This window comes from Vicia villosa, linkage group LG4, assembly GCF_029867415.1.
Source record: "Vicia villosa cultivar HV-30 ecotype Madison, WI linkage group LG4, Vvil1.0, whole genome shotgun sequence".
Classification (NCBI taxonomy): domain Eukaryota; kingdom Viridiplantae; phylum Streptophyta; class Magnoliopsida; order Fabales; family Fabaceae; genus Vicia; species Vicia villosa.
Window position 1 is genome coordinate 155,386,255 of NC_081183.1, and position 70,187 is coordinate 155,456,441.

General features: G+C 35.7%; 8 protein-coding genes across 12 annotated transcripts in view; 2 read left to right on the forward strand and 6 right to left on the reverse strand.

Moving 5' to 3' along the window:
* LOC131595612 (U4/U6 small nuclear ribonucleoprotein PRP4-like protein) overlaps positions 1-1,430 on the forward strand; it is a 4,099-nt gene extending 2,669 nt beyond the window's left edge. The window contains exons 4-6 of the mRNA XM_058868006.1: positions 1-57; positions 173-254; positions 1,071-1,430. The exon at positions 1-57 is cut by the window's left edge and continues 141 nt beyond it. Of these exons, the coding sequence (XP_058723989.1) occupies positions 1-57; positions 173-254; positions 1,071-1,162 (231 nt within the window). The 3' untranslated portion in view covers positions 1,163-1,430. The remainder of the gene's footprint in view (positions 58-172; positions 255-1,070) is intronic.
* Positions 1,431-2,168: 738 nt separating this feature from the next.
* Positions 2,169-6,288, reverse strand: LOC131595613 (uncharacterized). The gene is made up of 11 exons (XM_058868007.1): positions 5,863-6,288; positions 5,035-5,122; positions 4,288-4,379; positions 4,068-4,186; positions 3,862-3,977; positions 3,660-3,787; positions 3,487-3,573; positions 2,876-2,936; positions 2,752-2,792; positions 2,553-2,673; positions 2,169-2,446 (listed from the first exon to the last, which is right to left on the reverse strand). Exons 1-11 carry the CDS (start codon positions 6,210-6,212, stop codon positions 2,387-2,389), a joined length of 1,263 nt encoding a protein of 420 aa, XP_058723990.1. The 5' UTR covers positions 6,213-6,288; the 3' UTR covers positions 2,169-2,386.
* An 846-nt stretch (positions 6,289-7,134) lies between these two features.
* On the reverse strand, positions 7,135-13,058 carry LOC131600027 (DNA-(apurinic or apyrimidinic site) endonuclease, chloroplastic-like). 2 transcript variants are annotated; one of them, XM_058872258.1, is made up of 12 exons: positions 12,931-13,058; positions 12,662-12,779; positions 12,467-12,567; positions 12,279-12,358; positions 11,874-12,110; positions 11,378-11,703; positions 10,408-10,518; positions 9,747-9,884; positions 9,589-9,636; positions 8,362-8,442; positions 7,792-7,951; positions 7,135-7,512 (listed from the first exon to the last, which is right to left on the reverse strand). In XM_058872258.1, exons 2-12 carry the CDS (start codon positions 12,722-12,724, stop codon positions 7,391-7,393), a joined length of 1,467 nt encoding a protein of 488 aa, XP_058728241.1. In that variant the 5' UTR covers positions 12,725-12,779; positions 12,931-13,058; the 3' UTR covers positions 7,135-7,390. The 2 variants fall into 2 exon arrangements, with proteins under 2 accessions (XP_058728241.1, XP_058728240.1); XM_058872257.1 differs by having other exon boundaries at positions 12,662-12,787.
* A 12,469-nt stretch (positions 13,059-25,527) lies between these two features.
* Positions 25,528-35,671, reverse strand: LOC131595614 (folylpolyglutamate synthase-like). Of its 3 annotated transcripts, none has more exons than XM_058868009.1 (17): positions 35,550-35,671; positions 35,018-35,190; positions 34,655-34,854; positions 34,228-34,293; positions 33,811-33,920; positions 32,789-32,849; positions 31,750-31,833; positions 30,750-30,806; positions 30,513-30,573; positions 30,281-30,327; positions 30,027-30,104; positions 29,534-29,692; positions 28,195-28,509; positions 27,838-27,916; positions 27,611-27,766; positions 27,076-27,275; positions 25,528-26,620 (listed from the first exon to the last, which is right to left on the reverse strand). In XM_058868009.1, exons 1-17 carry the CDS (start codon positions 35,627-35,629, stop codon positions 26,561-26,563), a joined length of 1,986 nt encoding a protein of 661 aa, XP_058723992.1. In that variant the 5' UTR covers positions 35,630-35,671; the 3' UTR covers positions 25,528-26,560. The 3 variants fall into 3 exon arrangements, with proteins under 3 accessions (XP_058723992.1, XP_058723991.1, XP_058723993.1); XM_058868008.1 differs by having other exon boundaries at positions 25,529-26,620; positions 28,195-28,518; XM_058868010.1 differs by lacking the exon at positions 35,550-35,671 and adding an exon at positions 35,392-35,505 and having other exon boundaries at positions 25,529-26,620; positions 28,195-28,518.
* Positions 35,672-40,910: 5,239 nt separating this feature from the next.
* Positions 40,911-43,420, forward strand: LOC131595615 (protein GAMETE EXPRESSED 1-like). Its single transcript, XM_058868011.1, has 7 exons — positions 40,911-41,064; positions 41,158-41,649; positions 41,733-42,320; positions 42,401-42,527; positions 42,625-42,811; positions 42,906-43,053; positions 43,141-43,420. Exons 2-7 carry the CDS (start codon positions 41,174-41,176, stop codon positions 43,418-43,420), a joined length of 1,806 nt encoding a protein of 601 aa, XP_058723994.1. The 5' UTR covers positions 40,911-41,064; positions 41,158-41,173.
* A 153-nt stretch (positions 43,421-43,573) lies between these two features.
* Positions 43,574-46,037, reverse strand: LOC131595616 (peptide chain release factor PrfB3, chloroplastic-like). 2 transcript variants are annotated; one of them, XM_058868012.1, is made up of 6 exons: positions 45,739-46,037; positions 45,302-45,519; positions 45,017-45,217; positions 44,521-44,733; positions 44,098-44,275; positions 43,574-43,994 (listed from the first exon to the last, which is right to left on the reverse strand). In XM_058868012.1, exons 1-6 carry the CDS (start codon positions 45,917-45,919, stop codon positions 43,717-43,719), a joined length of 1,269 nt encoding a protein of 422 aa, XP_058723995.1. In that variant the 5' UTR covers positions 45,920-46,037; the 3' UTR covers positions 43,574-43,716. The 2 variants fall into 2 exon arrangements, with proteins under 2 accessions (XP_058723995.1, XP_058723996.1); XM_058868013.1 differs by having other exon boundaries at positions 45,710-45,881.
* Positions 46,038-56,405: 10,368 nt separating this feature from the next.
* On the reverse strand, positions 56,406-57,262 carry LOC131600028 (probable F-box protein At5g04010). The gene has a single exon (XM_058872259.1). The coding sequence runs from the start codon at positions 57,238-57,240 to the stop codon at positions 56,467-56,469; it is 774 nt and encodes a 257-aa protein (XP_058728242.1). The 5' UTR covers positions 57,241-57,262; the 3' UTR covers positions 56,406-56,466.
* Positions 57,263-60,069: 2,807 nt separating this feature from the next.
* The window catches only part of LOC131595617 (amino acid transporter AVT1A-like), an 11,246-nt gene continuing 1,128 nt past the window's right edge, over positions 60,070-70,187 (reverse strand). Inside the window, exons 4-12 of the mRNA XM_058868014.1 lie at positions 70,135-70,158; positions 69,876-70,056; positions 69,572-69,785; positions 69,358-69,493; positions 69,256-69,279; positions 69,027-69,168; positions 68,636-68,679; positions 62,566-62,628; positions 60,070-60,505 (exon numbers count right to left, since the gene is read on the reverse strand). Coding sequence (XP_058723997.1) covers positions 60,413-60,505; positions 62,566-62,628; positions 68,636-68,679; positions 69,027-69,168; positions 69,256-69,279; positions 69,358-69,493; positions 69,572-69,785; positions 69,876-70,056; positions 70,135-70,158 — 921 coding nt within the window. The 3' untranslated portion in view covers positions 60,070-60,412. The remainder of the gene's footprint in view (positions 60,506-62,565; positions 62,629-68,635; positions 68,680-69,026; positions 69,169-69,255; positions 69,280-69,357; positions 69,494-69,571; positions 69,786-69,875; positions 70,057-70,134; positions 70,159-70,187) is intronic.

Here is a 70,187-nt window from a genome sequence, read left to right on the forward strand (position 1 = left end):
TTCGAGCCACAAGAGGGTTACTTTTTGGTAACTGCATCGTATGACATGACAGCTAAGGTTTACCTCCTATTTGTTTCTACCTTAAATAACAATGTATTCTTGGAAATAAATTTCAAGATTATTTTGTATTTTACTTTCATTTCAGAAAACTTATTTTATACGTTGACTCCAGGTTTGGTCGGGCCGGGACTTTAAGCCTGTGAAGACACTATCAGGGCATGAAGCAAAAGTTACTTCTCTGGATGTCCTTGGAGGTAGAATTTATTTTTGTCTTATAAAGGGATTATATTCGTTGCACTGATTGAAATACCCATTTTGCTTATTTGTGTTACTGTTTCATTTTGTGGTTGATGTGTCTGTTTGACAGCACCTATGCTCTGTTCTCCATCATAAATGATCAATTAAAAGTTGTCTAGATGTCTGAAATATTAATGAATATTTCATGATAGTTTGTTATGATTAAGTAACAATGCAAATGATGTGTGCAAAAGAGTTTTTATGAGGTGCACAATGTAAACTTATGTAAGTAAAATTGTTTGAAACTCAAATGAAAACCTAGTTTCCTTGCTTTTCACATTGAAAGGAAACCAAGAGTGGTGGTTTTTTGTTCCTTTACTTTTAATATTTCATCAAATGCTGAAAGTTTGTGATTTTATTTTCAATTTACATGACCTTCCCATATGGCATATAAGCTTGAACCTAGAGTTTTGTATGGAGATGCAAACCTTGAGAATTTTTAGAAACATTATCATTACAAAAGGAAACTAACCCAGCTAATGTGCCAAGATTATGAACATATGTACTATGTCATCGGCTGTTTGGCTTGGGACTTGTTTTTTTCTTATGGGCAAATTTGTGTGGCTTCGAAGGTCTTCATCCCTTCTGGAGGATGATACATTGAGCCTTTAATATTAAGCAGCATGTTTCTTGTTACACAGTATAAAAGCTTCATACAATAATCCTGTAATTTGTTAATTACTCGGCAATTAGCATGGTTAGTTTGTGTCAATACTATTCTTGGTTGTATAATGGATTGTTCTGATTTTGGCATGTCTTGTTATTTTATGCAGATGGTGGGTATATAGTTACTGTCTCCCATGATCGCACCATAAAGCTGTGGTCTAGCGGCACTACTAGTGAGCAAGCTATGGATGTTGACTAAGCTATTTTGGATGATGAGATATATAATTTGTATAAGGACCCCGATGATAGGAATTAGGTTTATCATTTTTGTTAGAAACAAAAGCTTAGTTCGATTCCCTAGCTTGGATTTTGAATGATTATAATTTTGTAGTATATGACGTTGGAAATATGTTATTGCTTGTTGTATCACATGAGTTTGACTCAATTTAGTGACATAGGTTGAGACCGGATATAATGCTATATTCTTTGTCACTTGATGCAGCCTGAGTAATTTGGTCTTTCATTTATTGTTTTTATGTAAATACATATTCCACTTGCTTCACATTTGTTTGATGTGATCATTACTAGTGACACACTACAGTATACCAATCCAGTGCTTGTCTATTATTTTGGTTTGAATTTCTTAAAGACCACAACCAAAATGAAAAGCACGCATGCACCAGTGGATAATTTATCATATATGACTTGAGAATAAGTATTGTAACATCCCAAAAATATCAACTCACTATCACAATTTTAATATAAGACAATGCCTCATATTTTGCTCACAGAAAAATCCTTGCATAAACAAGTTTTTATCATGTGTTGGTGTAGAAAGGTGATTTATACCCTAACTCAACATAACATTAATTAAATTGCGAAGAAATCTCAACTGTTCTCCTATATTTTAAAATAGTTAGAACAAATGAACATTAGTCTCTTTTCATTTTCTTAAAAACTAATGTCCTCAAACTTGGAAGCAGTAAATCAAACTTGGATTACTTGCTAAAAATCGGCACATAGATTGAACTATTTTGTAAAACATATATCTGTTATAAAAAAATTTCATGAGATTTTTAGTTGTATTTAGTCTTGGTGTAATATATTGAAATTGTATAATAAATCAAGAACCTTGTGCTGTTAAGTAAATCGTAAATAGTTTGATAAGTTTTCCAAACCTGATTAAAGTGCCTTTTTTTGCATCGATGCATCGATGAACCATAAAGTAAATAATATTAGGGCGTATTACAAGAGTCATCATCACATAAAATAGAAGTTAACTTGTAGTGAAGGGATGACATATAAACTATAAGGTTATTTGACATCTCCAGACATGTGTGTATTAGTTGAAGTTGATATTTGGCATGCAACATTCAAGTAGCAAAAGAAATTCCTATATCCAATTACACTAAAAATGGTTTTTCTACAAAAATGATTATACAACAATTCAGCCTCTCAGGTGATTCTCATCAGGCTTGGTTTTTCATTTGTACCAACCAGCAAGGAAATACCTCAGCAGGAAACAGAAACCGCATGCAATACCCTGATCAAAACATGTAATAAAGAATCCGAGTTCAGCTAAGAAATTAGTCATATTGATAAACCAAAATGGTAAACAATAAATAAACAAGAGAGATGAGAATCATCACCTGGAAAATAAGAAGATATACACAAAGTGCTTTCTCGGATTTCGGCCCTAAGCTTCTTAAAAAGAAGTTAACAAGTGTTCCGTCATTTGTTCCAGTCAGTAGTCCAGTGTGAGGGTCAAACCTGAATGATTTGGTGGATCACACATGAGGTTTCAACTAAACAACAAGTACATGCAAGATGCATGAAATAAACACCTACCTCGGAAGACGATGACGTGGACATGGAATGTAGCCAGAAAGCTGGAGGGAAGTGCATTCTTTGTCAGACAATATATTCAAAAGAATTTTAACTTACAAAAAAAGAGATTCAGTTAGACTCAAACCTGTGGTAGTGACAAGAGAAAGTTCAAAACTTGAGGCAGGAAGAAAATCAAGAGAGTTTCGCTGAAACAAAAAAATCAAATGAGCTATTATTACTAGGCAACCAATAATCATAGTAATACAGGCTCATAAATCCCAATGGAACAGTGTACCAATTTATGCAAGTGTTTCTCTCTTGTTCTTCAGCTTAAGGCTTACAGTATAATGTTTAAAACAAAGCTCAGAAAATTACATCACTTCAAGGAACCATTCTGTTTTTTAAAGCAAAATTTATGAATATTTTATGGAAGAAGGAAAAGATTGAAAAAATATGAGGGGGTAACAAGAGTTTTCAGGGAAATACAAAATGGTTAACAAGATTATTTAGAGTTCAACATTCTTTTGTTCATGGTTGAGATAAAAAATCCAACAGTCCATTTTTTAAGCAATGAGGTAGAATCTTATCTATCATACAGAGAAAGAAGTGGTAGGTTTTCGCATAAAATGCTGCAAAAGTACTTACTCTAAGTGAAATTAGGAAATTGGTTCACAAGTTTTAACTCGATAATACTGAAAACACCCATAAAAGTGAAAAGCCAAATTAATACTTTTGTCAGATAAAGCAAGGAAATACCTAAAATGGCCTAAAATACCAACCACAGCCATAGTCATCCCAGCAAAGTATGTATACGTATCACCAACAAAAACTGAAGAAGGATACCTAGATAGAGAACAATAGCTGTTAGCGAACTATTCCGGTCATGTGAAAATAAGTTTTTAAACAAAATGATACAAACTATTCAATACCAATTGTAAGAAAGTAAAGCCAAAGAGGTAGCTAGCAATGGCTGCACTAAGTAAATGGAGAATGCATGTGCTAGTTTATATTCAGGATCTTTTGACGCTCCAATTTGCATAATATTGTGTATCAGAATCTGCAAATCCACAGTATGAATCATTTGTATGACTAAAGTATATCGTATTTACTTTTACAAGCTTTTCGACTTACAGCATATGTGATAACCACCGTCTGTCCAACTTCAAGGCCGTTTAATCCAGCATGTATATTGATCGAATTTGTGCAGAAAACGGCCAATAGCCCCATGTATAGTTTATATATCCATCCTGTGTCATTAGAAAAAGTCGAGATAGTGAGATTTTACGGTAATTAGTATTTTTTACTGTGTCATTTGTGTAAAGGTGTTGAAAGCTTACCAAGATCCAAAATCTCTATGCCAATGTGTGGTACAAGTGGTTTTGGTATAATTATAGTTGTGTGTCCAGCATATGCCATTAACAAAGGAAGTGCAGCAATTGATGGTAGTAGTAATTTTCTGTTCTTTTACATTGACATTAAATCAAAAAAGAAACTATTCTAACATTAGTTGACATAAACAAATCGCGGAGGAAAATAATGAAAACTTTGTATACTCACACTCTCCAAGGGACATCAAGGACATCATCGACAAATCCAAGCAATGTCATGAAACAGATGCATGCTAAAGCAGCATTGTACTCAACAAGCCACTGCAAAATCATAGTTGGTGATATATTTAAATGCTCAATTATTTGATTGATATTGTTAAGAAGTGTGGTTTGGCCTAACTCAACCCTACAAAACCGGCTTGTAGGGTGAGGATTGCCCCCACTTATAAGGACATGTTTAGGCCATATATTGTCCGATGTGGGACTCTTAACACACCCCCTCACGCCCAGGACTAGACAACTGGAGCGTGGAAATAAACGGTGGGTGGCCCGATAGCGGAAACCATAGAAGGTGGCCCACCGGATCTTAAACGAGGCTCATGATACCATGTTAAGAAGTGTGGTTTGGCCTAACTCAACCCTACAAAACCGGCTTGTAGGGTGAGGATTGCCCCCACTTATAAGGACATGTTTAGGCCATATATTGTCCGATGTGGGACTCTTAACAGATATCATTCCCAAGACGTTAGTACGCTATTGAGCATTGCTTTAAATTGTGGTATTTAACTGCAATTGCAAGCGGAATACAAATAAATAATTTTGAGGCCTCTGTAAAGGCATCACAACCTCAACTTTGACCGTATCGGCCGCATTTTGCGGCAATATAAAAGTTTGCAGCATAACCACAACCACAATTTAAAACTATGATACTTTGTAGTCAGATCAACATGCTCGTAAGTTACAATTATATACTTACATTTGAATCTGCTGTGAAGTTGAAATACTGAAATAAGATTGTCACCACCAAGAAGACAATACCAACAACTATACCCAATGATTCAGGTCTGCAGAGGAAAATGTACCGTAGTCAAAACATAGTACCAAAAATTTATTTAGCTGAATAGAATTCTATTTCTCCCTATGCATGCATGACATGCATAAACCAAATAAATAAAATCAAGCTAGAGTTTTGTTTTCTAATTTAACATTTTAGCAGCAATTTCATAACCTTCACTAATGAAGATTAATAATAATTCGCTTACCCTCTTCAATTAAAACTTTTTTTAATCAAAGAGGGGAAGAGATTATAGAAATTACAGAAACTAATCGGGGGAAAGAGATACCACTATAATCATCATCTAAAACCCATAATCATGTAAAACCCGCATAATCTCTTGCAGAGGATGAGCATACTCTAGATTCGCACTATTAGTACTATAACCTAAATTGACAAGAGTATCCAAATATCTATTGGCTTCAAGATAAATACCAGCTTGAGGGAAATTATGATTCTTAGAAGACTTGATCATCCAAAGATCATTAAACTGGAGGGTTTAATTACTTCTAGATTGTCTTGTATTATCTACTTTCTATTTGAGTACATGGGGCATGATGTCGCAGACAGGGCTATTGTCTAAACCAGAAATCAACTTTACTGAATCACAAGTAAATCCAACCAAAATGCAGAATTCTCAATACATTGATAGCAAAAACAAAACACAGCAAACGCATGAATATGAAAAGAAAAGAAAAACCCAGATTTTAAAATCAACATCAAAAAATGAAAAATTGTAGAAAGACTCACACTTTAATATTTCCCTGAGGAGTACCCTTCTTGTTAATATCAAATCCAAAGAGATTCCGTTTGAGAACATATCTAGAGGCAACAGGGATCATTCTAACTGTAGCAAAGAAAGCTGCGAGACTGAGTCCAGCATTGATGATGATGGATCTTCGAAGGTGGGAATCGATGGTGAAATGGAAGAAAATGAGGTAGAAGTAAGGGATGGAAAAGAGAGAGAGTTTGAGGAGGAAACCCCATTTGGGAGGTGCAATTGGAGGGTCGATTTGTTGTTGTGGAGGTTTGGGGAGTGTGGTTTGTTGGGGATCGGAAGAGGGTTCAGGGGTAGTGATGAGTCTCTTTCGTGCTCCCATGGTTGTGTTTGTTTTTGTTCTTCGGAGGTTAGTTGGTTTCTTTCTGGGTGTGTAACCTTAAACTGTGTTTTTGTTGGGAATTCGTCACACAACTAATGGGATGTTGCCAATTCATCAAAAGAAGCCACCATGGCATTTTTTACTTTTCCTTTTTTAAAAACTTATTTCAACCGTTTTTTTTTTTATAAATTTTTTAACCAAATTTAAGGCAAGTTTGTTTTAGCTTTAGAAAAAATGAATTTTTTCTTTCTATTTATAAAAATAAATTTTTGAAAAGCGTTTTTTAAAATATTACAAGTTTTTTATATTTGTTTTTTTTTTAAAATAAAACACTAATTTAACATAAATATATATTATTGAAGACCAAAACTTAGTCAAAATTGAAATTTTTTTAAAAAATTATATTTCAAAAATAATTTTTATGAAAATCTATTTGAAATAGTTTCAAAATTGAGTGATTTTTTTAAAATTTTGATATCTAATTTTTTTTCTATAAATTGATGAAATACTTAAAATCAGTTTTTAAGAATAACTATTTAAATAAAAAATTTATTTGAAGTTTTTATAAAAACTTTCTTTGTAAATTTTTTTTTTTACAAAATTACGTAACACTGTAAAAATCATTTAAAAAAAATCAAAACAAACGGAACATTGCATTGAAAAAGTTGGTACAAATGATTTAATGTTGCATGAGAAAGTAAAAAGACACTTATTTAAAACAAATTTTTTAGATTAAAAAACATTTATTTTGAAACAAACAGAATATTGATTAAAATTTTGTAATTGATTTTTTTAATCATTTGAACACGTAGAAAGTTTTGGTTTTATTGAATACTCTATTGTTTATTTATTAATAGCTTGGTTTTATTGAATATTCTATTGTTGGCTATATCTCTTATGGTGTGAGATATGTTGCCTCGAGTGATTTTGCAATCCATCTGATCTTTTTACCTTCCTAAACCATTGAATACAAAAACTTTCCTTAGACGTTTAAATTCTTCTGCATGATCTCTTTAGGAAAATGATCATAGTATGTTTTACAACAATAGCAGAAATTTCCAAGATGAAGCAAACTAGACAAAAAAAGCAAAAAAATCCCTTCTTGAGGTAAATAGGCTTCCTCATAAATCTGCATTCTCCGTTACAGGCTCAGAGTGATCAGTGCTTCAATTGCAGATTCAAAGCTTCATAACGAGGCCGATTGGACAATGATCGCTGCCAATGACATCAGGGAGAATATAGGAATCATGAACTTTGTCTGCTATGGATTCTGAGACAAGGAAATAATCAAGTCGCCATCCTGTTTAAAATTTTGAAACAAATCATTGAGAGAACAAAGAAGAGAGTTTATTTGAAAGGAATTCAAAGTCCACTCAGATGATTGATAATAATTAAATTTAAGATGGTATTAGTTAACCCACTACTGATTGAATGAGATAATAATCACAATCACATGTCATGTGTGTGCTTCCTCAAAATTAATTATCTAACACATTGCAAACATATTGCAAATTACGATTAGACGTAATTTTTTAATGAATAGAATCTACAATGAAATGAAACAGTATGCTATAAATACCTCTGTTAAACTTGCGGGCACCATGCCGGTAACCCCAATAAGTATATCCAACAACACCAGGATGTTGCCTTCTGAAGGTATCTACAAATCCCTTTGACAACAAGTTTGTTTCAAATGATTTCCTCTCTTCATCCGTGAACCCAGCACTCCTTTTGTTACCCTGTGGATACACGCAACTATCAGAATAACTTATACTAACTTTTGATTATTCATGATGTTATAAATTTAAATTTCATCTTGTCTTTGAATTTGCCAAAAGATGTTATGATCATGTGACTTAGCAGGTTGCTAGCCTACTTCCGAGTTGTAATTCTCATAACACTAGCAGGAATTCAGCTATTACATACTCCCCTAACAAGCTAGTTGTCCTCGTTAAGCATCTGGTATCCCCAAGATACTGCGAGGTAAAGTGGTTTTTTAGGAACCCGTGTTACGAGTGAGAGATACCCAATGGAGCTATTACTATAAACACCAGTTCAAGAATTTATCAAAAGTGGCATACAGTTGTGCTTTTACGCAGATTTGTAATTATAATAATATTAACCGGAGTGCTAATTTGCAATCACTTACAGCAGGATTGTATATGTCTATCTCTTCATGAGCACAATTCAGATCACCTGTCAAAACAACAGGTTTTGACTTTTCCAGCTCCTGTGCCCACCAGAAAATGAATCATGAATCTAATAGAAAATCATTTATCCAAAACGAATATAATAAAATCATATGGAAAAAAGGATGTAAAACATAAGGAATCAATCTGGCACAATAACGTGGCAATAAGTTTAATTGGAACGAGAAGTAATCATGTTTCAGATCCCCAACATCATTAACAATTTCACAATGAGTTTAACAATCAATATAAAAAGATTTAAAAAATGATTTAAGTATGTTTATAGTCTTTATAAAATACTCTCTTATTAAGTTCCTACAAAAAATTGAGTCATCCGTTAGGTGAATTTAGAGACTAAATATAGATGCGATTTTTCACGAGTAAACTGTCAAACTAGCCCCTGACTATGTTAGAGCACTCTCAAATTTTCCCCTGAAGGTATAAACACTTCTAAAAAGGTCCCTGACTCTATTAAAGTGTGAAGTTGGTCCCTGTATTTAGCCACTTACTATCAATTAAGTTATTATGTTATAACCACTTACTATCAATATGGTCCTTGTATTTAGTCAGTTACTACCAAATTAGTCCCTAACTTTGATATCGAAGGATTAATAAAAATAACATTTGACAGGGTCAGGGACCATTTTGAAATGTGTACATACTCGGACCAATTTGAGAGCATCAGACTAGTTTGACAGTTTACTCAATTTTTCACCAAAATAACCAAATGGAGAACTAAAAACGGAGAACCAAAATAGCCAAACGGATAACTAAACTTCATAGGAGGATACTCTAGATGAGCTTTTAAATATTTAACTACCCGTAATTTTTTTTAACTCTAGGGTTTTTCATTAGCACATGCAAACATGACTAAAATAAATTTTCTCTATCTTGGCTGTTGTTATGAGTTTGGATCTCACTCTCAGAAGCTATCACATAAGATCAGGGTGTCCAATACATATATACATACAACCCGAGAACTTGACAGTGTGAAACTCCAATACAACTACAATAGCTATATCATAAACCACATTTCTTATAATTGGCAAAGCAAAAAGGTTAACAAAAGATGGATGTTGTATTCTGACAAGACAAGGAAATGTAATAGTATTAAAAGAGTGATTTATAAATATAACAAAATCAGTTAAGCTGTAGTGCATTCGATGAGGGAAAGAAGTAATTCATACTTTCAAATAATTGCTGAGAGCTGGATCCCATTCGGTCACTCTGTAAGACTAGATTCAAAAACGGAAAGATGAGTTGGGTGAGGATACATTTGCTAGATTAAAATATAGGAGGAACAAAAAGAGTTAGAAATATAAGAGTAAAGTAATTGAATAAGTACCAGTCTTTTCAAGCCATCTCCAGAATTAGGCACATATCCAGTTATCAGATAAAATGTATCAAACTCTACGGTCACAAGTCTACCCTCACTATCATGATCAGATATACCTAGGCCATATCTAACTGAAAGAGGCTTTATCTGCCAGAATTTCAATTAAAAGATAATAATATTAGAAAAATAATTATAAACTGAACACATTCTTGCATTTTATAAATGAAGATGCAAATGGTTGGACTGTCCTGATAGAATGGAAATTGTGACCTTCAGGCATCAAACTTATTTCTTGAAGTTAAATGATTAAGCAGCAGAGCAGAGTATCAAACAAACATGATATAAGAACGGATGTAAAGGGTTAAGTTTTGTTGAAAAAAGAAAACGACTAAAGTAGGCGGTGACAAAAGCTTTCAAACCAACTAGTTACAAAATGATTTTATATTATCATAAATCTCATTGACAAAATCTTCACTTAGAAAAAAAAAAGTGTACAACAAATGACACTATAATAATCATGCACCAATAGATCTTCAAGATCATGAGTAAAATTCGTCGCGAGTGACTACTACAAATAGCCTTTCTTTGAAATGTAGAAAAAAAATATTTAACACTATGTAGCAAACGTTTAACTAAGTATAAAGAAGGAGTATGAACATAGTGAACACACCCTTGAGATTATTGCTGTTCCAGAATAACCAAGCTTAGAAACACTACATGTCCAAAAGCTGTTCTCATAGCCATCTAGCAGTCGCTGTTTTATTTCCTCGATATCCTTCTCCTGTTAGCATGAAGGACACTTTTAGATGTTTTTAAAAATAAATCAAGTGTGATTGAAGTATCATATGATCATTTATCATGTACTTTCAAAACATCAAAATATAGACATAGCCCTCCCCTCCAAAACCCAACTCGCAAACAAACCCTTAAGATTCTGCTGTAGCATACAACTATTAGAGAATTTCCATGACCAAGAACCATCTCAAAACATAAGTCGTTATGCAAGTGATTTGTATTCCAGATCCAATGATTCGTTCTTACAATCACTTCAAACTTAGAGGTCCTTCAGTAAGTCTGCAATTTGCAAGTTATCTCTACAAGAAACATTCACCAAATTTCCAGAGACCAAACTAGTTGAAGGTGCAGAAGCCATTGGCAGAAAAGATTGAGTGAAAAAAACATGTACCATGTACCACAACCACAAAATATGTTGAATGCCTATATGTTGTCGAATGCCAGTCTCTTACATAATAGCATAAAGTTCTACCTTCGTTGTAATAAAAAAACTTCAAAACTAATAACTTTACATTAACTTCTTGAAAAACAAAAATAACTAGAATACTAAGATATTCAGCAACCAAAGTGAAATAGTTTCATGTTTTGATAAATAAAATAACTAAATTCAGCTTTTTCACCGCCCTTCGTTCTTTTTACCGATGATATCTCTTATTGTTATTCACTTGGGGAAATTATCTTTCCAAACCCCAAAAGTAAAATTAACTTGATTAATAAGAGAAAGTTCGTAAAATCAATTAGTTTTTTGTTTAGTTTTTCAGCAGCCATCAGAATGTACATAATTCAACTACAGCATAACACAAGATGTATTATGAAATAGGCGTTAGCACCAATATCCTTTCTACCTGCAGTTTAGTCTCTTGCAAGCACAATACATCGAAGTCTTCCCTTTGAGCAAGTTGAAGTGCTGAGAATCCCTCTAATTTTAGCAATGCTCTCAATCCATTGACATTCCAAGACAAAAGCTTGACAAATTCTGTATCCCGAGAAAGAGGCGGGGGTCTCATAGTTCTAGGATTATATGCAATCCAATCCTTTTGAGGTTTCTTGTGAGCAAGAACAGTCCATGTTTCAGTTTGAATAGTGGTTGTTGTACTGATTTCATCCGATTGTGCTACAACACTAACAACACCTGAAGATACTTTTCTCTTCCCCCTGGAAGGCTTAACATCTGACAAAAACACCCATAGATGATTAATTTAATCACTGCATGAATTACACTCGAACAAAAATTGACAAGCGATGAGACAAATAGAGGAACATAGAGAGACAAAGAATTATGATAAATATTTCAGAATCAAAAGTTTATAATTCTACATAATCTAGAGTTTAGAACACAACCTGAAACCTCGTCTGAATTAACCAACAGCTTCTTTTTGGTTGTCACCTTGACAATTTTGCTTTCGGGTTCTGATTGTTTTAACCTTTTCTTACCCTGGTTAAGTCCAACTGTCTCTAGAGTATCATTAACATCATCCACAGGCTCTTCATCCGATACCTCTTTAGCTTTCACTTCTAAAGATGTATTTTCAGAAGAAATAAACAGCCCTTGTTTGTCTCTAGTTGGAGAATCTTGTTCTGCAGAAACACAAAGACAGCTTGAACTAGTCTTTTAAACATCAACAAGGAGTTTAAGGACTTTGCAGACAATAACTAAAATTTAACAAAATAAAAACAAAACGAAAATCCATTTCTTCCCCTCCTCAAGAAACAGTAAACTCGGTGAATGCGGACAGAATTGTATACCACACATATTATTGTCCATGAAAGTCTTCAAGGCAGACAAAAGATCCTCTTTACGACCTTTAGCCGGAACCCCTATACTCCTGAGAATTGAAAACCATTTCCAATACATAAATAATTTCAAAATGTTGCTTAAAAGGTGATGAACTAAAACAGTAGCTACATATTAAGGGCAAAGCATATCTACTTACCTCAATGTCTTGCGGAGTTCGGGAACAGTCATGGTGTGTACTATAGCCGGGTCATTTCTTAATCTTTCAATCTCAATGGAATAGCTACCAACATCATTTTCCTACATTATCAACTTATAGTGAATAATCAAAAAGAAATAGAGACAAAAATGAGGATTACAATATTGCTGAAAGTGGCACAAAAATGAATCAAACCTTAAGAACATGATGGTTATAAATGGGTTGTGATGAACTTGAAAAGGGTGTTTTAGAGGCCATTGGTTTGAGAGTTGGATGAGAAAGCAAGGTCTTGGAAGTGAAATGCTTCGGAATACTGAAAAACTACAACATTATTACTCAGTTATAGCTTTGACACAACATGTTGAATTTATTTTAAAATGAGTTGAAAATAAAAATCAAACGTTTATTCTGGAGAAAGAAAAATGTATTTGGGAAATATAGAAGAAGGTGAAAAGAGAAGAAACCTGGAGAGATTGATAGAGGTTGAAGATACGGAGTTGTTTCATGTCATGTAAGGTAAACACCCAACAGGGAAAGAAGCAAAAAGCAACACACGCTCGGAGTTTATGAGAATGGGTACTAAACAAATTAATTTTCCTATCAATTTTTTTTTTGCTAAGGGCCTTTTGTCTTTTGTCTTTGTTCGATGGATTCCTAATTTATTCTTAGATTAATTTTTGAGAATTTTTTTATTGACCCCCTGTGGGGTGACTCTTGACGAAATTCTCAAGTTTCTCCGAACTTCGGAAATGCATTTTCGTAAAAGTCAAATGGGAGGTGTTTTCGGAGATGCACTTCCGAAAACATCTTTTTCACATAGTAGGGGGTTATCGGAAGTGCACTTCCGAAATATACAGAAAATGTGTTTTTTTTTTTTTATGTTTTTCTTAACAGTCCCGTATTTTTAATTAAACGAAAACGCCAAATAAAATAAACGACATATCAACATAAAATAGTAATATAATAAATACAATCTGAATAATATATACAAGCCGAATAAAATAGTAATAGTGTGCGAAATACAACCCGAATACAATAAAATCCAAGAAAAATAATCTGGAACCCCTACTGTGTATGCCTAACCCTATCTCCCTAGGACCTCCGCTGCCTCCTATATGCCGCCGCACGGCCCGCATCATCGACCATCCTCTCCACCACGGCAATTGCCTCTGGACCGCCCTGATCAATGATACCTCGCTCCAACGCGTCCCGCCCAAGCATCTCTATCCGCTGGCATATCGACAGGAGATCAATGGCATGGTCATCCTCGGGCTGTTGGTTCTCCAGGATCTCCTCGTATGCTGGCCTAGGAGCGCCGGGAGCGTCGGCTGTCATTAGAGGATGTGACACCCGATAGAACCATGTGACGTACCCCTCTACACAATGTCAGTCCTAAGTGGCCTGCATGCGACGATACTCCTTTGGGACCACATGACACTCCCAGTCTGTAAATATGGTAGTGAGCTCCACTCGGGTAACTGTGTCGGGAGCAGCCTCAAACGGTGACCTCGGTATCATCTACACATGTCCAAACTGCCGCATGCACCGCTCAGGGAGATACCTCACCATGGTGTTGGTCCCGCAAGTCAACCAGCCAGAATATAACGCGATGCGGTCAAAGGGGACAACAACAGTGTAGTCACTGAATGGCCTCCAACGAATGTCATCGTGAGCTGTGCGGTCAAGTTACCCACGATATGGTCCCACTGCATTGTTCCCCCTTTGGAGAACGTATCGGACGACCCTGGGCATGGCGTCCTCGTACGCAGGATCAATGGCGAAGCCGCGGATGCGGGGGAAGTAGGAGATGATCCAGCCCTGAAACACAAACACGATAATGTATTAAAAATAAATACAAGCCATAAATAAATGTGAAACAATTAAAATGAAGCGTACCGTCAGGAGTGTGACGGATCCGGTCATCTGCCTAGTCCTTCAGTTGGAGGCTTCATTCAGCTTCTGGTATAGGTATACCAGAATAGCTGACCCCTAGTTCCACTGGTGAATGGTAGTCACCTCCATGAAGTAGCGGAGGTAGGTCACGTCGACGTATCTTGCACTCTTGTCCACAAAGAGTGTAGTGCCTACCAAAAACATGAACCATGTAACACCCCATACATAACTGACTAGTATATTATGCATGAAACGTTAAAATTGATATTGAGTACATACAAAAGCTATAGTTATAGAAAGATCCAAATAAAATACAACATGAAATCCTAATAAGAATTACAAAACATGTGTCTTCAATAGATCTGCACAGCAGAAGATGAGATCTGAAAAGGTCTCCGAGCCATCACCACTTCCAAATCTTCGGTCCAAACCTGCTACTGACCAAACTCTACTAAACTGCACCTGAAAAATATAAGTTGATTGGGGTGAGATTACTAAATCTCAATGAGTCCTCCTATCCTATGGGTCCACTCGGTTCTACAGGGTACATGCATCAACAACCGAATCCACCATTGATCCGGGGTTTATCCTCACATCCGGTACAAGTACGGAGCAAACACATGATTCATCCACCATAGGAGTCATCATATCACAAGTACACATTTGTATAACAAACAAGTATGCAGACCCATACCCATGTACGGGGAATCCAGAAGCGCGTTAATGTCTCGACTAGGTTATAAAATACACACCCTCGGTGAGTTACACCCATGCCTATTGCCAAGAGACTCGTACAAGCACACTGCAAGAATAGTTAAGCGGGTTCGCACAAGCCTATTTGGCCGCGAGATGTCATTGGCCGAAATGGCGTCATTGTCCCGGTAACCACCTTTACGCACGTGTGTTCACTCCGAGTACTGAACTGTCGTCTTGACACATAAGCCCACCAGGCGAAAGCCTAGTGCTTAGTCTACTTGACTTCACTATAGGTGAGTTACCGATTATGTATTAGCCTACGTGGCCACATAACCCCACCATACCGAGCACGCAAGTGTGTTAACGCCAAGTGAGTAAAAACCCCGTACGGAAACTCACGAGCACACTGCAACGGTAGCTCAGGTGTGAGCCCCAATGATCATAAGATCGAGCTATAACATGGACCACAAAGTCCGGGACACTCCATTGACCACAAGGTCGGAGTCAAGTTCCTAACCTAGCCCCTGGCCCGCTTCGATTCAAGCATACACACGCATAACAAGCGATAATCAATACAATACAATCAATTCCGATCGTTTAACCAAAAAACGACGGTGTCCACAGATTCCATGCATCATACATAATGGCATAATAATTCCAAATATGGATATCACATTCATAATAAGAAATAGATAATTTATACCACGCATAACGTAAGAATTATTAATTAGTTGGTAAAGACATAAGTTCCCATACTAATTTATTGATTCACTAAGTGGGATTCCACTATGGTTAAATCAAACATTCTGCTTTGGGGACCAATTTTATTAAAAAGTACATGTCGCTAGCTTTCCAACGATATAAAGTTTGCGTAATTCCGATACCCGAGCCGAAAGTTACGAATTTTTGAAGTTTGCTGATTTTTTCCCTCTGCGCCCAGGGTATCCGATTACCCAGAGTCCAGTAACCGATTACTGGCCCTAAAACAGCCCAAAATTGCATTTTTAACAGCGTAACCGGTTACCCAAAGACCCGTAACCGATTACTCTGCATCAGAATGTGTTTTTTCAGCATTTTAAGGGTTCTAAATCCATTCTAACTTTAATTTAAACCAACCCAACATGCTATAACATTCTAAACCATATTTCTAGCTACACATATCAGAATATAGCAAGTAAAGAAACATTGATTATCAACATGCAATTAGAATTACACATCAAAAGCACACTAGCATCAAAGTTCATTACTTATCTCTCAAAATTCCAAAACCCCAAATACAACCCTTGCATGCAATTTCCCAAGTTTCTATCTAAAGGACTCACCTTGGATTAATAGAGGTTGAGAGGATGCTCTTTCTGCCATTGGACTTTCTATTGATGCCAAAACTTCACCTCTAACATGATCAAACCCGCAACTACTCTCTTCACACTTTCAGCATGACTGACACAACTTCAAGCTCAGTTTTCTCCTTCAAAACAGAAGCTATGAACGCGAACCTTATATGCAAATTGAAGAGAATTTCGTTAGCTTTCCAACGAGACCAGAATCGTTACGATCGGAGTTACGAGCAGAGAGATATTACCGTTTTAGTGGGAGCTGCACCATAGTTGCGAAAATGAATTTGTTGAACATAAGTTCTTCTTTCTCCATTTATGCTTCTAAGCTCTCTCTCTAATTCCCTTGCATAGATTCTGATTTGGAGAGTACAAAAGCCTTACCAACTATCTTAAGCCCATGCACTTAAGCTTATTGCCCACTTTGACCTCCAACCATAGAAGAATCACAACTTTGCCATATGGTTCATTCTTAACAATACCCTTAGTTTCCAACTAAACAAATTACTCCTCTTAAAATATTCCCAATTACAATATACCTTTCATACTTAATGATATAAATATATGGATGTTACACTCTCCCCCCGTTAATTAGAATTCGTCCTTGAATTCCTTTTGATCACCACGAAAACAGACTCTCCAAGTCTATCTTAACCGGGGGATGGAATGTTCCTTACATCCCTCCTTAAAATATCATCATTACTCTACCTGAATTTCGTCCCATCCGAGGATACATAACTCACCGAAATACCTATGTTCCGTTACTCATGATTGGAAACCCTAATCTTCAAACAACACGTCCATTCAGAAACTTCGTCTTGACATATATGGTACAAGACCTTTCCAAGGTCCTTGACCTCCATTGATCTGCACTGGATTTCCATAACTTCTAAAACCCTAGCGATCCACTCTTCATGGACAAATATCCTTTGCTGATTCTATCCTTGCTCCACATACGTTTCTGACCTCTTCTGCTTCTCGAATTACCTCCCATTCAAGAATTCCTGCCACAATATCACTTCTGCGATAACACTTCAAATTATTCTCCACTCGAGTCCATACAATGTCATTAGGTGTTAGCCAACTTCCTTGGTCTTAACTTCTGGTTCCCAAAGTCTTAGGACAGTTATCCCAAGCTTACTTTTACTTATATAACTAAATCTCCTTACTTTAACCCTTACTCCAGTTTAGACATAATAACTGTCACCGCAAACCACGAAGTTATAACATCTTGCAACTATAGCCTTAACATTCGACAACTTCACACAAGATTCTACTGAGGAGAGGCGAAATTCAACGGCTGACCTGTAACTATTGTCCAAGCCTTCCTACACAATCGTAGTGCACAAGGTATAACCATAAAGAACTTGCGCCAACTGAATGTCCTTTCTAGCCTTCAACATTTCGACGGTCTGATACTCAGTCCAACCCTTGTGACTTGCAAGCTAAACTGATGGCCTACGAACGTCGGACTGCATGCCATCCATAAAAAGTATTCCCAAGCTGGCCCATTGACAACACCTCATGAGTTTATGGTGGATCCTCGAGAGACTGGAATGAACGAAACACTTTTTCGACAATTTCTCTTAGGAAGATACATTCATCTCAACATAAAATCCTACCAATAGTTTGTTCGTTCCTACCTCAGACTTATCTGATTCTTCCTTGATCCGTTGCGCTACTCTGATTCCAACAAGTCACACACCTTGAAATCCTCTGAGTCACGTTATATCCATAATTCACTTAGTTTCCATTAATACACAATAATTCCTTATCTACAGCTGTCTAATTACAACATGTGTTAGGACTCCATATACATCCATCATCGACCACTAATCTTGGAAGTTGCATACTCTCCAGAATCAAGCTTCTACTTACTCTGCCATTCCATATAGTTCATCTACCGCAACTTAGGTACACGTTTCGATCTCAGGACATTGAAACCCAAAAATTCACTGACTTAGAGGTTCATCCTTGTCACTGATTTCCACAGCGTATAACTGCTATGTTTTTCATTCCACAAATCCTTGTTGCTTAATCGGTATATCGAATCCTTCACGATGTACTACAGCTTATGATAACTCTAGTAGTTTTACACAACCTTTACCCAACCATACACCTTCATTCTCTTAGTGTGGTATCACCTCTGATAACTCGTGCGACTTACTGATATAACAATCCTCCCATAGTCACAATCCATTCACACAGTCATCTAACGTATGTTCCACCTCAGAATCAGACACTGATCTGACTTCCTCAGCGGCTGCATCCTTCATTGCAGTGCTTCCAATGGTCTGAGTGTAGTCACAATGCAAGAAATTGCACTTGCACTTCGAGCATCTCTCTTATAAACTCCTTAGCAGTTCTCAAACCAAAATGTCCATGCTTTACCAATATTAACACTTCTCCACTCGGAGTATCTAGCAATACCTTACCAGACACATCACACATCGAGCCGATCCAAGATACAACTTGCATATTCCATCACCGGTCGCCAATGGTACACGATAGCCACTCACCATGCTGACCATGATATCATGACCGCACATGAGTCCTACTCTAGGCATTCATGCAAAATTGCCAACTTAACACTTCCTGAAACGAGAACATCTGCAAGGTATAATCTGACTCTAACTCACGCGAGCACGATTATTCAGAGTCTCCATAAGTATAGTAGTGGATCTTGATCCATTTCACCATCGGCTTCCTAGTTATTCCTCTACTATCGAGCGCGACATATGTATCCTTATCCCACACACCTTATGAGAGTCTGGATCTGTGTCTCACGAGTGCCAAATCAGAATTCTACCTTGAGTTTCAGATCACCTTTGTCCCACGCATGTCGGAAAAAGGATGACTCACGCATCTTGTGCACGATAGCGATACTGTGGCATTATACCCGTCTGGTAGTACCAACATGGTGGTCCAACTCCGAGGCCATGTATCCAGGTAATCTACCTCCGTGGCGTATAACGATCTCCACGCGTATCCTAAAGTCACAACCGACAAGTGTCTGATTAGACCTCCAAAAGGTTCATCGTTCCTCAAGTCCTTCGAATCACACTCCTCAGGATGCTAAAACCTGAGAGTGTTACCCATCAAGGTTTACTTACTCGGAAAGCCAAAACTCCAAGCACGAAGATATGGAGTTCAAGTCCGGATCACCATGCAGTACGCGTACCCACTCGTCCCACGCATGCATGAGATTCCAAGGATAATTCAGTTCAGATAGGAATGTTATAGCTCCTAATAACCAACTCAACTGCGATCATCCTACTGACGTCCCAGATAGATCTTAGTTCTTACTCGCCTGAACAACCAACGCCAAGCGTAGTTCTATGGCTTCACTCGGGGTCAGACGAACAACAACCAACAAGAACTTAGGTCACTGCATTTCACGCTTCTACATCATTTCATATTCCATCTAGCGTGATTCTAGAACTTAAATATAAAATGATAAGAACAAAAATACATATCCTCTTATATCGATCAGGTATTCAAACCTCGCCCAATCGTAAGTTACCACATTCGTACCTTCCACCAACATTTACTAGGTAACTACTCTCGCTTAGGGTACTTCGAGTTAAATCAAGATCTAATACTTCACCCATCCAATTACTGTCCGTACCAGCGCAATCAGAAAGATCTGACTTATGTGTCCGCACTTCTAGAGGTTATTATGTCCTATCAGTTCATCAGTCGCACCCAACACCGGCAGCATCATCAGTACTGAGTCCTACTAATTCCCAACTCAACATCTTCGGAGAATCTCACTTACAAGGCTCCTACTCAATCCTGTCTGGATTTCCCTTGCTACTACCAAGACTTAGAGAAAGTTTCACTCCGTCCAATCAAAATCCTGGGGGGGTTCTAGTTGTCTTGATCCACATCTTGACAGTTCAGGTAACACTACTTTGCGTCAAACGCCCCCCTTAAGCTTGACGACTCCAATATTATCCACTTACAACATCCAAAAATCCATTACTAATCTCACTCCAACTACTTGGGTTCACAACACTTACAGGTTTACGAGTCCCCGTGGCAGCTCTGCCGAAATTTTACTGTCTCACACTCAGTCGGTGAGTTGATCAAGTTCAACAACTGAATGAGACATCAGTAAAATCAGGCTAGCAACGCACACTTGAGAGGAGGAAAAGAATTGCTAGTGATGTCTCATGGCTCGGCCGAGAATCGACCTGCTCTGATACCAACTGTAACACCCCATACATAACTGACTAGTATATTATGCATGAAACGTTAAAATTGATATTGAGTACATACAAAAGCTATAGTTATAGAAAGATCCAAATAAAATACAACATGAAATCCTAATAAGAATTACAAAACATGTGTCTTCAATGGATCTGCACAGCGGAAGATGAGATCTGAAAAGGTCTCCGAGCCATCACCACTTCCAAATCTTCAGTCCAAACCTGCTACTGACCAAACTCTACTAAACTGCACCTGAAAAATATAAGTTGATTGGGGTGAGATTACTAAATCTCAGTGAGTCCTCCTATCCTATGGGTCCACTCGGTTCTACAGGGTACATGCATCAACAACCGAATCCACCATTGATCCGGGGTTTATCCTCACATCCGGTACAAGTACGGAGCAAACACATGATTCATCCACCATAGGAGTCATCACTCATCATATCACAAGTACACATTTGTATAACAAACAAGTATGCAGACCCATACCCATGTACGGGGAATCCAGAAGCGCGTTAATGCCTCGACTAGGTTATAAAATACACACCCTCGGTGAGTTACACCCATGCCTATTGCCAAGAGACTCGTACAAGCACACTGCAAGAATAGTTAAGCGGGTTCGCACAAGCCTATTTAGCCGCGAGATGACATTGGCCGAAATGACGTCATTGTCCCGGTAACCACCTTTACGCACGTGTGTTCACTCCGAGTACTGAACCGTCGTCTTGACACATGAGCCCACCGGGCGAAAGCCTAGTGCTTAGTCTACTTGACTTCACTAGAGGTGAGTTACCGATTATGTATTAGCCTACGTGGCCACATAACCCCACCATACCGAGCACGCAAGTGTGTTAACGCCAAGTGAGTAAAAACCCCGTACGGAAACTCACGAGCACACTGCAACGGTAGCTCAGGTGTGAGCCCCAATGATCATAAGATCGAGCTATAACATGGACCACAAAGTCCGGGACACTCCATTGACCACAAGGTCGGAGTCAAGTTCCCAACCTAGCCCCTGGCCCGCTTCGATTCAAGCATACACACGCATAACAAGCGATAATCAATACAATACAATCAATTCCGATCGTTTAACCAAAAAACGACGGTGTCCACAGATTCCATGCATCATACATAATGGCATAATAATTCCAAATATGGATATCACATTCATAATAATAAATAGATAATTTATACCACGCATAACGTAAGAATTATTAATTAGTTGGTAAAGACATAAGTTCCCATACTAATTTATTGATTCACTAAGTGGGATTCCACTATGGTTAAATCAAACATTCTGCTTTGGGGACCAATTTTATTAAAAAGTACATGTCGCTAGCTTTCCAACGATATAAAGTTTGCGTAATTCCGATACCCGAGCCGAAAGTTACGAATTTTTGAAGTTTGCTGATTTTTTCCCTCTGCGCCCAGGGTATCCGATTACCCAGAGTCCAGTAACCGATTACTGGCCCTAAAACAGCCCAAAATTGCATTTTTAACAGCGTAACCGGTTACCCAAAGACCCGTAACCGATTACTCTGCATCAGAATGTGTTTTTTCAGCATTTTAAGGGTTCTAAATCCATTCTAACTTTAATTTAAACCAACCCAACATGCTATAACATTCTAAACCATATTTCTAGCTACACATATCAGAATATAGCAAGTAAAGAAACATTGATTATCAACATGCAATTAGAATTACACATCAAAAGCACACTAGCATCAAAGTTCATTACTTATCTCTCAAAATTCCAAAACCCCAAATACAACCCTTGCATGCAATTTCCCAAGTTTCTATCTAAAAGACTCACCTTGGATTAATAGAGGTTGAGAGGATTCTCTTTCTGCCATTGGACTTTCTATTGATGCCAAAACTTCACCTCTAACATGATCAAACCCGCAACTACTCTCTTCACACTTTCAGCATGACTGACACAACTTCAAGCTCAGTTTTCTCCTTCAAAACAGAAGCTATGAACGCGAACCTTATATGCAAATTGAAGAGAATTTCGTTAGCTTTCCAACGAGACCAGAATCGTTACGATCGGAGTTACGAGCAGAGAGATATTACCGTTTTAGTGGGAGCTGCACCATAGTTGCGAAAATGAATTTGTTGAACATAAGTTCTTCTTTCTCCATTTATGCTTCTAAGCTCTCTCTCTAATTCCCTTGCATAGATTCTGATTTGGAGAGTACAAAAGCCTTACCAACTATCTTAAGCCCATGCACTTAAGCTTATTGCCCACTTTGACCTCCAACCATAGAAGAATCACAACTTTGCCATATGGTTCATTCTTAACAATACCCTTAGTTTCCAACTAAATCAAATTACTCCTCTTAAAATATTCCCAATTACAATATACCTTTCATACTTAATGATATAAATATATGGATGTTACAAACCAACACCGGAGAGCGCAGGCACGGTGATACTCCATAAATAGGTCGTTACTCGCGTCCTCGGATTCGGCCGCCGCCACCAAGTGGTGCTCATACTGATCGCTCAATGTGGAGAACCGAATATGAGGCCCATTTGTCGTCCGACACTCAAAATCAGCCATATCTAGGTCCATACCCAGATAGATCGCCATCCATTCGATCGCGTCAACCCTCTGGATCCAGGAATGGTTCAGCAGCATCCCCCTAATCGGCAAGTGGAGAAGACAATGCACATCGTGCAAGGTGATCGTCATCTCCCCAACCGGTAAGTGGAAAGAAGACTTCTCCCTATGTCACCGCTCCACAAAATCCCCCTTCATGCCGTGGCTGATGGTGGTATACCCGGTCATGCACAACCCACCTAGCCAGGAAGCAGTCACTACATCATTAATCCACTGCGCCTTTGGTTTAAAGAGACCAAAAATCTTCCGCGCGTGGTTCACCATTTTTAAAGTCAGCCTTTCCTGTTACAACAAAAACAAAAACAAAAAACATTGTTAATTAGACCGTTAAGAAAATGTGGAATAAAAAGCTAAATAAAAAACGATTAAATAAAGTCGGATAAATTATAAAAAAATACCTCTCCCTCCCAGACACGTCGAGCGACGTGCTCGTGGTAGGAAATCAGCACGGACGTGTCCCTAGGCCCTTCCGGGTAGCCCTCTTCCTCCTCCTCCTCCTCCTCCTCGTGTGGAGGATCAGCATCAAGTATCTCCTCCTCCGCCTCCTGGTATCTCACCTCCTCCTCCCGTACCTCCTCCTGACGGGAAGAAGATACCCGAGCCATCCGACTCCTCGATCCAGACGAGGAACCAGGCTCATCTGTCTGTACGGGTGCTCGTACTCCACCCCGTCCCCGCATCGATGCAAGTTGCGCCGCCCGCTCGCATCTAGCTGACGCTGTCTGTGTCTCTCTCCCCTGTCTGATACATGCTGGGTTGTTTGCCATATTCCTGAAACAATTGAAATCCATAAGCGAACAGGTTAGACGGCGAAACCATCAAGAAAATAAAAAAAACTTTCTGGTCAACTTCGGAAGTGCATTTCCGAAACTGGTCAGGGAGGTGTTTTCGGAAATGCACTTCCGAAAACACCTGCGACTCCATTTTTGAAGAAAACCCATTTCTTCCCCTAAATGTTTCAAAATCAGATTTTTCCTATCTAAACAACCTAAGTGACTAATAGTAACTTAACCCTATATCATTATCCTAATTTTTAACAACCCTAATTTGAATATCAACGCTACAATTTAAGTTTGTGAGAACTTACAATTTTGAAGCTTTGGATGTAGCCTTTGAGTAGTCTTTGAAGGTTGTAGAGCAACTTTAAAGCAAGTTCGTGTAGTAGCAACCACAAATGGAAAGATTTTTGAAAATATTTGAGTTTTAGGGTAAAATGGAATTGGTGGGGGCTATTTTGTTTAAACACTAGAACGCGCAGTATTTCGGAAGTTAATGCAAAGAGCTTGCACACTACAGCCTCGTGCGGGTAGTAGTAGTTCAACCGAGCGTCCACGTGCCCAACATGTTGGTATAGATTCTCAGTCACGTCGTAGCTTTAAAGTATTGGAGGTCTCTCTAGCTACCTCAAAATTATCCTGCTGAGGATGTGAGCAAACAAGGGATTTCTTTTTCTGTTATGGGGTCAAAGCATCTTCTTCATACCTTTCTTTCCTCGGGGGTCAACAGACTTCTGAAGGAGTATGACTATTGTTTCCCCTCTGTGATGAGATGGAGGGGTCTTGTGTCTATGGTGTCGCCGACGACTTGGCGACCTCAAAATCTCTTCTCGATGCGTTGTAGTTCTCACGGGCACTGGTTTAGGTATGTCGACTTTGTTTCTTCGGGAGGCCGTTTCCTGTACACTACTATTCTTCAAATTGACGTGTTGCATGCTCTCTTCAAATTTAGATAGCTTTTCAGATATGGCTTTTGAATTATCGTGTTGCACCTTGTAATGAATATTGTTCAACCGATCGTTTGCCCCCTATATGCCAATGTTAGTTTGAAGTAGTTAAAAGTCAGGGAGCATTTATAGTCTAAATATCCCAGGTAATAGCGGAGGTCAGTGCGAATGTTCTCCTTGATGAAACTCCTATGAGGAATCCAAAGAACGGAAGAGTTTGGAATACTCCTTAATCGTCTCTCAACTGAGCAGAGTCTTGTGGTGATGGATCAAAAGGATATGCTACTATGACCGAATATCCTTCTATTTGAGGGAGATGAGGAGGATCTTTTGTAGCTTCGGCAACTGCAACAGCAACTTGCTGTTGAGCGGTGGATCAGGTGGATTTAGATGTCATCATTGTTGATGAATCTAAACATCCGTTGTAAATAAGGTTAAATTCGAGGAAGAGGATCAACAAATGAGGATCTAAAGTTTTTGAGGAAAGAGATTCAAATTTCTTGGTCGAAGGAGATCTGATCAAGGAGATCGAGAAATGGAGATCTAAAATCTGATAGGAGATTTGGATTTCTAGGTCGAAGGAAGTCTAATTGAGGAGATCAAGAAACACAGATTTGAACGTGAAGATTTGCGGGAATCAGATTTTGATTCCCACAGATGGCGCCGTCATTTCGTTAGTGGAATCATAGTTCATCGACGAACGAAGAAGGAGAGCTTATTATGATGGGCATAAGCTTTTGGTGTAGTAGAGAGGGGGTTGACTTACAAGGTTAACACTCCAACGCTCAAGTCAATCTGAGAGTGAAAAGTGATGTGAGAATGAGAATAGATTTGAATACCGGAGAAATAACACATTTTTCCTCTTAAATAGGAGACGCAATTTAACAACAAAAAACGTAGAGTGAGGCGTAGATCGCGGTCAGCCATCAGATTAATCTAGACGATCATCAAAGATTTAATAGGCAGAATTGTCTACTTCCAAGAAAGAAAGGATATACTTGTTCTGCATCATTTATTGCCTACATCATATCATTGGGCCTTTCATCTTAGGTTTCGTCTTGGGCCTTATGAACGAGCCATAACACATTTCAAATTTACTTTCTACAACATTGGTTTATTACTTACATATTAATTATAAAAACAATTTTAAATACTTACAAAGAAATAAATAATGCAATTACAAATTTGAAAGAGGTCTATAAAAAATCTCAAATGAAGGGTATACTAGAAAAAATAATACCTGCATGCATCACATTGCATGGTGATAGAAATATTAAAAAGTGTCCAAGTACAACTCAGTACAGTGTGAATTTTGCGACCCCATCAACAACAACAACAAAACTAGGAAGGACCATTATAGGCTTATGGCATTGTTGTCCTACCAGAGTACCTCCGTGGACTATCATATACTGTACTGAACTTTCTTAAGTTTAACAATGCCCGTCGAGTTGGCAAAATTTAACTGATCAAGTTCAAACAGAAAGAAATATTTGCACGCCCTTCAGAAGTCTCACATGAAATCAGCGTCTCATCTCTGAAGCGATTAAAATAATGGCAACTTTTGCTGCAATAGAAGTTTCCAATGCAAATACAAGTCGACTTCAATTTGAATCATCTTTTCAAGAGCTTTAGTACATCTCCAACCAAATGCAGTGATCCCGTGACAAGAACCTGCAACCATTAGTAAGAAATGGCTGTCAGCATACATTTCTCTACACTACATCCCACCAATGTTCATGCCTGGAAAATACGACTCGGGAGAAAACATCATTCTTCTCTATCTAGAAAAGGAAGTTTTGACCACTAGTACTAAAAAATACACTCACAGGGTTTCAACACAATTGCGAATGGCAAAAACAAGAAGAGGAAAGAGAAAGAACTGACAGATCCAAACTAAAAAGAATTAAACAGACTTAAATGAACATGATGGTAGAAGTACAGATTATACGTTACATGCCAACTATATACCCTTGCAAAACGGTAGAGAGAAAAGGTGAAGCAGAATATAATTGTTGCTTGATTAATGGTTTTTACTTTTTACTAGGATGCAAGCGGTTGACACCGTGTAAGTTCCCATCCATTAAAAAAGTCAACTTAAAAATAAAGTGCCGGTCCACATTACTCACCTGAAGTCTTGTTGCTGGGTGTTCTCTGGCGCAGTCCCTCAACCATTTTATTGTCAATGGCAATGAAGGAATTACTGCACTGCTTGGAGAATAGTTATGGGAAAGACATCCCTTTGAAGCATTATCATAAAGAAATTCTTTAGGTGGTAACATCAGCTTGCTCTCTATCTTGAAATCCTTTTCAAGCAAAGTGGTCATTTCTGCAAATAAACAACATAACACCCAGGTCAGAGGAGAAACCAAGCTCTGTGAGACTGTGACTACAATTCAGTCCTTTATAGTAGCACCTTCAGATGAGATTAAGGACTTCTACCATGGGATTTCAAAATAGTTTAATCAGACATTCATCTTTACCCAAAGCCTAATGATTAATGACAGTCGTGGTGGTAATTGAATTTTATCACATCGTTTGGTTAAATTTACAAGATCATATATTTTACACTTTTTCTACATGAAAGGAAATGTGACCAAGACAATCTTAATGCGAGGACTCTAGAGTGACAAAGTTGTTACAAGCTGAAAAGATAGAATGTACCCTTCCCATGCACAATCTTCTCCCATATTCTTTGTAGATTAAATTGCCATGACAGGTCTATCCCACTGAGATCAGAAGGAATAAATGATGCACCAGAAGTAACCTTGGTATACTTTGACAGACTCGGAACAAAAAGTGCTCTTGAGAAATGAATACCTAAGCAACACTTCAATACATTAGTACAATGCTACAAATAGAAAAGTACAAGTGATTTCAAGTAGGAATACCTGACGAAGCACATCCATTAACTAGCCGTGGAAGTAAAATGTTAGGATTTCTCACATCTAAGCAATTGAATAGAAGAATCTACAATTAATCAATGCTGAACATCAGGATGCAATTGATAGTCAATCAGATGATCAAATAAAAATCATATGGTACTCTGAATCAAGAAATTTCAACAATGACTAAAAAATAGTTAAGAGTTGGGGATTTGCATTGATATTGTTGGTTGTGAGGGACAACCTTAGTATTTTTACTTAAAAATGGGGAAATACTGAACTAATTATATACTATGTTATACCAACAGCAATAGTTAAGCTCAAAGAAAATATACCACAATAAACTGTTTTAGTAACACCTACCTGCCTAGAAGAATTCTCAAACTGCCCTAAGTCCTTGCTTTCACGTAGAAAGTAACCGTTTTCTGATGGTTCCTCACTAGTAGACATATGTGATGGATTTTTATATCCCTTTACGGCATTGGAGAACCACTTTGCACAAGCATCCATGCTCTCTGGACTATGAGCTCCATCCAAATAAAATATCAACTCTCCACAATTTTCAGACGTAATTTCTGAGCAGTCAGAATATAGAGAAGAGTCACAAACTATTTGAGCCCTCCCAGAAAAATGGGCACTTGAAAGGCCTTTAATAAATTCATCTGGCAAATTAGAATCCTGAAAATCCTAATATACAGGGAAAAACTAAGGTCAAAGTGGTAGAGATAATGAAAAAAGAGGAAGACCAACACAGCTTTGATATTAAAGCATCAAACGACGAAAGAAGGGCGGGTGGAATATTCTTTAAGTGAAGGGAAAATTATTATATGCAAACACAGTTGAAGTTAAAAAAAAATACTCGCTATCCATCCAAAAGTATTAAAATCTGATTAAAAACTCACATGTATGGAAAATAAACTAAGCATACCAACAAGGGGTCCACTAAATTTTTTCTCATACATAGCAAAAAGTGAAGCATTTCTAACTTAAAGGTGAAAGACAGTATATGAATTGTAATTTTAGCAAAAGTTGAAGCATTTCTAACTTAGAGGTGAAAGTTTCCGATCATATCATACCACAAGTTACACCATTTGAATATCTTGGGACGGAGAAATACGAGATATACAAAAAAATAAAATTTAAGTTGGGAATTGAAATGGAGGAGGACCTTAGGTGTTATATGTAATACAAAGGTACCGCTCAATTTAAAGGGAAAATTTTATCATACAACTTTAAGATCGGTTATGTTGTATGGGACAAAGTATTGGGCGGTAAGGAAACAACACAAAAATAAAATAGGTGTAGCAAAGATTAGGGTGTTTCGTTGGATGTGTGACAAGACTAAACAAGAAAGGATTAAAAATGGCAACATTAGAGAGAGAGTTGTGGCAAGGTAACACCTATTATTGAAAAGACGGTGGAAAGGAAACTCGGCTTAGGTGTTTTGGGCATGTAAAGAGAAAACCTATAGATTATGTAGTAAAGACTAAAGAAAGAGAGTAGATCAGATGAAAGGTATTCAAATCACTAGAGGTAGAGAAAGAACTAAAAAAGGCTTGGTGGTTGTTCTATAACACATAATTGCTGATATTATGATTATTTCCATTGTATTTTGATTTTAATGATCTACGACCTTCAACTACAAAGCTTTGCATAATATTCATAGATGCATGCATGAGCCAAGAGTAGAATTTTAACTGACATTTTGACACACTTTTTCCCAATTTCCTGTTCTCTGAAGCCAACATCTGGAAAGTGAGACTGCAAGAGCAGCATTATAGAATTGGTGATCACCAGATAACCGAAGCTTTAATCCCTTCATTTGTTTACAATCTAAAGGCTCAGTAACTTCAAGCGGAACCTACAGCCATTGAAAATAAGCAAACAATTATTGGCATTAGCAATAAAGAGGATTATTTGCTCATATATGAGGTTGCATGAGCATGCTTTTCCGATTAATAACCTATATTTTCGGCAAAACTAGAGCTCTCAAATACAGGAAGTAATTGGTTACATTACATAGATAATCGGTGAGCATAGGAGTTTCTGATAAGAACTTTACAACAGTTTTCTTGAAATAAAAGGAAACTGCATTTTTTTTAATTAGAAAATTGCAAGAATAAGAGACAATCTCAAAATGCTATTACTTTTTCTGGAGGCAATTTATAATAGCTAGGATTTAGTACAAAGATTACCATGAGTTCTTTGGCCCTCTCAAGGATAACATCCATTGCTTCAGGAGGTTGGGGTACTGTGAAGGCAGGAACTTTAGGCTTCAGGAACATGGAAGACATCAAATCTTCAGAAGATAAAAAAAGAAAATGGAGGTGGGGAGAAGGGGCTTTCAATTAGATAAATTGGAAACGTAAGTACTACACCAAGAAAACTATTTTTGGATAGAAATCAATGTGCAAGAGCAAGTTTGGTTGCTTTAGTAGAATTTTCTTACCTTAAAAATTCCTGCCTTGTGTGAAGTTATTTGTCCGAGAGTATCTCCTGCAGAGTTTTAATCATTTTAATTATCACTTCTATTGAAAAGATTCTACAAAATTTGAAGTATATAATGAGTTTCCTTAGATGATAGATTATATGATTGGCAAAGCAGATACACGTTAATCTCTTTCAGAGAAAATCAAATGCAAAACAGAAAAAAAGGCACAGAAAGTATGAGACATACACACCTAAAATCTCAGTATGATCCATTCCCAGTGAAGTAATGCCGCACACAATAGGTTCTTTAATCTGTACGTTCATAATCAGTTTCAAATAATATACTATTTTACTTAAGGAGTAAAAGAAAATTTACTAATTTCCATAAACTAATTATTCTATTAGTTCAAGCAAATATATTAAACAAAACTTTTAACAGCAAAAGTCAAAAAGAAGTAAATCTGTGATACCATATGTCAAATGCATACCACGTTGGTTGAGTCTTCTGTTCCTCCAAGACCAACTTCTATAATGGCAGCATCAACCTGTCAATGGGAGCGAGTTTATAAAATATTGGTTGTGAGGGGGAAAAGAAGAATAATAATTTGTCAAATGTAAGCAGATAATCAAATGTTAATAAAAACACATAAACAGCAGGTAAAACTTAAAAGTGCAATAAGTTGTATGAACTAGCTGATCATTATACTTAACTAAAAGGAGCAGCATATCAAAAGTAAAGGTTGAACAAGGATTCCTGAATCAAAACATAATAATTCATTCAGATACAGACATACGTATTAGAACACAAAAATTAATATAATCTATAAAGTTTAAAAAATGAGCAGTATTTCATCTTAGAGTATCAGAGAATGATGAAAAAGAAATTTGCTTTAAAAATATCAAGTTTAGTTTCGCAATAATCCTAATAACTTTTAGACAAAACATAACAAATGCTAGAAATATATAGCAGCTGAGATGGAGAAATTAGTCCATATGTGCAGAGATGGAAAGAATACTTGAGAGCTCATTAACTGGCTTTTTTTTGGTAAAAAAATGCTTACTCTTTTTTACATACTTAAAAGAGTATGTAAGGTGACAACTAGTAATAATACAAGATATCTTGTTTTTGGAAATAACATTTATTATAGAAGGAAACAGTTCTCCAGAGTTTAAAAAAAAGCACTTTGCAGACAGATAAAGGTAAATATTACTAGCAATTACATACTATTTTTTTCAAATCTAGATAGCATGGAAAACTGGTTTGGCTTCGCATCATTTAAAACAACATTAATTTTGCCCCTCCAAAATATGTGCAGGTAAGAGAATGTTGTAAATATCATTGGCTGATGGACAATGAGAATAGAACCTAGTTATGACAAGTTCGTCATATTGAATTTTCCACAATGGCTACTGCTACAGCGATATGTAGCAATTTATGCAAGGATAATACAGTATGAAACTCAGTGATAAACTGAAATACAAGCTTACCTGTTCAGATGTAAATATTTTGAAAGACAATATAGTAAGAAACTGAAACAGTGGGGGCATTGGAAGCTGCTCTGTTGCTTTTTCCTGCAAAATTAAGCTTTGGGAATTGAGAATCTGTCACGGACTCACGGGAATATGTCAATGGGAAATGCATAATATAATCACACAATATCTTTTCTTATAAACGGTTTATAATGTCACTATGAAAAGAAATCATCTGATTTGAAAACTACAGTACAGAAGTTATGATTTCCAATCAACATCTATGGGCAATAAAAGAAAGAAATTTATTTTAAAAAAATCATATTGCCTGGGAAGCTTGATAAGAGTTGATATGTTATCTTTTCAATCACAGAGTTTCCTCCCTTTTGATCTTCAAGATTAAATGTGCTGAGGGGTATTTAGAGGATTCAAAGGAAATAATAGAGCAGGTATCTGATAATTCCCTGTCTGTAGTACTAAGTTGTACAATAGCAAGGAAGGGAATGGCAGCAGTTGAATAGAAACAGTTGTTAGAAATGAGTGAGGGATGTATGAAAAGCAGTAAAGAAACTGATTTGGGTAGTGTGAAAAGGATCAAAAGAAGAAGAGAGGTGAAAAATCATGAGTGAGATTTGGGAAGGGAGGAAACAAGCTCCTTAAAAGTGTCCCGATATTTTCTTTTCTGTTTTCTTGAATCTTTCTCTATGTTATTTTTGAGACAGCAACTTCTCAAAATCAGCCACTTGAATCTTTCCCTATGTTTTTGCATAAGTCGCTATTTTTGAGACAACTACTTCTCAAAATCAGCCACAGAGAAGAGATTTTTGATGTTTTCTATTGTTAAAACTGAGTTCTGTTTTCCTTGTTCCTATAAGTATATTATCAGAAGGCCAAAAGAGAATGGCCACAATACTCCACCCACAGCAAATTCTTCTATTAAATATCAAATACAAAACAAAATGATATTGTATTAAAGCAATACTTGGATCTCGAGAAAAGTACATCTATTTAGAAAAGGAAAGTCAAAAAGAATTTCTAGAAAAATGTAAAATAATACCTCCAATTGGTTCCAACAATCCCAGAAACACTCTAAAAATTTATCTTCTGATATGTCAATCCTACAGGAGATATTAACAATTCAGAAGTTAAAGCTATACATTCAACAAAACTAGTGCAAAATGCACGAATTTAAACTAAACAGCTAGTTGCTCTGATGCACATGAAATATAAAGTTGGCACTACTTCATATAAGCATCCCTTATTTGCAAATCTATATTCCATAATCCATCCCTGCTTTTCAAAAGGAAAAACTCGTTTGATTTTACAATTAGGTGAAGGGTTTATTAACAAGATAATGTAAAGTTGTACAAGCCAAGATATACGGACTAGCTCTCCAAGGCTCCAACTCTTTGTGGACCAAAAGGTATTCTATTCCTCATAAAATTTTGTAAACATTCATAAATGCAAATATTACTAAATGTCTGTTTGTGTGTAATTTGTCTTCATAGATTTTTTGGTATTCACAACACAAGTATGTTTTGCTGAAGACTTGTGACTTTTACATACTACATGAACTTTGAGTAATTTTTTTCATTTTTCAGTAATCGTGTTAATTAATAATAATTCCTAAATATATCAAATAAAGGCCACCTGTACCCATTTATCCTAGCTTTGGGGTCGGCTACTCCACTTCGCTATCAGTGATTGGCGACATAGAATTTACTACTAAGCAGTGCAGGTCAAGGCAATTCTTTTTTACAATGTATTATTATAAAAATAAGAAAATAAGAATAGAACCTAATCAACTGAAGTCTAGATTTATTCTCATTCACCTGAGTTCATTGTTTTGAGTAACAAGTTTTGAAATTTCGTTATATATTTTGCAGGATTAACCATATACCTATGCTATACAAACATGCATGTATACACGTGTGTGTGTGTGTGTGTGTGTGTGTGTGAGAGACACATTGCAAGCAAACTATAGTGGTAAGAATAGATTATTGGAATACTCAATTGCTGATGCAGTATCAATACAAATGTTAAAATCAACCATACAAGAGGATTCATTCAATTACTAACCCATCTATACGAAACCGTTCACGCACATCAATTAGGTGAGGGGATGTGAAAACTCCAGTACGAAAGCCACATTCCTTTAATATTGCCTCACAGAATATGCATGTTGAACCCTGACAAGTAATTCATTAACTAAAAGGGGAAATGCAAGATAAACATGAATATTAGGATAACCTTTTGTCATGTCAGATACCTGACAAAAATACCAGACAACTATAAAATGATAAAATGTCTAATGTAGCATCTTTATTTCAATCATCTTAAGACAAATAATTAGCAACTTTAAGAGATAAACAATATTCATCATAACAAATAATAGTCCTTTTTTGAATCTTGAAGCAAAAGGCAAAATGATTTTACAACAACTGTGACAAATGACAAAATGATTCATGAAAATATGACAAACTATGAAAAGAGTACCTTTCCCTTTGTGCCTGCCACGTGAATAATTTTGAGTCTATTCAGATCTTCTTCCAAGCCCAAGATCTGCATAGAAAACGTGCATTTACTATCTAGTATTGAAATAAATATGATAAAAATCAGATTATTCAAGGAACATTTTCTGCTAATAGCGATACTACTAGAAGGGACTCCTAGAAAAAGAACATTTTGCCCTAATTGGTAAATGCATGTTTTTTAGCCTGATGAGTTCCAATCTCACAACCCACTTCTGTTATATTTAATTATCCTTAGTTTGGTTTGGCCAGATAGGTTAGGAGAAAATTATATCACACCTTCGAAACTAATTAAAGCAAAATGATGCCACAACCAATAACAAGTTGATAAATACATTGCATAATCAGTGTCCAAGACTTCAAAGTTCTGGGAAAGTAGTTTAGCATATAACCTTGAGATACATTGACATCCTTTTTAATTTATCAGGAAGGGGTGGCTTCTCCCCACGCCTTTGGCGAGTAATAAGAGAGGAAAGTTTCTCCATGGCAGCTTCATATGATGAAGATGATGGTAAGTTTTGTAGTTGTCCATTAGCGACAGCATTGCTTCCCCTTTCAAAGAGAACTCCAGATGACGTCTTATGTACAAATCCTAAAACATCAATCAAACCACAACAATTTTCAGAAACAAAATTTAAACCTTGTAACTTTGCAGTGTCACACAGTTACAAGTTTCCATAATACAAACGAGAATAAGTGTCCGCAAAAGAAATGATAAAAATACTTGTAGCGATCCGCTTTGAACAAGAGCTTACTTCTTCCAATAACATTATTTATGTCAGTGTATGCAGGTGGAATGACGTTATCAAAACTAGTAGTATATGCAGGAAATTGAGTGGATTTGAAATGCGTCCGAATCGTGTGTGAAACTCCAATCATCCCGGTCTTCGGGTACATGCTGAAATTAGTTATCATAAGCATATCAACCCTGCAACGCGCGTTATGACCATCATCAGAAAACAATACATGCAGACATTCTGATAGGAAAATTTGAAAACAAAAAACATTGTCACATTCAAAATCACAATACTATCAGATTATTGACGCTATAATCATAGTTAACAGGTTTTAAAATTTCCACAAATATGTAATCCTATCATATTAGCCCCACATTGATTTGTTCAAAAACCTTAACTATAGGCAGCTGTGAGTTGTAAGCATGAGCGAAAAGTAAGATTTAGGAATAATGAATCCATGGCGTTGAATGAAAATGAAATGATTACAAAAAAATGTTAGGATTTGTGAAGAAATTAAGAGAAAAGCATTGAATGGAGGAGAGAGACTAACAGTGAGAAAAAGAGAAGGCATGAATCTGAAAAGTTGTTGGTGAATCGATAGCAGGCACTAACGGGAATCCATAGTGACATAGTACATCCATTTCACCCGACAGTTAAAGCGGGTCGGGTTCACCTCTGGTTCAAAAAATTTATTTTAAGAATTTTTAATATTAAAAGGAGGAAAAGATAATTGAGCATGCAGTATATAGAAAACCGGACCAAACCGGTAGGTCGGACCGGAAATTGGAAGAATCATCAGTCTAGTCTGATAGTTGGACCAGGTATGCTATTGAACTGGTGAGAACCAGCTAAAATTGGGAAAAACCAATGAGCCGACGGTTTTAGAAAATCGGTGGTTCAATTGCATGTTTTTTCCACACAAAACGACATCGTTTTTATAATTTTTTAAAAAAATATAAAATTAAAATATAATTAAATTTGAAACAAATTTTCTTCGGTTTGCAATTAGACATGATTTAAAATTTATTTAAATTTATATTTTGTATTATTTTGTTGTGAGTGATGATTGTATTTAAAATTTGAATGTAAAGAAGAAACATGTGAAATGTGAAAGTATAATATTTTAAAATTTTGTAGGTGTTGTGATATTTTTTAGAGATTAAGTCATCTGGTTCGACCGATTTAATAAATATATAGTATTGCAATAAAGATCGGTTTATTCAATCGAATTATCCGGTTTAATCCGATTTTGATCAGTGACCCAATGATTTAACTAAAAAACCAGTGACCCAACACCTTCACCGGTTTGAAAATCAGTCTAATTTTTAAAACACTGTAGGCATGTCTTTAAAATAATAATAAACACATTTTGACTTCAATTTTATGTAAAAAAATTTGAATAAATTTTTTAAAATTTTGAATAATAACAATTTGTATAATAAATATAAACAAATAAATATTGTCCGTATAATCAACAAATTACATTTATTTACCTCGTATTAAATATAACTACTTAAATCTTAGCATTATTAAATTCTTTAAAGAGATTAATTTTCTAACGAAATTCTCTTTAATTCGAAAAATTAGTATATACAATTACTTAATCTGTATTTAAAAATCTCTAACACTTATTTTTTGTTTATTTTTAAAAATAATAAATTCATATTAAATTATTCAAAACTAAATAAATATAATATATTAATTAGATTAATTTATATTTAATCTAATTATTTTTCAATCTTCATTTATTTAAACAAATTAAAATAAAACAAAATGTGCACTTTGTAAACTAGTTCTACACTGACACTCAATAAAAATGATGCATTGAACAATTATTTTAAAAATCAATTATAAAATTAGCATAATATGGTGGCTTTTTTAATATACTACGATCTTTAAAATTATTTAGTATATATTTATTAATCTCTTTAATTAAAAAATAATATGCATTTGATGAAAAAAATTATAGTCAAATTAATTTCGAGGACAAATCTCAATGTTTTAAGTCAATATATTAAATCAGATTTGATATAATTCAAATCTAATTATACTTGTGAAATACAATAAAGAGAGGGCACATTCATCGTATTTGATTGCTTGACTTTATATCTTGAATTTTGTAGAATTAGTGAATGATTTTCTAAATTTTAGGGTAGAAATTTGCATAGGAGACTCTTTTGAGTTGGATAATGGGGATGAAGAAATAATTTTTCCTATCTTTCCTCCGAACTAGCGGGAGTAGGGAAAGATAGGTTCATCCTCCCTTATAAGGAGGAACCATTTTCTTCTGTCATGCTACGTTTGACTGATTCTCTTATGAATATCGTGTCTCTAGGCTAAATGGATCAAATAAAGAATATGTAATTGGTTTGGGCGACCCAGGTCACTGTCGAAAGACTCAAAGGACGTCGCCTGCTTGGTTATTCCTTGGCCCATTTGGTTGCTTCTCCTTAGGTCCTCTGAGTGCTTCTTTCTACACCCAATAAAGCTATAGTCCATCGTCCCTCAAGCATGAGGTTTGGAAAGGATGAAGTGGTTAACTTAAACAAGCTAGTGTAGCCTTTGGTAATGAATTTTTCATGCTAGGGACGAGTCCCCCAAGCATCGATGGGTGCAAGTCCTTCAAGTGTTACTTGGGCGAGTCCCTTAAGCGGTTCTTGGGATGAGTCTCTCAAGCGCCAGTTAGGATATCACGTGCATCATTTAATGCTTAGGCATGCTAGTTTTTGTCTCACAAAAGCGCGATTATTGTGAATTAGTGATTATATGCATGCGGACATATCTAGTTGTAGATGCTTTCGCTCTCCAACTGCTGGCGCACGCATATGCTAGAGCAATGATAGCCTACGTGGCCTAAGCAGTTTTCTTTAAAGTAATAAGGCTCCACCTCATTCTTCTTCATATTATTTCCATATTTTTCTGCTTCACCCAAGTACGAAAGAGCTTTTCTTTAAAAAAAAAAATTTAGCCCAATCATCACTGTCACGTCTGTAAAAAGTTAAAAACATCTAAATAAAGAACAAAAATACATTTTAAGTTTATATTTTATTAAATTTTTATTAAGTTTATATCAAACATATAAAATAATAATATTATATTTCTTATCATGTATCAAACACATGATAATTTTATATTGTTATTATATCATATATTTATTCTCCTTCTTATCTAGGACATCTAAGACAAGTAAAAAAATTGTCGAATTGAACTGAAGTTAAAATAATTGAACTATTATGTTATGTTACTGAGTATGTGTTACGCAGACAATTTTAGAATCAAATCAAATGACAAATAAACCTAAACAAAACTAAACACGAACCAAACAAAAACTTCAAATGAAAACTTCTAAAAACAAGTTTAAAACTTTTTGTTAAAATTTTTAATATATATATATATATATATATATATATATATATATATATATATATATATATATATATATATATATATATATATATATATATATATATATATATATATATATATATATATATATATATATATATATAACGGTCTAGTTCTTTAACAGATGAATTGATTTGGAAATAATGATTTTTTTAGAAGTGTGGTACCATTTAGAATTTCAAACTAAGATATCAAATCAATAATTTTAGTTATCAAGGAAAAATTGAAACGGTTCAATTGTGAGTATTATGTTATTAATAAATTTATTTTCAAAAATATACAATAATAAAATATTAATATCATATTTTTTATGGTGTGAGAAAAAACAATTAAATATTATAATGTTTTATATCTTAGTTCTTATTCTCTTTCTTTTGATATCATGTCTCTATTCTATTATTAGCACCAAATAAACTCTTCGAATAATATGATTGACCTCTCCCATCTCCTGTATTTTGAGAATTTTTCTTGCCAACCCCAAATTATGTTGGCGCAACAATCGGGGGAGGGTCAAGTTCGGGAGCATTGTTAATTTCCGGGACATTCCACTTGAGCAACACACCTTTGTGGGAGAGACACCACTTCTCCACCTAAAACCTTAAGATAATAGGTGAGTGGGTTCTCCCACTTATATATGCTCAAGTCACCACATGCATTTCCAAATGTGGGACTATTATCCACACTCACACTTGCATTATTCTCAACACTTCCCCTCAAGTGTGAGTCTAAAATGCTCCCCCTTCATGTGGAAACTCCACTTCCACATACACTTGTACCGCCGGACACACGGGACACTCTACGCACATGTGGAACACATACCAACGACCATGTGGAGATACTTCCGATACAAGTAAGCCGGTCCCTTTCTCGAACCAAAGGCTCATGATACCATTTGTTAGCGCAACATCGGGGGAGGGTCGAGTTCGGGAGCATTGTTAATTTTTGGGACATTCCACTTGAGCAACACACCTTTGTGGGAGAGACACCACTTCTCCACCTAAAACCTTAAGGTGATAGGTGAGTGGGTTCTCCCACTTATATATGCTCAAGTCACCACATGCATTTCCAATGTGGGACTATTATCCACATTCACACTTGCATTATTCTCAACAAATTAAACCCGCCACCTCCCCATATTTCTAAAATATCCTTTATACTATTAACTCAAAATTTAAATAATTTAAAAAAAAATTACTAGGAAAAATGAATCAAAAAATAAATTTCCAATACGTTTTTTTGCGATACCGGAAATTCTGTGAATTTCACTAATTTCCAGTGTCTTTTTACCGGAAATTTCTAAATTTCCGGTGCGATTTACCGGATATTTTAAAATTCCGGTACATTTGCAAACTCATTAACTTCTATCGGAAATTTCCCAAATCTCCGATATATAAAACGTTACCGGAAATTTTCGTAAAGTGAAATTTTCGGTATGACAGATGAAGTTTTATATCTTTGCGATCCTGAACCGGCAGCTTCAGCTTCTTCTACGAATTTTTGCAGTGATCTTACACAGTACTTCGTGACAGATACGGTATGTTTATCTCATGTCATACACAATTTTTGTTTTTGTTTATATCATTTAATGAAGCTTTGTCATTCTACATTTTTGTGATTGTCAGATTTTTGAATCACGAGATAAGGTTCTAGAATGGGCATGTGCTATTGGAACAACTCATGGTGTTGCTGTTTTTACAATCCGATCCGATTTTGCTAATGGAATGTGAGGGAGGAAGAATAAATTGATTATGAGCTGTGATCGAGGAGGAAATTACAAAAAGAAAAATGAAGTTGCGGCCCCTTCAGATGGCAATTATATTATGAGGCTTAGATGTCCATTTAGACTGAAATCTGTTCCGAGTGGTATCGATTGGAAGGTGATGGTTAGATTGTGGGATGCATAATCATAGACTGGATAAGAATATGTTAGGTCAACAAAATTTGAAATTTCTGGTACCTGAAATTTTAAATATCCGGTATGATTATTAACTAGTGATTCATACCGGAAATATAAAATTTTCTGTCCGAAAATTTCATTTTCCGGTATGGCTCATCATGCGCAGTAATTTAGTAAATCTCGACAAATTTTCGGTACATTTGCGAAATTTCCGATACGAACCGGAAATTTCAAAATATTTGATATTTTTACATTGGTAAAATGGTCAAAACACCACCCGGGATGGCAAGTTAATTTTCCCTTTATTTTGAGTAAAAAAAACTCCTATATTTAACATTTCCCTTCTTAATATATTTATTTCCTGATTGAATATATATTTACGATGTAAATGACTTTAATTGATTATCTAAATTTGAAATAAAGAAATATTTGATTTACCACTTATGAAAAGTGCAATACAACACGGTTCGACAACTGCGATCGGGAGGGGGATGAAACAGGACTGGCATAAAGCAAAAAAGAAAAGTGCAATACACGAAAAGAAAATAGATAAAAGGAAAGTTGCCTACTATGTTAGTTTTGAATTGAATTCCAACCAGTTGTCTCTGTTCTGAAACGAAGTCAGTGTTTGTGAAACGAAGTGAAAATCGAAAAGACACAATGGAACATCCTTTAATACTTTACGTACGCGTCCCTGTTTCTTCTCCTTCTTCCGTAACCATCCTTGTTCCTTCTCCATTCCTTCAACTTCTCCGCCTGCAAGGTACGCGTGTCTTTGTTTCTTCACTCTTTCTAGTTTAACCAATTCTCAACATGTTAGAATTTGGCTAATCTATAATACTTGTGTTTGATGCAGGTTTAACTGAAAGTGAATGGATCACGCGGTTCGTCTTCTTGTTCTTATTTTGGTCTCGTTGTCATTAAGATGTGAATCATGGGGCTGGTTTTCATCATCTAAAGAGAAACACTACAGCGAGAGGTCGTATGGAAATCAAGCAAGTTTTAGAGGCTCTAGTGCTGAATTCTCAATCGAGGCTTTCAATGATCCTAAGGGAATGAAGCTAATAGAGAATGCCAAGAATAAAATGGTTGGCTCGAATACTTGTTGGCAAAATGCTTATCAACATCTTTTTGCTGGTTGTTCTGAGATTTTGGCTGTTGATGACAAAAGGTCTAGGTTAGCTTGGCATCTAAGTGATTGCTTTCAGAGGGACTCTGGTCGGGCTTCGTTTCCTCAATGTGACTCAAAAACATCGATTGCTACATGCCTAAAGAGTTTAGATGAATTTGCTCATAGCGTTTATCTTGAATTCTATCTCGAAACCAACTCAATTTGTTACCAATTACAGTTAAGTGCAATCGTTTTTTTACAATCATTTGTCTATTCTATAAATGTTTTTGTTTTTTTAAGTATTATGTGTATTTTTACAGGACACATGCATTCAAGCATGAAACTGAGAGACTTGTGACCGAACTGAAAAGTTCTGCTCAGTATGTTGAGGATAAGTTAGATAGTATTGAAGAGAAATCAGAACATCTAATACAAGGCTCAAAACAGATATCTGATTCTCTTGAATATGTTAATAGTCATGCACAACTAGTTGCTCAGACGGTTAAGAATGTGGAAGGTCATATCGATGTGGTATTAAGGCATTCTGAGAGTGTTTATGAGCAAACTAAGAACATTGCAATATCACAATCGCAACTACAAGAAGGACAAGAGCAACTCGGGAGGAATTTAGAAGAAGGGGTAGCATTGCTCAAGGAGTCTTATAGTAATTTGGGCATAGAAATAGAAAAGTTAAGAGACGAAGCTATTGAAATTGAGAATGAGGTAATCAAAGTTGGAGATGCTATGTCATCAAAGATGAACACTCTGCAAAGCAAAGCGGAAGATATTGAGAATATGGCAGGGATTTCTTTAGATAAACAACAACAACTTTTAGATGGACAATCCACAGCACTCCAAGGCCTAAATTCGTTGAATGAGGTTCAACTCAAGGCATTAGAGGAAAGCAGGTATGACTGATCAAACTTATAAATTTGTATTCATAGATTGTATTTGGCAAGATGTTAACCTTATAATTGATAAAATGTAGAAAAAGCCTACAATATTTTGCTGAATACGGACATAGGCAACAAGAAGAGCTTCTACGGAGACAGGAACAAATGCAAGGACTTCACAATCGATTAATGGAAAATTCAAAAAATATATTATATGCTCAGGTTTGTAATTTTTTGTAGACAATTGTTTTGGGTGTTAGTTCCTTATGCACATGTATCCTTAAAGATTTTAAACAGATTCTCCATTTGTGCTATATAGGAATCTTTTGAAGAAAAGCAAGCTACCATGTTTGTTGTTTTGGATAAAATCTTTGCTTTGCAAAATGCCATGTTGCTTGAATCAAGAGTTATTAAAGCTTTCTTCATTTATGCCATTTCAATCTTTGTCATCTATATGTTGACTAGCACAAAGCAAACTTACAATGTTAGGCCATTACTTTACCTTGGTAAGTTTACCAGCAAGTGTATTTAATTTTTAAACAGTAACTAATTAATCGAGTATCGACTAAGCATAACATGTTATGAATTGTTTATCTGCAGAGCTTTGTGCTGCTCTCTTTGTGGAAGTATTCATTATTCGTTTAAGTAACGATAATATGGAGCAACAAACATGGATAATAAACAAAGTCCGGTTATTTTTCATGCTATCTGCTTCAGCTCAACTTTTATATGCAATTTGCACATATAAGTAAGTGTACATAAAATAAAAATTTGTTCTGTATATGTAGAGTTTATATTTAGTAATTCTGAGAGTTGAATGTTAATTATCATGCAGGGACTATGAAAGATTGAATCATGAAATACTCCAAACACTGGTCAACAAGATTAACACCATGCAAAAAATAAAGGAGTCTTCTTGGGAGTTGGATATGGATGATGATGTGGATGATGATGTGGATGATTGGTCTCAATGGATAGATACTGATTTACCAGATGATGTGAATTGTGTTGATGATCCTGACTATATAATTCCAGAAGAAGTTGCAGAGAATTCAATGTCAACCTCTATAACTACAAAGAATTACAATCTACGCTTGCGCAATCGTTTGCATTGATTCTTCCCAACACCACAAATAAGCACACTACTATTTTTGTAGTAAATAGAACTTTGAAGACATCTATGTACAACACTTTATTTCGTTAATTTATTTTGAGATTTTGGATTAGATAATCGTGTATATGTAACTTAATTTGATAGTAGTTACACATTCTTGGAGTTTTAACAAAGGAAAGTTTTGAGACCAAAAAAATGAACCAAAAAAGTGTAAAGACTAAATATATATATCATCCTAAATGATTGGTGGATAAGAATAATTTCAGTAAATCAAGATCAATTCAAAATTGATGACATTTATAGCTCTCTGGTATTAATATGAGCTGCAACAAAAGGTCCAATATTCCCATCCAAAACAGTATTCAAGTCTAACATCTCAACGCCAGTCTTTACATCATGTACTAACTTGTACGGATGCGATACATACCTCCGAGTTTCTTCTTCCCACAGATTCACTATTTTATCCTTCACTATACTATTTATACTATCAACTCCTTGTTCAACTGCTATCACTTCAAGTTTTGCTTTCAATCTATTTAGTGCTTTCATCTTATTTGCAAACCGGCTTCTCTCACCTTCACAGAAAAAATGTAATTCAGTAAAATCCTCTATTTCATAATTCTGATACATGCTCTTGAACATATAATTAAAGAACTAAACAAATAAGAATATGCATACCAGACGATTGGACACATATCCCAGTAGGTACATGCTGAACGCATACGGTACACTCAATTTGTTTTTTCTGTTTTCCATGAGTCGAGGGAGATGAAATAATCAAATCTGCTGAATCAATCTCAAAATCACGAGCATTCTCTAGGAACAACGGAACAACATCTACGGTTGCTGAGCTAGTCTGCAAATTTTGAATTAAGCAGGCAAACTTATTTCACTATATAAAAATAGTTTAAGAGCCAAAAAATGCTTTAAAATATTTAACACGAAAAGATAAAATTCAAATTTAAGAAATTAGAATATTTTTCTTCACAATATCAGTTTTTCAAAGATCAAACTCAGTATGAAAAAGAAAACATTATTCAACAGTTTCAACTAGAAAGGAAAACCAGTTCTACTGATAGGTATGAAAGGAATTGTTTGCACCTCAAACTGAGAAGATTCATTTGGAGAACCCCTTATCAAATGGTGAACTCCTTTTTCCCCCAAGAGATAGCCATAGGCACATTCGAATTCAAACTCTATAGTTGCTGAATGAATTCCTCCATTCTCGATCTGACATCTGTCAACAATCCTTCCTTCATAACCTAGTCTTTTGGCCCATCCAAAATACATTTGTAGGAGTTGTTCTGCCCAGAGCTTGATTCATACAAAAGTAGGTCAAAAACAGGATAAATTGCATATATAGTTCAAGAACAATCAAAAACATCTGTTTTCCACTTGGTATGGTCAAGTACATGGATTATAAGATGACATGGCTCGTGATAATTGCTAAGTTCAAAATCAATTGTAGAATGCACCATTATCAAGGTTAAGCTTTCATAGAATATAATAACACAAAATCTATCATACACCACCAACATGATTCACAAGTTACACATCTAACCTAATTGTAATTAAGTTAAAAGACTAGGTATGAAACCTTTGAATAGATGCCGGCAGGTCCAGCTTTTATTACCAAACATGCTCCGGCCATATCAAATGGACCCTTAAGAAGCTTGGATATCTCATACTGATCCAGAATGTTGCCCACATCTATAGAAGCATCATATGCTTGTTTATACAGCCCATAATCAATAGCATTCACCTCAGTCAACTGCTTAATCAGCTGTGCTTCCTCTACCTACTTGACATACAACAAATGATTACATTCTTTTCAAATAATACTGAGATAGTTTAATTGAAAGAGATGGGAACAGAAAATAACCTTGTATCTCAAGTCCTTTAGAGAATCAACCACTTTTGCACTGTTAGCTAACTTGACAAGAATGTCATTGGACTTAGTTGTGTCATCCCACAGATCCGAACCACGCACCATTTCTTCCTGCTTAATCCAACTAGCTTCTTCCTTTTCCAAAGCTGTTGATGCATACATCTCAGCACGAATAACTGCGTCGTCAATTTTCCTTCTCAGTGAAAATAAACCTGATTTTATTTCAATTATAGTCATTATTGAGGGAACAAACAAGTGAGATAAAGCAGTATGTATCCAAAAGCAAAACATTCTTCAGTAATGCTATTAGAATTTGGGTTGAACCAAAAATCAACATAACAAAACTGGGTTAGAAACAAGTGAGAAAACAATAAAAGCAAAACCAGAAGTATTTGCTCTTACACAAAAAAAGACAGCATTTTGGAACAGACCCACTTGTTTGTAGATATCCTTATTGTTGTTATTGATGGAGTGACAAGCCCTGATTTTGAAAGAACGGAGAAACAAGCCAAAATGTGGATTCTTGTTCCTAGCAAGAGAAGAATACCATTTTGAGGAACCAACATCATGAGCAGTTCTTGCACAAGCACTTTTAGATATCATAGTTGCCATAACCACAAGGCTTTGGTCTGAAGACCGAAATTTCGCTTCACTTTTTGTGTTGGCTACACCTTATCTTGAAAGGGGAAAATGTGTTAAAAAGTTCAATGCAAAGAGATAAGTGGACTACGCCGCAGCCACGACGGTTCGTACTTCCAATAGATATTTTTAATATACATAGATACTACTAAAGTTTCTTGAAAAAATATAAGCAAAATACCTTTTTAATTTTAATTTTATTCTTTAGTCTGATTTGATTAGAATGTATTTGAATAGTTTTTTAAAGAAATTATTAAAAAAGATACAATTTGATTTTTGAAAATTAGTTGTATATGGATTCAATATGATTTTTTATAAGTAAAATAGTAATTTGGATATGTATTATTTTAAAAGTTTGCTTTATTGTTTGTTTGAGAAGTAAAAAATAAAAATTGTTTTTTGAAAAAAAAAAATATGAACAATATTTTTAGGATTAAAAATATTTTTGTTTTTATCTTTGAAGGTGTTACATGTTTTACACTGGAGAATGGAGGTGCACCCAACAAATACATGTCAATCATCCTCATCATCGATACTGCAATTTTGACAAATAATGGGATATTGGACATGGTGTTGACGGAGTCTAGAGCGAGATGGGAGGCAGCCCTTACAAATTCACCATAGCAAGTGTTTAGCTCTAGGCGGAGTTATGATATTCCAAATACTACTCTAATTCCCTTCCTCCTTCCTTTTCACCTGACTTGACATTATAAACCTCATTATGCTCCTCTCGTCATATCATAGTTTCTTCCACAACATCCTCCACCAAAGAAACCATGAGGATTTCCTTAGCCATTTGCCCTTCATGGCCACTCACACAACCTTCGCCTTTTCCTCTAATCCAAGATTCCTTCATCATCATTTCACTTCCGTTCCCAATACTCCACCTTGCTTTAAAGACTTTGGATACCAGAAAATGAGGTTTTTAATTTGTATAAGTGTTCATTATTAATATTAAAGTTTTTAATTTTTGTTGAGCATATGTTTTTTAATTTATTGGAGTATTGTTTTTCTGTTTTCCATGAGTCGAGGGAGATGAAATAGTAAAATCCACTGAATCAATCTAAAAATCATGAGCATTCTCTAGGAACAGCGAAACAAAATCGACAGTTGTTGAGCTAGTCTGTAAACTCTGAATTAAGCATACAAAATTATTTCACCATATTTCCATACTAAAACTTACAAGCCTAAAAATGCTTTAAAACATTTAACATGAAAAGATAAACATTTTTCTTCACAATATCAGTTTTCAATAGATCAAATTCAACAAAAAAAACATTATTGATAATCTATATATAGATAATTTATATTAATATTAATCTTATGACCAATTCTTTTTATGAGAAAATTTAGTAGAGTATTATATATTAGGCTTAATTATATTAAAATTTCTATAAGGGTCCGTTTGGTTGGGAGTAGATGGAGGGGAGGGGAGGGGATATTTATAAAAATATGTGTTTGGTTCATTTTTTATAAGGGGAGGGGAGCAAAATCTCACCTAGACTCACTTTTTGCTCCCCTCCAAATTTGAGGGATTTGGAGGGGAGGGAAGTTTATTTTTTTTCTATTGTGCAGTTGCTATTTATGTGTTGTTGCTCTCAAGTGAGTTTTTTTCCTTTTTATTTTGTTGAAGTTCCCTTTTTGATATTATATTATTTTTTTACAATAATACACTAACATACTTATACTTATATTAGTTCTTATATATGATAGTAATAAGGCTTTTTTTATTATACAATTAATAATAATAATAATAACAATATACAATATATGCAAATATAATATATTATGTTATAAATAAAAATTTTAACTCTAATATTATTTTTTTAATTTTTTTAATATTCTAACATTATTTTATTTATTTTTAATTATAAAAATTGTTTTATTGGGTTAGATGAATCATAAGATCATATAATGGTTTGATTTGCGTTGAAAATATATAGTTCAACTAATGTGTGTTGTTGTTTACGGTTATATTATGGTATATGAATGAACAAGTTTTTATTTGGTGAAATTTACTCAATACTATTGTTATTTAGAATTATTTTTACTAAGCACAAATAATAATATTTATAAGGATAAAAAGGTAAATTGATTTTAAAATCCCTCTCATTCCCTTGTGAACCAAACATACTTGTTGTTAAAAATCCCTCCACTCCTCTTCCCTTATTTGAACCAAACATATATTTAGTTAAATCCCTCCCCTCCCTTCCCCTCCACCCTCTCCCCTCGATTAAATTTCCTCCCCTCCCCTCTCCTCTTTTGAACCAAACGGACCCTAAGTGTTCATTATTAACATTAAAATTTTTAATTTTTGTTGAATATATGTAAGTGTCAATTAAAGTCTATAGGTTACATTTTGTAATAACTTCTTAAGGGGTTTCCCTTCACCTACTAAAGAGTCAATTCGACATAGTCCCTTTCACAATCCATGCTTGGTCTCATACTTAAGTTTGGTTCACACTTGAACATTTGTCGCTTATTTGTACCCCCTCCTTTAACCTACACACTTACACACTTGATTAAAATGAACAATTCTGACACTCGCATCCAAAAGAATAGGGATAGGTTATATATATATATATATATATATATATATATATATATATATATATATATATATATATATATATATATATATATATATATATATATATATATATATATATATATATATATATATATATATATATATATATATATATATACTCTGGGATTTAAGAGTGTCCAAGGGATAAACTCCGCCTTTCACTTGGTACTACCTTCTATGCTCCTTGAATTTAAATCCAAGGACAATCTTCCGACTTGTGGCCTAGCTCTTGGAACTGATAACATCTTATTGGTCTGGATTTGCATTCTCTAAAGTGATATTTATTGTAATTACCGTATTGAGGCTTCTGACCATGCCTTGTGTCTTAGTTTTTCTTTTCCTTAAATGAAGATTCTTTTGGTTTCAAATGTTTGTCGTATCTGTTAAAATCCTTCTGAAGCTGACTGGCTGGTTCTCTTTCGATATGAATCTTCTTCGAAATATTCTCGATAATATAACATTACCTTAACAGCTCTGCATAGATGTGTTGGTGTAAGCCCTATAGGCCAATACTTTTGCTACTTGTATCGAATTACTTATTAATAATAATAAAAGACATTTCTTTATTATATTTGTTTTTTCAAAATAAATAAAGTCCCTATAATAGCTAGTCCGCTTTATGAAATGTTAAGTGTGACTTAGTCATGAGATTCTTAGCTGCAAATTCGACGCTCAATAACGAATAAGATGTCAAGAGAATAAAGGAAATATTTCATAAAAGAGGCTGATTTCGACGTAGTATTTGGAAGGTTTCGACAGAAACTTGGCGAAGAGCTGGACATATTGGCAAGGTTATGTTACGTTGGGACTTAGAAAGTTTTTGAAACGGTCCAGACTTGGAGTTCGACACGGAGAAATTCAAAATTGGCAACCAACTGTATTTTAGACTTATCAGTTCGTGAAGAAAGACGCATGGAGACTTGTGAGAGACGAAGCGCATGGAGACGAGAACATGTCATCTTTTAGAGAGAAGGCCGTTATAGTCGAATTAGTATAAATAGGGGTCTTAGCAATTAGATTTCTGTGTGTTCAATATTGTATCGTACTCAAATCACTCAAAGTATCTAAGCGGGTTGAGAAACGAGTTTCTGATAATGTACATTTGAAACACCATTTTTTATTTCTAAAGCAATTTATTCGCATTCAAAGTCTTTTTCATTCTCTTTACAGTCGAATCCATTTACTTTCCAGTCAAGATAAATCTTCTTTTACCCTTTTATCTTTACAAACAAGTCTGTACATTTACTTGTATTGTCTTTTGAATTACCATTATCAAACACCTTAGTATCCAGAAAACCCCGAACAACATAAAAATTATACGCATATGTCTTAGGATCAATCTAGTCGATCCTGCAAGGAACCGAAGTATCGATTTCGGAAGACTAGCAGTTGTTTATCAAAATCAAGAGTAAGAAAATTGGTACGCCCAATGGAACCCTTTATGTCTAGTTGATTTTTGTTTTTTAAAACCTTATTTTGTTTTAGTTCTGCACATAACTTCCTCTCAAACTTCGTTGCATGAGATTGAGAAATGGTAGGTGTTAGTGGAAAAATCTAGTAAGGTAGGTTGATGGCGCAATTGAGAGAAAAGTCCTACAGATTAAGGGTTTGAACCCCACAAATTGGATCTAAGGGATTGTAGAAAGATAGAAAAAGAGAGAAAAGATTCAAGTTACCAGGGAGGAAAAGTCGACACAACCTGGACAACGCGTCGACCCTTGTTCTGTCGACCATTTGGAAGGTTAAGACTTAGAAGAATTGGTGATTGAGTTTGTGCTAGGGGATTGTAGCGGGGAAATTCTGAGATCAAAGCCATGGAATTGACTCGACTCAATATTTCGTTTGAAATCGCCACCGCGCTTTATTGTTTCCAAAGGAAAGGGGAAAAGAACGAAAAACCCAAAGTTGTTTTTTAAAACAAAAAGAGAACTCAGGTTCGGGTGTTGATTATACAAGGGGAAGGTTTTAAGCACCCCTCATATTTGTGGTACTCCACAGGAACCTTTTTGAAAATCTGTGTCGTGTGTGTTAAAAAAGAGTTTGTTTTATTGTTAAAATAAGCTCGGCAAGACGTTAAGCCTTGTGCCTACATACCTCCTTGGTGCAATGGAGAAGTCAGAGCTAATGTAGTTCCGCTTAAAAGGGAAAACATTTTTAAAACGAATAAACACTTTGTCGTCAGAGAGAAATACTCAGCCATTGATCTTGAGCATGAGAACAAACGAGTTCTTTGCATCGCAAATGAAAGAAGGGCTCCAACTCAGATAAAATCGACGATTATGCCACTAGCTCTCTCACGCGGAAAAGATCTCATTATATCAATCAATTTCAAAATCGTGGGGTATAACCACTCGTTTCGACAATTAACAGTGTCTAAACTTAGGGCAAAAGATATTTTTTTTAAAAAAGGTTTAAAAAGAGGTTTTACAGACATAAGAAGGTTTTTGAAAAAGGGAGAAGATTTTGAAAATTTAAGAATGAGAGGAGATGAAGAGGCTATCCTAATGCGTAAAATAAAAGCTAAGGAGAAGAACGGTCTAACCGAAATAAGAAGCCAACACTTGACATTACGATTCAAGGTAGATTTCCCATCCTTTGGAATATTAACATTAAAATGGAGCATTACCACTTGGGGATCCAGATGAACTTATTATCTTAGCACCACTTCGCATTAAGCACATTAAAATTCTGACGAAAATCGGGCAGAGTAACGGCTGTTTTCGGGTAAAATCCTTATCTCAATGCCTTGGAATTAACCATCAAGGACTTTCAAGGAAATACCTGCATACACAAACAGAAAACAATCAAATGCCAGACAGACAGAATAACAACATAGTAACAACAAAATAAAGGTCCAGAGGCACTAAGTCCATAAGTCCGAATCTCCAAAATGCTCGGGATAGTAACCAATAGTCCGAAAGAGAGCCTTAAGAGTTTTTTTTAGATTTTTGTTGATTATTAGTGTTTTAGCATAAAAGTAAAGTATGGTCCAAGTGGTCAAAGAAAAAAATAGCGAAATATAAACGTCCAAATGGACAAAGAGAAAACGGCGGAAACATAAACATGATGAAATGATAAAATAAAGCGATAAAGCGAGAAATAAAGAGCAATATAATAAATTGCGGAAATTAAAGTTAGTTGTTAGATGTTAAAGATAACCATCTTGAAACTTGTCAAGTATGTTATCAAAGTTAGTAAGAAAGATCGATGGTGAGTGAAAGATGTTCTCGGATTTAAATTCAACGGAAATTTATCAGAAGCTTGATAAAATCATAGCGACTACACGATAAACCTCCATAAGTCTTAAATCAACCGCATACAATTCTCTTCCATATTTGATCTTTTTTTTATCGAGTCGGGACAAATGTAGGAGGATTCTCCATGTATCAAAATCACCAATCAAAAGAAATAAGAAGAAGAAGAAGAAGAAGAAATGATCTAGTCTTTATCAAGAATCCATAGAATTCTCAAGATATTAAGACTTTCATCGATCAAAAGAAAATAAGAAGAAAGAGATAAGAATGAAAACATAAATTGATCTAGTCTTTATCAAGAATCCATAGAATTCTCAAGATGTCAAGACTTTCATCGATCAAAAGAAAATAAGATGAAAGAGATAAGAATGAAAACATAAATTGATCTAGTCTTTATCAAGAATCCATAGAATTCTCAAGATGTCAAGACTTTCATTGATCAAAAGAAAATAAGATGAAAATAAGAAATAAGAAGAAAAATAATGAAAAGATAACATGATCTAGTCTTCATCAAGAATCCATAGAATTCTCAAGATGTTAAGACCTTCATCGATCACAAGAAATAAAAGAGAACAATGAAAATTACACAAGCACATAATCAAGGAAGTATAGGAAGAAGAGATACCAAAACATGTTGAGAAAAAGGCAAAAAACCACATTCTGCCAGCAGGAAATCGATTTCATGCAGGGGGAAATCGATTTCCATAGTGCAGTTTTAAAAAAAAACAAGTTACGTACATCATGAAATTGATTTTAGCCTTAAGGAAATCGATTTCACCAGTGCAAATTTCAGCAAAAACACCGTTTAAAGGCATGAAACTTGATTTGAACAAATATACAAACACCTTATGGTCACACATCAACTTGAGCACGAATTTTCCATCAATTCACCATCAAATATGACCAATATAGCATCAAAGATGCATTGAACACAAGCAACAAAGATCTACATCTTAGAATTTAGGAATTTACCAATTCTTGAAACAAATGTTGAAGTAACTTCAAGAACAAGCACAAAGTGTGTAGATCCTTCAAAATTGGAGATGAACAAACAAAGAAAAGAGTGAAATGTAGAAGGTTTAGTTCAAAATTAGTAAGATTCAATGTGAATCTCACTAATTCTATGAGAATGAACTTTGGGTGAGGGTTTTGGAAAGGGTGATAAATGAATTTGCAAGCAATTTTTTGGCTCTCCAAGCTTGAGAAATGAGAGTGTAGAGACCTCTATTTATAGGATGAGAGTAAGAGTAGTGGCAATTTGGTCATTTGGCATTTGGTAATTAATCTTGTGTTTAATTGGTGTTTAAATGGTAAAATGAGGTTAAAATGGAATTAATGAAGGGAATTAACTTTGGTGAGGTGGCAAATTGGTAAAATGACAAAAATGGTCAAAGAAAATAGGTGCTAAAATCAAATCAAGCTTCCCTCTCTATTTTTTTTTGAATTTCGCCCCAAGGAAATCGATTTCCCCAGGAGTGAAATCGATTTCACTCTGTTCCAGAAGAGAATTTGGCGTAAAATACACTAGGGAAATCGATTTACCCAGGAGGGAAATCGATTTCATGCTGTCCAGAATGTGATTTTGTTGAAAATTGCTGCAGGGAAATCGATTTACCCAAGAGGGAAATCGATTTCATGCTGTCAAAAATGTGGAAAATGCCTTGCTTATGGATGTCTTGGCTTAGTACCTATAAAACAAAAGCATACAAAGAAACAAAGCAATATTTTTGGTATTTGGGTTAGTATAATATGCATACAAGATAAACAATCATTGGTGCTTGATGGTCCCTCTTATTGATGAGGTGAGTGCAACACCACAAACAAAACTTCCAAGTGAAGCTCTTGATTAATGATTGGGATATGAATGATATATGATCTTAGGGTCAAAAATTGGGGTATGGCAGGGATAACGTCGAAAGGAAGATTCGAGCAGGTTAATTTGAAATTCAAACTCCAGCGGTTAGCGAAGACTTGGCTCTTAAAATGAGCGCCAGAAATATAAGGAGCGGTTACGTAGGATCGTGCAGCCAGTTGTTTGGCTTATAGGCAGTTACTTGGCAGTTATGTAACCTGTAGGTAGTTATTTTATTGTATTATGAATATGAGATCCCCAAAGGGACTCCGGGTGTTCACTTGTACTAAAAATAACTTGTAGAAACTTCATATTCCCATAGCGAGGAAGCAAAAGTTTTCAAGAGTGCTAATGTACGTGGATCACCATTTTCACTTCAATGGAATTTCCTTATTTTTCTATCGTTCCTTTTGAACACTTTGTCTTATTTTCATTTACTTTTGAACTGTCTTTTTACATTGTCATTTAAATTACTGAACACAATTCTATTACGATAATAGAGTTTACCAAGGATACATTCGTTGTGTGCCTCTTTTGAACGTTATAATGTCCTGTTTGTCGCGAGTCACCTTCAGTTGGTAGCATTAACGTCTTTTATGGAAACTTTACATGTTCAACTCTTTGTGGGGAACCGTCTTCTCATAGAGTCAAAAATTGTGTCGAACTAAACAAGTTAAACCTTAGTTACATTAGCACCTGTCTTAGGATCAACTAGTCGATCCTGCAAGTAACCCTTAGTTTGTAGGCTTTGGAAGGACTAGCAGTTGCTTACCAATTTCCACAATAAACAGTAGGGTAGTCAGAAATAACAAACTTGTACCAAAAAAAGAAATACGTTAGAAGGATGTTCAGTCCACCACAAAGTAATATAGAACAACCTCCCCATTTAACATGGGAAAATACGACCGCATCGACTGTGACTGAAGCAATCTCTTCTACAGCAAGTACGACGACAATACCGTCGAAAAGTGAACCAATATTATTCCCTGTTCGAGTACATCAGGATTCTAGCACTCATTACCACGATATACCCCTTCGAGTACATCAGGATTTTAGCACTCATTACCACGATATACCTTCATACAAAAGACTTGTAAGTAGATTGTTGTATTTAAGTGCAACAAGACCTGACATAACTTTCTGTACATAAAAATTGAGTCAGTTTTTGTCAGCTCCCCAAATCACTCTACTTGTAGATTTCTTAGATATCTCTAAACATGTCCAACTCGATGTATTCTTTTCCGTAGAAACTCTGTTATATAATTAAATAGATACACAAATCTTGACTGGACAGATTCCAAAGACACTCAAGATCAATTTCAAGACTTTTTTTTTGTTGAAAAATACTTATCTCATGAAGGATAAAAAAAGAATTAATAAACTCAAGATCATTTTCAAACTAATATCTTCAAAAACTGTTATGAAACTACTTCCATTCATAAGGACCAATTTAGTAACTAATTCACAAAGACATCACATCCTCAATCTTTTAATGAATTATTGGCTAAAGTAAAGTAGAAGATAAATGTCTCCCAACCTTCAACTTGTAAGAAAATAAGAAAGTAATAATAATGTGACACATGATAACAAATAATAAAGTAATTAGAGTCTTGTTAAGAGTCATTAGATAATATATAGTCTGAACATGTCTTTATAAATGGAGACAATCCTCACCTTACTAACCAGTTTTATAGGAATGAGTTAGGTCCAACCACATTTTTTAACATAGTATCAAGAGTCTGGTTTAAAATTCGATAGACCACCTATTATGATTTCTGCTATCAGACTATCCACCATTTATTCCACGCTTTAGTTGTTTAGTCCTAGGCGTAAAGGAGTGTGTTAAGAGTCTCACATTAGACAATATAGACATGTCTTTATAAGTGATGACAATTCTCACCATACTAGTTGATTTGTAGGAAGTGTTAGATCAACCACCCCAAAATTAACTCCAACACTTACACGACGACACCAATAATAATTTAAAAGTATCTATAGAAGTGTTCGATGCTGACACATATAATTTTTTCCAAATTTTTTTAAAATTGTCCGATGTTAAATTAGAGTTACTTATTATAAAGTACACGATGAGTGTAATAGAATATGAAAGCTTAGTCACTTTGTTTTTAGTTTTATATTTATTGCGTAACCGATTCTTTTAGTTCTATATTGGGTTATATTGGGCCAGTTTATTTCAGCTGGATTTTTTCTTTGTATTTTTGAAAATAGATTTTCCAAAACCATTTTTTAAAATACTACAAGTTTTTTTATATTCGTTTTTTCTAAAATGGAACACTTAATTTGACATCCTATAACATAAACATACATAATTAAAGACCAAAACTTAGTCAAAATCATAATTTTTTCAAAAAGTTGTATTTTTTCAAAAAGTTGTATTTCAAAAATGATTTTTATGAAAATCTATTTGAAACAGCTTCAAAATTAAGTGATTTTTTGAAATTTTGATATTCCAAATTTTTTTCCCGTAAATAGATAAAATACCTAAAATTACATTTTAAGAATAACTATTCATTCATTTGAAGCTTTTATAAAAAGTTTGTTTGTAAAATTTTTTTTCACAAAATTTGGTAACACTATAAAAATCATTTTTAAAAAAAGCCAAAACAAACGGGCCCATTATTGCATTCACTGTACCCAAATTCCATTTTCTTTGACCACAAATTGGTGATATTTTTCATTCAGCATCCTTGTTATTTACTAATCTCTTGTAAGCATAGCATGTCTCTTACTGAAAAGATAGAATAAAAAACATTCATTGGAGAAGGACTTTTATATACATATGACGAGTGTGTACAATGCATCATTAAGTTACAAGAAAATGTTGCAAGTATCTAAGACCATCTTCAACACCAACATACCTCCAATCAACAACACTCAAAATCCCCATGCTTACCTTCTCCACCCTCACTTTCCCACCACCATCACACATCCCCACCTTCACATCCGCCACCACTGAACTCGCCACCACTTTTGAACAACAACTTGGCGCCGGAAGCTCCTCTGAAAACCACTCCTCGCCGCCACCCACAAACCTCACTTTCCTCTCACAATCCATCAAAGTGAAAACCCCTCTCCATCCTTTCACCACCACATTCCACGTAACCCTAACCACCTCCTCCAAACCCTCGGTCTTCCTCAATACACAGTCCTCGAAACCAACACTAAAACTAAACACGCCGGGAGGATCCATCACCAGTGCGTCCACAGGTCTGGATGTGGTGGCCACCACGCGAGAGTCGCTCTTGGAAGTAATGGAGACCCCAAAGAAAAGATCACCGAGGGAAAGGGTTGGCTTAGAAGGAGTCTGACGGCGGCGCATGGCAGAAGAGCGGCCTAATGCAAACAACCGGCAATATGAGACGGCGGATGGAAGAGTGGAAAGCGAGGGAAAATGGGCTGTCACGATTGGTTTCCAAAGTTGATCAGAGGACATAGAATGTAGCCATGATTTTGATACGCATGAAGCTATGGCTAATGTTTTGGGGTCAAGGTGATGTGCCACGAGGATAAGAACTTCCCATGATAGAGTTGTAGAACGAGTTTCCATTTTAGTGGAGGTTTGAATCTTGGTCTTCATGATAATGAAATTGGTAAGTCGTTTTGAGGTTACAGGTTTATAGAACGTTAAACGGCCGTTACTGATAGAAAGATTGTAGAAGGTGACGCGTGGAGGATGTTTGCGGTTTGCATGTGTGTTGAGTGCCACGCAAGATTTATATTGGAGATTATGCCACGCAGCACAAGACACGTGTCTATAATTTTGACGAGCAAAACCCACAACTTTTTTTCATATGTTTTCATATTAAGAGACTTGGGCACAAGGCCGTCACAATTTTTTTGGAGGTCCTGTGTAATTTAGTCATGGTTCAACCATGACAAAATAATTAGAGGTCATATTTAACCCATTTTAATAGTGACAACAATTTATGAGGCCCTATTTAGTAATAGCTTAACTGTAAAAAATTTGAGGCCATATGCAGTAGCCCGCTTTGCACGCCCTCAAAGACGGCCCTGCTTGGGCATAAGATGTCAACCAGTACATAGTAACAACACTTGTAAAAGAAGGGGAGGGACGAGGATTCAAGTTAGCATAATGATGAAAACCCTCTAATGAGTTTTAGAAGTGCATCACTGAAAATAATGAAAACCCTTTAAGGATTCATTATTTTTTTCTTTAAAAAGAATTGACTTAAAATCCAAACGAAATTGGAGAGACCAATCCAAATTGCTCTTGCTCGGTGTGAGAGAGTTGAGCAGGTTACGAGGGGTTGAGGACGTGGTGGGGTATCACGGGAAGAAGTTGAGGGAACATTTCGAGGTGTCGTCTATCATGTGCGTCCTCATTTAAGGATAATGAGGAGGTGTCCGAGGAGATTCGTGTTCCGGCACTTGTGCGGGTTAACCTAGATTACCCAGGAAGGCTCTCTAACACCTCCCTTTTAATCTATTACTCTGATCATGTCGTCCGACATGTTTCCACTGGACAAGTATATTTTTTATTACACTTTTTTATTACATCTCCCTCTTGATATTAATATTTATCTTTACAGGAACAGACGATACTAAAGTCCGTGAACCACACTCGCAAAATATTTGCTCTGCATCATCCTAATGCGGATTGGTTCAAGGAGGCCGTTTTCGCATCCGGACTTTGTTGTTTCTGTTACAACACCATTAGCCATGGAATGCAGAGGGCATTCGTAGGAGATGACACAAGAAGACGCCATCTTTTCACTTTTCGGTTGGAGAGATAACAATCACTCTGGTTGACGTCCCCTTCGTGCTAAACCTTCCTATCTAAGGGAGGCTCTTTAACCACTCACGCATCACTCGTGATGTTGCCATTGAGTAGATGATTGATTATTTGGGTGCTCAACCAGAAAAGGCAGTTGAGCAATCTTCCTCGACTAATATGGCACATACAAAAAATTTCATTCTTGAAGGACCTTTAGCACGATCATCTTGTTGGGGAGACTGCAGGCGACTTCTTTGTTTAGTATCACCGTCAGCGTGCTTTGAGATGTAACTTCATGTTCTTGGTTGGCACGTCCATTTTTGTGGATACAAGTGCTAACTACATGGATGTAACATACCTCTGGTACTTCATGGATTTGGATACGGTGAGGGAGTGGAACTGGGGGGTCGGTTGTTTGGTATACCTATACCAAAAGCTGAATGAAGCTTGTAACCGAAGGACAAGGCAACTTATAGGCTCTTGCGCACTGCTGACAGTACCTTTCATTCCCACTATTAAATTTATTTTACTATTAATAATTTTTTTCTTATATGACTCTTATTCGTTTTTCAGAGATGAAACATTTATCACTTTCATCGTATTCATCGTTTTGATCTTGATCTAGAATATACGGAGGAGATGTCGAGGGCTGCCATGTATCTCCCCCACAGAGGGAATTAGGCTGTGCTGCCGTTTCGGGTGAATCTTGATTAGACTGTTCATGATGACATTTTATGGACATCGCTCGAGGATCACAACGAGATTATACCATTGGACTCCATCTCTTTGTACTCCGGGTGGCTGGCATGTGGGACTGGCACTATGGTGAGGTATCTGCCGAAGCGATGCATGCGGCAGTTTGACTATGTAAAGACCGTACCCAAATCTCCATTTTAGGTAGCTCCCGACACCATTGTCTGTCGGAATCTCGATGACATCTTTGAGGACTGGGAGCACCATATGATTTCACTGGACTATCAGTTGATGCAGGTATCCAACAGTTGGCATTGTGTAGAAGAATATGTGACATGGTTCTCCATCATGACATGAGATGCTCCTGGACGTCCACGCAGGCCAGCTCATGAGGAGATTTCGGAGAACCAGCAGGCTCAGGATGACCATGACACTGATGTCTTGTCGATCTGTCAGCGAATACAGTTTATTGGGCAGGAGGCTTTGGGCTTAGAGATCATTGAGAGGGACAGTTTTGAGACGATGGTCATCATGGAGAGGGTGGTTGGCGAGGCACCGAGTGCGGTGAGCTACAAGAGACAGAATAGGGGCCAGAGTGAGGATGAGACATACGCAGTAGGCTATGCTTTTTTGTTTATTCCAGAACAATTTATGTATTATTCTTTACTATTTCATAACAATATATTCGGTGGTTATTATCTTTTTTATTTCTTATTGTTTTTTGTTATTGTTTTTATTATCGTTTTTTATCAAAACTTTGATGATTTTAAAATATAAAAAATCACTGTCAGAAGATCTCTTAGAGATACATATCCGAAACACTTTTCTCACACATTAAGGGTGTTTTCGAAGATGCATTTTCAAAACAATCTATTTTATGATGCGTTTGAAGATGCATTTTCGAAGAATATTTTAAAATTTTCAAGGATTTTTCTCACTCGTACAAAATATAAAAAGAAATTTCCAAAATTCCCTTAATGTTTGCCTTGATAACCCAAATATTATTTGTTTGACTTTTCCTACCCCTCAATCAACGTATCATCTAAGATACTTAGATACCTTTAACATTGTAGGCCATTGGTTGTTCAAAGAGATCAACTCTTAAGTAAACTTACAAGCTATTCATACACTATATCACAACATATTATGAATGATAGACTTAACTAATTTAACTCTGTCAACAATAATAAGTAAAAGATCACACCAACTAATTATTAGTCAGTGCAAGTGCTAATTTAAATTTGACAGAGCTTAAAATGAAACAAAAATAAATTTAAAAACTTAAGCATAAACTCTCTCGATCATGAAGATGTTATCTGTTTTAGTAACTATTGGCAATATTCAACAAAGAGGAATATGTTCCAAGGAGTCCACAAATCATTCCAGCTGCAGCAATTATGACGCTCACGGTAACCTGATAGTGTCAAAATAAGAAAAAACAAATTGAGTAAATTGAAATAGTAGGAAAACAAGTTTGGGCATACATTTCCATTAGTTGTTTATGGGTTCACTACTAAGTTAAGTGAAAGATTAAGGAGAATACAAAGATTTAAATTTATTAGTAGAAAGTAATAGTAATATAGATTTGGGGAGGTTTGCTATGCAATATAAGTGAAAACTCTTAATACAAAAGAACGAAACACATTTATGCATTCTAAAACTGTTTCTCAATCTCTATATATATCTTGAATTTTAATAATATTTTTATTTGTATTTTTAAATTTCTCTTATTAGAATTTTCCCACATACAACAAAAGTGATAGAGAATCACATTTATAAAGATCTAGAACTCTAGAAATCCGACTTGAGGGCTCAAAATATACTCAATGTTTGATCCAGCGCCCTATGTGCATTGCTCTTGACAATTCTGAAAAACGGTAAAATATGTTGAATCACTTGAGATTTTGAGATTTACTTCCACAATTCTTCATCTTGACTCAAAATCGATGGTGATTCTATTTTAACCACCAGGCACCTTGATGCTCTCTCCAAAACTTGAACCACTCTTCAAAAACCAGATCATGTTCAAACAATGCTTGAACCTTGATCTAGACAATGATTTGGTAAACGCAATTATTTTCCGAAGCTCCCTTTTGAACCATAATAGCTTGCCATCAAATATCATACAGAAGAAAGTAGAGAACGACTTTCTCCTTCCTCTTCAAAATGCATACATAATTGTCATAACTACTTATCACAAAACCATGTTTAAGAATAATTTCATTAAACTGCCGATATCACTTCCTTGAGATTTATTTCAATAGATACAAAGATTTCTTTAATACACATACCTTAGACCTGTCCATTACAAAGCCTTCATAATGCACCATGTAGATTATCTCTTCAAGGTCTTTATGTAAGAAAAGTGTTTAGACATTCATTTTTGCCAACTCAAAATTATATTGATTTACAATGGTCATTATTATCACCTTGTAGATTAATGCTTTACCACATGTGGAAGGATTTCATTGTAATCAATCTCTTCCACTTGAGTAAAACCCTTTGGAACAAGATTTTCTTTAATTAATGGAATACCCTGTTTCTTTTTGAAGAGCCACATGTGTCCAACTACTCTTTGTTTCTTAGCTAGCGCCACGAGCTTCCAAATAGGATTCTTCTTAATTATTGAATTCATCTCATTATTCAATGTCTTCAACCATTTTTGACTATCTTTACTTTCGAATGCTTCTTTGAAGGATTTTGGTTATGAGTCTTACGGACCTTCATCAACATTCAAAGCATAATCAATACGTTCAACATAACCATACCTCTGATGTGGTACAACCAACCTCCCAACTCTATCGCATGCAAATTGATAATTAAGAACCACTACAGATTGCCCCATAAGAGAACTGGAAATATGAGTGTCAACATTCACTTGATCTCTAGTCCCACTAGAAGTAACTTTCTCCTAAAACCCAATCTTCTCCACCATTGAATTGTTTCTAATTCTTTCACTTTCAGATCTTTGCATTTCATCCTCATACATGTCTAATAAAAAAATAACATCCCTGTTTAGGACACATTTTTATTATCCAAGATCCATTTTGTTACCTTTCACACCTTCAGGATAATCAACGAAGACACACTTCATATCCCTAGCATCAAGCTTGTCTTGTTTGATATGCGCAAACGCCAAAACCCCGATACAACAAAAGTGATAGAGAACCGCATTTATAAAGGGTGGGAACCCAAAAAACCCGTTTTTTTTCTTCTCATTTTATTTTGTCTCTTTAATTATCTCTAGAAAATCAAAATTCGTCATTCTGCTATGATACATGTGACCACATTATAAAGGTAAGAATTTTATAAGACAACAACCATATTTAGTTTATAATTTATGCTATGAGTTTTTCAGTAGCAACATCAATCTAAAGTTAAACTTCCATCAAATGTTATAAGAAAAGCTTTATGATATATATAGTACAGTTGAGTGATATGAAAATTAAAGGAAGTATTTAGTAGAATAATTACCTGTGTATTTGTAGCCTTCTTCCCCACAATTTTTAAAAAGCATAAACTGGGCATAATCACTGACTGAAAAAGTTGTCCATTATCCAAATTAGATGAGTTTCATAGAATTTCCAATTAACAAAAAGTTGTCCATTATCCAAATTAGATGAGTTTCATAGAAATTCCAATTAACAAACTGGAGCAGTTACAATAAAAGAAAACACAATAGACTATAGACAAATCTAGTTTATGTCAAATTTGTTCCCAATACTGTTATTATAGAGATAGATAATAGTTTTATTATATATACTGCAAAAGAATCAAGAAACAAATATGCTTATGTTATTCCAAACAAGAATTATCCTTCATCCTCCCAAAACTCCACATAAACATATTTTTTTATACTAAGGTTATTTCATTGAGACCGTGAAATTCCATTTGAACCGGAGGTTCAACTATTATGGAGATTTTCTTGAGGCCTTTAAACAAGGTTATAACAGTCTTTTCAGTTTCTAAATTCTCAACGTGTCTGTTAGGATCAAACATTTTGTCTTGTGATTATTTGTCGGAGGTTTGTAAAATGACTATAGAATCGAGTAGTTGTTGATCATGTTAATGAACGGGTTACGATGAGAAATATCTTCATCATTATTAGAGTAACGACGTGATAGAAATTGAGAAAAATGTTTGCTCCTATGACGAGGCAATGAAGAATCGTCTCTGGAAGCTCCATCGATATAAGGAGGTGAATAAACTCCACCATCGTAATGGTGTTGGCGAATGGCGACATACTAATCTTAGAGGATAGGGATGACTTCTTGATAGTGGAGAACGGTGGCGATCTAAAGAACTTTCTTGTCTCGGTTTATGTTTTCATTAGACACAGTGATTCTCCGTTCGTTAAGAAAGAGATTCAAACAACTTCTCTCATTGATCTAACTGATTCATCAATCCACAACTAATTATATCCCCTTTATTCAAAGACGGACTTGAGTGTTGTAGTGATAATTTTGTAGATCCACCCCGCGCAACTGCACAAGAGCAACATGCATCACCACCTTGAAGACCTGCATCAACAATTCTGGTTCTGCGACGGAATAGTGACACCCTTCTTTCGTCAATATCTAAAATCTTGGGTGCTTCTGGCCTCTTATGTGATATCTTATCTACTAAATATGGATTGGGTTGGGTCCACCTCCCTCAAGATCATGTTTCTTAGGCTCTTTAGTATCTTTGATCAACATGATGGATTTGTCAGTGAGGTAGGTATGTGGGAGGATAGGATTCTAGTTTGAGATTTGAGGTGGAAGAGATCTCTTTTTGTTTATATACAAGAGATGATTACTAACCCACTTGTTGTGAAAAACGATGTCAAGAACAAAATATAATAGGGAATTAGGGAAGATAAGAAGAATACAAGGAATTGGTTATAACAGTTATTCTTTTACTTTCTCTTAAAACAAGATTACAAGTTTACAAGAATAACAAATAACCTCTCTCACCCATAGCCTATAAGCTTTGACTCCTTCAGGGTATCCCATGAACATGCATTTCAGAGCTCTAGGTTCGCCCTTGTCTTGCCTAATGTGAGCATAGGCTACGCAGCCAAATACTCTCAGTTTGTCGAGATCTGGTGGATGTCCCGACAAAACTTCTTCAGGTGTCTTCATATCTAACGCTGTCGAAGGACATCTGTTTATCAGATATGTTGCTGTCGAAACAGCCTCAGCCCAGAACACCTTCTTTAACCCCGCACTAGTCAACATGCATCTGACTCTCTCTCCAAAATAGTTCGATTAAACCTTTCAGCCAAACCATTTTGATGTGGAGTACCTGCAATAGTTTTGTGCCTTGCAATACCAGAGACCGCACAAAAACTATCGAATGTCTCATTGCAAAATTCAAGGCCATTGTCGGTTCTCAACCTCTTGACCTTCCTGCCAGTCTGATTTTCTACCAGAGTCTTCCAACTTTTGAAATTCTCAAAATTTTCATCCTTAGTCTTCTGGATGAATACCCATAACTTCCTGGAATAATCATCAACTATGGATAGAAAATACCTTGCTCCTGAATGTGATGGACACCTTGCAGGCCCCCAAAGATCAGCATGGATGTAATCAAGGGATCCGTGTGTTCTTTGTTTGCCTTTGTTGAACTTCACTCTGCAAGATTTTCCAGGTACACAGGGTTTACAAAATTTCAGCTTTTTGACTTTGTCTCCACCAAACAGATTTTGTTTCCCTAATTCGACCAGACCCCTTTCACTGACATGGTCCAATCTCATGTGCCAGATTTCTGTCTTCGACAAAGGTTTCGTGGATGCAACATTTATCGAACCACTTACACTTCAGCCTTAAGGGTATACAAGCCTTTTTTCTTCACGCCTCACAAGACTTCCTTCGACCCCTTCATGACTGTTAGGACATTTTTCTCTTCTTGGAAAACATATCCTTTCTTGTCGAATTCACTAAGAGAAAGTAGATTTCTTTTCAAATCAGGAACATACCTGACTTCAGTCAACAACCTTATTGACTCATCATGGAGCTTGAATCTCACAGATCCAACACCTGCAATTTTGCAAGCTTTATTGTTTCCCAGCAGTACTGATCCACCATCTTGATCACATAATTCCTCGAACAAGTCTTTGTTTGGAGTCATGTGCCAAGTGCAACATGAATCCATAATCCACTCCTTCCTAGAGTCACTGCTCGAAACCACAAGGACATCAGATGATTCGAAATCATCTTGAACAATGACTGCATTACCATTATCCTTACCTCCATGATCTTTCATGTGTTCAGGACACACCTTTCTTGCGTGACCCTCCTTCTTACAATGATAGCATCGAATACCAGATGCTTCGCCACTATAAGACTTCTGCTAGCTTTTGCCTTTCTTCTTGTCGAACTTACCATCCTTTCGCAATAATTTTCCTTTAACGGCCAAACCTTCACCAACAGTCGAAGGTTTTTGCTCCTTTCTTTCGTTCAAGTCCTTAGAATACAAGGTTGATCGAACTTCTTTAAACGTCAGGGACTCCCTTCCATACAAGAGAGTTTCTTTGAAGTGAGCATGTGATCGAGGCAAAGAACACAATAGTAATAACGCTTGATCTTCATCATCGATCTTCACATCAATATTTTCAAGATCAAGAATCAGCTTGTTGAACATATCAAACTGCTCAGCTAACACTTTGCCTTCAATCATCTTGAATGAATACAAAGCTTGCTTCAGGTAGAGTCGATTTACCAGCGATTTGGTCATTTACAAACTTTCAAGTTTTACCCATAACCCTGATACCGTCGTCTCCTTTGATACCTGTCTGAGAACCTTATCACCAAGGCTCAACAAAATTGCATTGTCTGCTTTCTCGATCATATTCGTCTTCTCTGCTGCCGTCAATTCTGAATTCATGGCTGCCTCCCCCTTAAACGCTTCCAAGCAATCCCGCTGAACTAGTAAGGCTTTCATCTTCAAGCGCCACAGACCGAAATCATTCACTCCGGTGAACTTTTCAATCTCATACTTTGTTGAAGGCATCTTCTCCACGCTCACCGCACCAATTTGTTGTGAAAAACGATGTAAAGAACAAAATATAATAGGGAATTAGGGAAGATAAGAAGAAATCAAGGAATTGGTTATAACTGCTATTCTTTTACTTTTTCTTAAAACAAGATTACAAGTTTACAAGAATAACAAATAACCTCTCTCACCCTAAATTAGGATTTGCAGCTTAGCAATGATGAGAGACTATTATGCTATTTATAATAAAACCTAACATACTAACTAATGGGCTTTTTTCACTAGGCCCATTACACAAGCCAACTTAATAAACAAGCTAAATTAACAAATTAGGGTTTAAACACTAAAACCTAATTTAACATGCTAACAACCCTAGCATCTTCGACACAAGCATGTGAGCAACCTTCGACTTCATGCTTAATCCTGTCGAACCAAGAAGCTACCCTTCGACCATACTAGAGTTCGATCCAATATCTCACACCGCTTTTAGTTATCTAGGATTCTACTCTCTTTTTGGATAGTGATAGGTGGTGGTTGTAGCATGTTAAACATGATGTGTTTTCGGTAATCCGGGATTTTTATGCCCTATTAGAGCTAAATCTCCCTGCTACCCTCTCTTCCCAATACATGGACTTGACCATCCCTCTTGTCTAGGTAAGTTTAGCTTTTTTTTAAAGTGGTTATTTTTTCCTGGCAACTTCTACAAGATAAGATCCACTGCTAAAGAGAATTTACTGCAGCGTATAGTTATAATATATCTAAATGAGTTTTCTTGTTCTATATGTAAGGGGGTTGGTAGAATCAGACTATCATCTGTTTGTAACTTGTGAGGTGGCTTCGACTGTGTGACATGAGATTATTGTAAGTGGTTGGGGGTGGTTATTGGCTTTTCTTAGAGATATTAACGCTTGGTCTAAGGTTGGGATGGACTCTCCATGATATGCCATTCTGTTTGGTCGGTTCGGGAATATTCTAAAATGACATTTTTGTTTTTGGCTCGTCAACTAATGCAAAGTATCTGGAAAGAAAAACTAAATATTGGCTTTAAAATAATATCTTGGTAGGTATATGACTAACTCTTATACTTTCTCTACTTGATTTGAAAACCATATCATTTGTCTGATTCAATAGTGGTTCGGTAGTCTTTAACCTTGTTTTTGTGATGTATTATCTTGATGTTTATTCCAGAAAACTTATGGATTGAGATCTAGTTTGTGCGAGTTGGGAGTGGAGTTTTATTTTTTTGATTTCTTCTATTTTTTATTGCATATTTATTGGCTGGTGTATCTCATGTATTTGAGGTTTTTTCTTTGTTATTTTTTTTTTGCTTGCTTGTGTTGGTGGGGGAGCTTACTAGGAGCATTGATACAAAGTTGAGGATTGTGCATTTTTGTGAGAGACACACCACTTATCCACCTAAAACCTTAAGGTGATAGGTAAGTGGATTCTTCCACTTATAAATGTTCAAGCCACCACATTCATATGCAATTATCCACTTACTCACACTTGCATTATTATTCTAACACCCCCCCCTCAAGTGTGAGTCCACACTACTCTTCCTCACACTTGTACCGCCGTTGGCACCTCTTCTTAGGCATTTCGATACACTTGTTCTTGGGCATTTCAATACAAGTCAGTCACTTTCTCGAACTAAAGCGGGCTTTTTGATACACCTCTTCTTGGGTATTTCGATACAAGTAAGTCGGTCCCTTTCTCGAAACAAAAACTCATGATACCATTTGTTGGAGGAGTTTTTCATTAGAGAGCATTGATACATAGTGTAGAACTAGACACCTTTGTGAGAGACACACCACTTATTCACCCAAAATCTTAAGGTGATAGGTGGGTGAGTTCTCCCACTTACAAATGTTCAAGTCACAACATTCCTATCAAATGTGAGACTATTTCCCACTTACTTATTATTTTAACACTCTCCCTTAAGTGCGAGTCCACAATACTCTCCCTCACACTTGTATCGCTGTTGACACCTCTTCCTAGGTATTTCAATGGGACACTTCTTCTTGGGCATTTCGATACAAGTGAGTCGGTCCATTTCTCGAACCAAAGACCCGTGTGATACTATTTGTTGGGGGAGTTTTTCACTAGGAAATATTAATACATAGTGTAGGACTAGACATCTTTATAAGTGACACACCACTTATTCACCAAAAACCTTAAGTTTTAGGTAAATAAATGATGTGTCTCCCACAAAAATACATAATCTTACACTATGTATCAATCTTTTCCAGGGAAAAACTCCCCCAACATAAATAGCTTGCTTGTTATACTTTTTAGTTTTCATCAATATCAACTCGGTATATTTTGTGTTAACTAATTATATCGTTCTCTTTATTTTAGTTTCCCTTTTTCTTACTTATATATTTGATATTTGTCAGTTCTAGCTAAGAAGGATGGTGGCAGTAATGTTACGTTTTGGTCAAACTTTAGACCACAAACTCTAATATACCTGGTCATAAACCAACAATCCTATTAATGCATAAATCGGAAGTTGAAGACACATTATAATTTTATAATAAAATTAGGACACAACAAAATTATAATTGCTTACCACAAGCATACTGAAGAGAGAACCTATCAAAGCCATCACAAGTCCTGACATTATAAAAAAATTAGATTAGGCATTTAAGTCTAAATGAGATAGGCACAACCCAAAACTTTAAGATAATTACAAGTTTTATCTCATTAAATAAAGTTAATTACATTAATTAAATTTTCTATAATGTTATATCAAACATCATATTTATATCTAACTTATTACTCTCTCGGTGGTGCCTAATTACTTTCCTAATATGCAAAATAGTTTACTCATAGTAGCTGATGTCAAAGTTTATGTACCTTATGGACAGATAACATATTTTGTTGTTTTGACTGGAACATATAAGAATATCAAATCTTCTAAGTAGGAATAGTAACTCATAGTGAAGAAGTCTAAGACTTACCGAAAAACGGAATCAGAAAAGCCGCACAAACCGTAGATGCCACAAGTACTGTTCTAAGAAGAATAAAACACCAATAAGTACTTGAAATTCTTTCTGGCAGCAATTCCTCTAGACACCTTGCCAACGGATTCATCAACAAAGCATATTTGTTCATTATTAAGGAAAAGTTAATCTGAACTTATATCTCCAATTGTTTGCTATATAGTAAACATTCATTCTATGCAAAAGGATATTTAGTGAATGGATTAATTACCTGAAAAAACATCAAGAAAAACAACATCAGGAATAAATCATTTGTTCCCTAGAGAGACCAACAAAGTTTCAAACTTACTGTTGTCCACAATGCAACTTTAGAAGCAAATGCACCTGCCGGCATATTCAATGTTATCTGAGACAAAGTGTTATCGCCAAATGTGAGAAATCCCATGATTGCGACGCTTCCGTATATCAAAATACACAAAGCAAAACTGTACAGAAAGAAACTGGTTCAGCAAGAACAAATTGATATATTGCTACAATGAAGAGAACAAAGTTCGGTATCAAACCATGTTATCAATGCTGTGGTATACTGTTTTTTGTTAGCCATAGACTGGTATATATTTGGAAAAACTGAATGTCCTGCAAAGCAAAACCCATAGACACCAATAGAAAATGGAATGCCACTCCAATTCACCACTTGACCAGTATGATGGAATCCAACCGTTGTCCCGACCGATAACACACAAATAATAATCAATATTGTTGCTACAATCCCTCCAACTGAATATCAAAATCGAAGTTCTAATGAGGATAAAGTAAAATGTAAAATTTGAAAGAAGAAGAAATTATCTCTTTTAGAATTCATAGAACCTGATAGATACGAGATTACTCGGAGATCCTTCAACCAAACTGTAGGGAGAACAATAAGTGCAGTAAGAACTCCAAACAAGTGCATGGAATCTAAATGGAGACCTCCTATATCTAACGATGTTCCAGGAAACAGACTAGTGAGGTTATCTCCTTCCAAAGTGATGAATTCCACACAATATGACTGCACTCACCAAAAGATTCTTAAACATATAGTCACAACAAATCGGATCCAAAGGAAAAAAGGGATTCCAGCACTTACATATAACTCAGTGTACAAAATGATCTGCGAAAAAACCAGCAATTCTTAGTAAA

Bases quoted from the DNA above. Each gene is read 5' to 3' on its own strand.
- LOC131595613 (XM_058868007.1), bottom strand. From the start codon at position 6,212: ATGGGAGCACGAAAGAGACTCATCACTACCCCTGAACCCTCTTCCGAT. The intron at 3,978-4,067 runs GTAAGCTTTCAA...CTAATGACACAG, and splicing joins CATAGAGATTTTGGATCTTG to GATGGATATATAAACTATAC. The intron at 2,674-2,751 runs GTAGGTGTTTAT...CAAATCATTCAG, and splicing joins CCACGTCATCGTCTTCCGAG to GTTTGACCCTCACACTGGAC.
- LOC131600028 (XM_058872259.1), bottom strand. From the start codon at position 57,240: ATGAAGACCAAGATTCAAACCTCCACTAAAATGGAAACTCGTTCTACA.
- LOC131595615 (XM_058868011.1), top strand. From the start codon at position 41,174: ATGGATCACGCGGTTCGTCTTCTTGTTCTTATTTTGGTCTCGTTGTCA. The intron at 42,528-42,624 runs GTTTGTAATTTT...TGTGCTATATAG, and splicing joins AAAATATATTATATGCTCAG to GAATCTTTTGAAGAAAAGCA. The intron at 43,054-43,140 runs GTAAGTGTACAT...ATTATCATGCAG, and splicing joins TATGCAATTTGCACATATAA to GGACTATGAAAGATTGAATC.
- LOC131600027 (XM_058872257.1), bottom strand. From the start codon at position 12,972: ATGAAACAACTCCGTATCTTCAACCTCTATCAATCTCTCCAG. The intron at 12,568-12,661 runs GTTTGATTCATT...TTGATAATGTAG, and splicing joins ATAACCATCATGTTCTTAAG to GAAAATGATGTTGGTAGCTA. The intron at 10,519-11,377 runs GTAGAAAGGATA...TCATGCTAACAG, and splicing joins TGCAAGAGACTAAACTGCAG to GAGAAGGATATCGAGGAAAT.
- LOC131595616 (XM_058868012.1), bottom strand. From the start codon at position 45,919: ATGGCAACTATGATATCTAAAAGTGCTTGTGCAAGAACTGCTCATGAT. The intron at 45,520-45,738 runs GTCTGTTCCAAA...AAATAAAATCAG, and splicing joins GGATATCTACAAACAAGTGG to GTTTATTTTCACTGAGAAGG. The intron at 44,734-45,016 runs GTTTCATACCTA...GTATGAATCAAG, and splicing joins CTGCCGGCATCTATTCAAAG to CTCTGGGCAGAACAACTCCT.
- LOC131595614 (XM_058868008.1), bottom strand. From the start codon at position 35,629: ATGTCACTATGGATTCCCGTTAGTGCCTGCTATCGATTCACCAACAAC. The intron at 30,807-31,749 runs GTAAGCTTGTAT...TCCCATTGACAG, and splicing joins AAATATTTACATCTGAACAG to GTTGATGCTGCCATTATAGA. The intron at 27,917-28,194 runs GTAGGTGTTACT...GATTAATTGTAG, and splicing joins TTGAGAATTCTTCTAGGCAG to ATTCTTCTATTCAATTGCTT.